Raw genomic sequence first — 72,089 nt, 5'->3', positions numbered from 1 at the left:
CATCACAGTACCAATCAGTTCAAAGGCAGGAGGAGTAAGGACTTACAACAGCAGCTTGAATCGGTGTGCTCATGCCCTTCATCTTGCTGGTGTGGCAATCCTTGAAGTTTTGCACTGCATTCGGTTCAGGTTCTTTTTAGTCTGCACGGGCTTTCCTCTGTATTTGGAACAAGTCAATATAGATACGATAATATGACACAGAAAAAAGAAGGAACTAGCAGCTATTTATAAGAGCCTCGCAGTGTGCAATATAGCTACGAGATCTTGTTGTCTGTTGGAAGTTCACTTTAGAGCGGTTGGTCTTGTTCTTCAAACAGTTGACCTATAAGAAGATACACTTGTAAGGCACATACATAAATACAAGTTCAATATGTGGCCTGATCAAATATATATACCCTACCTGATACTTTGGATCAGACCAGTGTTTAACAAGGGCTGTCCAATCTTCTTTTGTAATATATTCCAATGGAGATGTTTGGGCGATTTCATTGTTGTTAGCCTTGCCTTCAAAGTGAGATTTTCTAAGGTGGCACCGATACTATCGCAGAGCAGACTGAAAAACATGAGTGCATGCTTGTTTAGTTGCATCAACTTTCGGATCCGATTTGAACCTCATCTGTTGAAAAAAGAATGTGAGTCTTATTAGGAGGAAGTTAGAAAGTATGGGATAGAGCAAGACAATATTACAAATTGCGATGAATAACATTACTTACGGATAAATGGTCAAGGAAGGTGTTAAACTGGGTATTGTCTTTCTCATTCCTGTATTGGATCCATGTTGGGAGGATACATGCATGACACCTAACGGCAACGGGTGCCTCTGATACTAACTTGGCTGGCTCTGTAGCATCACGTGGCCTTTTTAAACCTGCCTCAAAATGGATCTCCATTCTTTCTCCTTTAGATTTTGTTAATCTGTCAAGCATTGTCCCTGATGTCTGTTTCCGCTTGTGTCGTGGTGCTAGTTCAACAACGAATATGGAAAGTGTTAGTGCACATCAAACTGTGAGAGTACATATAAAGGAGCATGCAACTGCAACTTGACCCAGCCAGGTACCGTCTTGGTGTTGATGCTCATGAGGTTCATCTGATCTTGCCAAATCCTGTTGTGTCAGCAGTGCTTCGGAAGTAGTGTTAGGTGTGAAGGCAGCTTGGGAACTGGCCAGTTCCGGAGCAAACGAACGAGTAACTCGTTGAGATGCTGGTATAGTTGAAGCGGATGCTACAGCTGCTGGAGCAGATGATACTGTGTTTGTAGATTTAGCCGGTGGACTTGGACCTTCTACTGCATTATAAGTACCAGCAGAATCTCGAGGGCAGATCCTTTTCCATTTCACCCGACGAGTAACACCATTCCCTACTATATTCTTTTCCTTACTCTTTTTTGACTTTGCCATGTCAAGCCATACCCACAACACAAAAGAATAAAATCGCTTTTCAGAACTCATTGATGCATGATATAGACAAGCAATACTTTGGTGTAAGGCAACAATATGAGGATGGAATATGTAAGAAAAACAGGATGGCGTGGCATATTCACATCTATGATATGTAGACTAAGTAGAAGGATTTTCAAGAAAATAGAAGTAATGCAAGCTAGACACCATATGAAAGATGCGACCAATATCACCCTACCAAGTTAGTGTCTTGTCATAAGTGGCATTTCGAAAAATTAGAAGCAGTACAACATAGAAATCAATGCAAGATGCAACCACTATCAAATTGCCATGTTAAAAGCGTCCAATCATGAGTGACTGATGCGGGATACACAACAGCAGTACTTTGATGTAAGAACATGGTATGATAAATAGATACAGTGTATTCTAGACACAGAAAGGCATGTCATATGCACATGTATAACGTATAAACTCAGCAGGTGCAATTTAATCAAAATAGAAAAAATACAAGATAGACAACATATGCAACATGAAACCAATTATTACACTGTCAACTTAGAGCAAGCACTTGCGATGGTGGAGTACGGGAGATGAACTCATCATGTAGACTTGGGATTTCAACTTCATTAGCAGTAGCAGTGGCAAATCTAGAGAATCTCTGTTTGCGTCGGCCCGGAGGACCACCAACATCCCCTAACTTACTCTTTTCCTTCCTATTTTCTGATATTGCCTTATGAAGTCAAAACCACAAGAAGATGAATAAAATTAGCTCTGCATAAATGGTTGATGCATGATACAGACGAACACTACTTTGATGTAAGGCAAGCGCAGGATAGGAGGATGGAATATATACAAAAAAAGACAGCATTGCATATTCACACGTATGATAGGAGGATGGAATATGTATGAATAACAGTAAGCAGAAGACATTTCAACAAAATTAGAAGAAATGAAAGCTAGGCACCATATGATCATGCACCCAATATCACTCTATCAGGTAAAAAATGTCTCGTCGTAAGTGCCATTTCAAGAAATTGGAAGCAGTACAATCTAGAAGACAATGCAAGATGCAACCAATGTCACACTCCCAAGTTAAATGTGTCTTATGGGTAAGTGATCATTGCAGTTATAAGTTGTAAACTAAGCAGATGCAATTCAACAAAATCAAAAACAATACAAACTAGACATCATACAGAACACGCAACCACATATAACAGTTCCAAGTTATAGCAAGCACCTGTGATGGTGGAGTAGGGGAGATGTGCTCATCATCTACACGTATGTTCTAGAAACAGGATCACGTGTCATATTCACAAACATTATGTGTAAAGTAAGCAGATGCAATTCAACAAAGTTAGAAGAAATACAAGCTAGACATCATACGCAACATGCAACCACATATAAAAGTGCCAAGTTAGAGCAAGCACCTGTGATGGTGGAGTAGGGGAGATGTGCTCAACATCTACATAGCTATGTTGACTGTCCAGCCTTGTGTTGTCTTACAAATCTTGTCAGGAGGGTGGCGGAGTAGAATCTGTATAGACCCTCTGTTTGAGTTGCTTTGAAGGACCACCGTATCATCCACTGTCGGGCTAATTTCCTTCAACTGTATTGATTTTGCATTGTGAAGTCAAACAGATAAGAAAAAGAAATAAAATTCGCTCTTCAGAGCATGATACGGACGAACACTACTCGAATGAAAGGCAAACACATGATACGAGGATGTAATATGTATGAAAAACAGGACAACGTGACATATTCACACCTATGATGTGGTAACTAAGCAGAAGGCATTTCAACAAATTTGAAGCACTGCAAGCTAGACACCATATGAATGATGCAACCAATATCACTCTATCAAGTTCAAACTATCCGGCGTTTCAACAAATTAGAAGCAGCACATGCTAGAAATCATATGCAAGACACAACCAATTGTTGGGGAACATAGTAATTTCAAAAAATTCCTACGCACACGCAAGATCGTGGTGATGCATAGCAACGAGAGGGGAGAGTGTGTCCACGTACCCTCGTAGACCGAAAGCGGAAGCGTTAGCACAACGCGGTTGATGTAGTCGTACGTCTTCACGATCCGACCGATCAAGTACCAAACGTACGGCACCTCTGAGTTCAGCACACGTTCAGCCCGATGACGTCCCTCGAACTCCGATCCAGCCAAGGGTTGAGGGAGAGTTTTGTCAGCACGACGGCATGGTGACGATGATGATATTCTACCGACGCAGGGCTTCGCCTAAGCACCGCTACAGTATTATCGAGGTGGACTATGGTGGAGGGGGGCACCGCACACGGCTAAAAGATCAAACGATCAATTGTTGTGTCTAGAGGTGCCTCCCTACCACCGTATATAAAGGAGCAAGGGGGGAGAGGCGGCCGGCCAAGGAGGGCGCGCCAAGAGGGGAGTCCTACTCCCACCGGGAGTAGGACTCCTCCTTTCCTTGTTGGAATAGGAGAAAGGAAGAAAAAATAAGGAAGGAAGGGGGCGCCCCCCTCCCTAGTCCAATTCGGACCAGTCCATGGGGAGGGGTGCGGCCACCCTTTGAGGCCTTTTTCTCCTTTCTCGTATGGCCCATTAAGGCCCAATACGAATTCCCGCAACTCTCCGGTACCCCGAAAAATACCCGAATCACTCGGAACCTTTCCGATGTCCAAATATACTCGTCCAATATATCAATCTTTACGTCTCGACCATTTCGAGACTCCTCGTCATGTCCCCGATCTCATCCGGGACTCCGAACTACCTTCGGTACATCAAAACACATAAACTCATAATATAACCGTCATCGAACTTTAAGCGTGCGGACCCTACGGGTTCGAGAACAATGTAGACATGATGGAGACACGTCTCCGGTCAATAACCAATAGCGGAACCTGGATGCTCATATTGGCTCCCACATATTCTACGAAGATCTTTATCGGTCAAACCGCATAACAACATACGTTGTTCCCTTTGTCATCGGTATGTTACTTGCCCGAGATTCAATCGTCGGTATCTCAATACCTAGTTCAATCTCGTTACCGGCAAGTCTCTTTACTAGTTCCATAATACATCATCCCGCAACTAACTCATTTGTTACAATGCTTGAAAGGCTTATAGTGATATCCATTACTGAGTGGGCCCAGAGATACCTCTTCGACAATCGGAGTGACAAATCCTAATCTCGAAATACGCCAACCCAACAAGTACCTTTGGAAGCACCTGTAGAGCACCTTTATAATCACCCAGTTACGTTGTGACGTTTGGTAGCACACAAAGTGTTCCTCCGGTAAACGGGAGTTGCATAATCTCATAGTCATAGGAACATGTATAAGTCATGAAGAAAGCAGTAGCAACATACTAAACGATTGAGTGCTAAGCTAACAGAATGGGTCAAGTCAATCACATCATTCTCCTAATGATGTGACCCCGTTAATCAAATGACAACTCTTTGTCCATGGCTAGGAAACATAACCATCTTTGATCAACGAGCTAGTCAAGTAGAGGCATACTAGTGACACTATGTTTGTCTATGTATTCACACATGTATTATGTTTTTGGTTAATACAATTCTAGCATGAATAATAAACATTTATCATGAAATAAGGAAATAAATAATAACTTTATTATTGCCTTTAGGGCATATTTCCTTCAGTCTCCCACTTGCACTAGAGTCAATAATCTAGTTCACATCGTCATGTGATTTAACACCAATAGTTCACATCGCTATGTGACTAACACCCAAAGGGTTTACTAGAGTCAATAATCTAGTTTACATCACTATGTGATTAACACCCAAAAAGTACTAAGGTGTGATCATGTTTTGCTTATGAGAGAAGTTTAGTCAATGGGTCTGCCACATTCAGATCCGTATGTATTTTGCAAATTTCTATGTCTACAATGCTCTGCATGGAGCTACTTTAGCTAATTGCTCCCACTTTCAATATGTATCCAGATTAAGACTTAGAGTCATCTGGATCAGTTTCAAAACTTGCATCGACATAACCCTTTACGACGAACTTTTTGTCACCTCCATAATTGAGAAACATATCCTTATTCCACTAAAGATAATTTTGACCACTGTCCAGTGATCTACTCCTAGATCACAACTGCACTTCCTTGCTAATCTCAGTGTAGGGTATACAATAGATCTGGCACACAGCATGGCATACTTTATAGAACCTATGGCTGAGGCATAGGAAATGACTTTCATTCTCTTTCTATCTTCTACCATGGTCGGGCTTTGAGTCTTACTCAATTTCAAACCTTGTAACACATGCAAGAACTCTTTCTTTGACTGTTCGACTTTGAACTACTTCAAAATCTTGTCAAGGTATGTACTCATTGAAAAAACTTATCAAGTGTCTTGATCTATCTCTATAGATCTTTATGCTCAATATGTAAGCAGCTTCATTTAGGTCTTTCTTTGAAAAACTCCTTTCAAACACTCATTTATGCTTTGCAGAATAATTCTACATTATTTCCGATCAACAATATGTCATTCACATATACTTATCAGAAATGTTGTAGTTCTCCCACTCACTTTCTTATAAATACGGGCTTCACCGTAAGTCTGTATAAAACTATATGCTTTGATCAACTCATCAAAGCGTATATTCCAACTTCGAGATGCTTGCACCAGTCCATAGATGGATCGCTGGAGCTTACATATTTTGTTAGCACCTTTAGGATTGGCAAAACCTTCTGGTTGCATCATATACAACTCTTCTTTAATAAATCCATTAAGGAATGCAGTTTTGTTTATTCATTTGCCAGATTTCATAAAATGCGGCAATTGCTAACATGATTCGGACAGACTTAAGTATAGATACGAGTGAGAAACTCTCATCGTAGTCAATACCTTGAACTTGTCGAAAACCTTTTGCGACAATTCTAGCTTTGTAGATAGTAACACTACTATCAGCGTTCGTCTTCCTCTTGAAGATCCATTTAATCTCAATGGCTCGCCGATCATCGGGAAAGTCAATCAAAGTCCATACTTTGTTCTCATACATGGATCCCATCTCAGATATCATGGCCTCAAGCCATTTCGCGGAATCTGGGCTCATCATCGCTTCCTCATAGTTCGTAGGTTCGTCATGGTCAAGTAACATGACCTCCAGAACAGAATTACCGTACTACTCCGGTGCGGACCTTACTCTGGTTGACCTACTAGGTTCGGTAGTAACTTGATCTGAAGTTACATGATCATCATCATTAGCTTCCTTACTAATTGGTGCAGTAGTCACAGGAACAAATTTCTGTGATGAACTACTTTCCAATAAGGGTGAAGGTACAGTTACCTCATCAAGTTCTACTTTCCTCCCACTCATTTCTTTCGAGAAAAACTCCTTCTCTAGAAAGGATCCATTCTTAGCAACGAATGTCTTGCCTTTGGATCTGCGATAGAAGGTGTACCCAACTGTCTCCTTTGGGTATCCTATGAAGATACATTTCTCCGATTTGGGTTTGAGCTTATCAGGATGAAACTTTTTCACATAAGTATCACAACCCCAAACTTTTAAGACACGACAACTTTGGTTTCTTGCCAAACCACAGTTCATACGGTGTCATCTTAACGGATTTAGATGGTGCCCTTTTTAACGTGAATGCAGCTGTCTCTAATGCATAACCCCAAAACGATAGTGGTAGATCGGTAAGAGACATCATAGATCGCACCATATCTAATAAAGTATGGTTATGACGTTCGGACAAACCATTACACTGTGGTGTTCAAGGTGGCGTGAGTAGTGAAACTATTTCACATTGTTTTAACTGAAGGCCAAACTCGTAACTCAAATATTTTACCTCTGCGATCATATCGTAGAAACTTTTATTTTCTTATTACGATGATTCTCCACTTCACTCTGACATTCTTTGAACTTTTCAAATATTTCAGACTTGTGTTTCATCAAGTAGATATACCCATATCTGCTCAAATCATCTGTGAAGGTCAGAAAATAATGATACCTGCCGCGAGCCTCAACACTCATCGGACTGCATACATCAGTATGTATTATTTCCAATAAGTTAGTTGCTCGCTCCATTGTTCCGGAGAACGGAGTTTTAGTCATCTTACCCATGAGGCATGGTTCGCAAGCATCAAGTGATTCATAATCAAGTGATTCCAAAAGTCCATCAGCATGGAGTTTCTTCATGCGCTTTACACTAATATGACCTAAATGGCAGTGCCACAAATAAGTTGTACTATCATTATTAACTTTGCATCTTTTGGCTTTCAATATCATGAATATGTGTATCACTATGATCGAGATCCAACAAACCATTTTCATTGGGTGTATGACCATAGAGGGTTTTATTCATGTAAACAGAACAACAATTATTCTATAACTTAAATGAATAACCGTATTGCAATAAACATGATCAAATCATATTCATGCTCAACGCAAACACCAAATAACATTTATTTTGGTTTCAACACTAATCCTGAAAGTATGGGGAGTGTGCGATGATGATCATATCAATCTTGGAACCACTTCCAACACACATCGTCACCTCGCCCTTAACTAGTTTCTCTTCATTTTGCAACTCCCGTTTCGAGTTACTACTCTTAGCAACTGAACCAGTATTAAATACCGAGGGGTTGCTATAAACACTAATAAAGTACACATCAATAACATGTATATCAAATATAACTTTGTTCACTTTTCCATCCTTCTTATCCACCAAATACTTGGGGCAGTTCCGCTTTCAGTGACCAATCCCTTTGCAGTAGAAGCACTCAGTTTCAAGCATAGGTCCAGACCTGGGCTTTTTCACTTGAGCAGCAACTTGCTTGCCGTTCTTCTTGAAGTTTCCCTTTCTTCCCTTTGCCCCTTTACTTGAAACTAGTGGTCTTGTTAACCATCAACACTTGATGCTCTTTCTTGATTTCTACCTTCATCGATTTCAGCATCGCGAAGAGCTCAAGAATTACTTTCGTCATCCCTTGCATATTATAGTTCATCACGAAGTTCTAGTAACTTGGTGATAGTGACTAGAGAATTCTGTCAATTACTATCTTATCTGGAAGATTAACTCCCACTTGATTCAAGCAATTGTAGTACCCAGACAATCTGAGCACATGCTCACTGGTTGAGCTATTCTCCTCCATCTTGTAGGCAAAGTACTGTCAGAGGTCTCATACCTCTCGACACGGGCATGAGTATGAAATACCAATTTCAACTCTTGGAACATCTTATATGCTCCGTGGCGTTCAAAACATTTTTGAAGTCCCGGTTCTAAGCCGTAAAGCATGGTGCACTTAAATATCAAGTAGTCATCATACCGAGCTTTTGTCAAAACGTTCATAACGTCTGCATCTGCTCCTGCAATAGGTGTCACCTAGCGGTGCATCAAGGACATAATTCTTCTGTGCGGCAATGAGGATAAACCTCAGATCACGGATCCAATCCGCATCATTGCTACTAACATCTTTCAACTTAGTTTTCTCTAGGAACATATCAAAATATAAACGGGGAGCAACATTGCGAGCAATTGATCTACAACATAGATATGCTAATACTACCAGGACTAAGTTCATGATAAATTAAAGTTCAATTAATCATATTACTTAAGAACTCCCACTTAGATAGACATCTCTCTAATCATCTAAGTGATCACGTGATCCAAATCAACTAAACCATAACCGATCATCACGTGAAATGGAGTAGTTTTCAATGGTGAACATCACTATGTTGATCATATCTACTATATGATTCACGCTCGACCTTTCGGTCTCAGTGTTCCGAGGCCATATCTGCATATGCTAGACTCGTCAAGTTTAACCCGAGTATTCTGCGTGTGCAAAACTGACTTGCACCCGTTGTAGATGGACGTAGAGCTTATCACACCCGATCATCATGTGGTGTCTGGGCACGACGAACTTTGGCAACGGTGCATACTCAGGGAGAACACTTTTATCTTGAAATTTAGTGAGAGATTATCTTATAATGCTACCGTCAATCAAAGCAAGATAAGATGCATAAAAGATAAACATCACATGCAATCAATATAAGTGATATGATATGGCCATCATCATCTTGTGCTTGTGATCTCCATCTCCGAAGCACCTTCATGATCACCAACGTCACTGGCGCGACACCTTCATCTCCATCGTAGCATCGTTGTCGTCTCGCCAATCTTATGCTTCTACGACTATCGCTACCGCTTAGTGATAAAGTAAAGCATTACATGGCGATTGCATTGCATACAATAAAGCGACAACCATATGGCTCCTGCCAGTTGCCGATAACTCGGTTACAAAACATGATCATCTCATACAATAAAATTTAGCATCATGTCTTGACCATATCACATCACAACATGCCCTGCAAAAACAAGTTAGACGTCCTCTACTTTGTAGTTGCAAGTTTTACGTGGCTGCTACTGGGCTTAGCAAGAACCGTTCTTACCTACGCATCAAAACCACAACGATAGTTTATCAAGTTGGTGATGTTTTAACCTTCGCAAAGACCGGGCGTAGCCACACTCAGTTCAACTAAAGTTGGAGAAACCGACACCCGCCAGCCACCTGTGTGCAAAGCACGTCGGTAGAACCAGTCTCGCGTAAGCGTACGCGTAATGTCGGTCCGGGCCGCTTCATCCAACAATACCGCCGAACCAAAGTATGGCATGCTGGTAAGCAGTATGACTTGTATCGCCCACAACTCACTTGTGTTCTACTCGCCCTCAACATGGCCTGCTCGGGACTCCCCATCGGCAGCGGCCTTGTCTTCTGTAATACTTCACTGATGCGTCCGCCAAGTAGAGGCTAGAGGCCAGAGGACGTGACATATGAGGCAGTAGAGCACGAAGGTGCTGCCCTCCCCGCTGTCGTTTGCGCGAGCACGGCAATGGCGTGCTTAATGAGAGAGGTGAGCATCCAGAATGACGGAGGAGATGTAGACCTCGTCGGTTTTGCTGCAGACATAAAGCAGGAGCAGCATGCTCCACGAACGACTCCCCCCAGCCAATGCGCTGGAAGAAGCCAAACTCGTCAACGTGTGTTACGTATCACCCGCCCAGCATCTGGTGCACGGCAACCATTGCAAGCAATCGTCGTTGCTGGAGCTTGTCTTTCTCACCCCGATCTCTGTCGAGCCCTTGACATCGCTGGTTGTGTCCTCTAACGGACGACAATTACATGTACGAGGATCGTCTCTTCCTATACTCTGCGCTCAGCCTCGTCGTCGTCTAGCCTGGGCCGAGGTCGCCAGGCTCCACGGCAACCACATGGCGTCATGGAGTACTCCTCCTCCCCGCAGCAACCACGGCATGGCAACGTAGGCTCTACATCATGTGGTACTATGTCCCGCTTGCCTCGGCCATGGATTCCTTTCGGTAGATTCGGCGACGCTATTTCCTAATGTTCAATTCGGCGAAGCTATTTCCTCCTGTTCGAGTCGGCAATGCTATTCCCTTATGTTCTCGCATTGCGATGTGAGGAGGAAATCGATGAGATTAACTGTACCTTTATAGCCAGCGCAAAGAAAACTTACCTTTATAGCGTCTTGTCCTTCTTACGACAGGGGATTAGTTTTCTATTTGTATACGATATGACTTCTGTTTGACAGTTGGAGCTACGTGCGATTGAAACAAACAATTAACAGAAGGCAAACCAGACCTTTCAGTCGCTAGCGCTTGCTATTTTCCTTTATAGTTTTTTTAGGGACTCGATAGATTTTTCTGCATAGATAGATAGAATAAACGTATAGAAAAGAGAAGAATAAACGTAAAGGAAAGAGGAGAGAAGAGAAAAGATATGCTTTTAAATCTCAACCGTCAAATTTTATGGTTAACATAAAATCAACAGATATAAAAAGGCTGACGTATGGAGAACTATGAAAGGTTCCATCCTTTAATATTAGGTATAGATATAGATAGGACCCTTCATTCATGCATGACATTTGTCGAGTGGACAGAGCTTTCCTTTGATTGATTCAAAGCCAAGCTGGTTCCGACCTGCTCCGCTCCTCCTCCACCCTCCTGCGTCACTCCTGCGAGCGACCGCGGGGGGGGGGGGGGGGGGGGGGCATTATCAGGTGAAAACCCCATATTCGGTGGAAGCATGGAAACTTTAGCACATGCTATTGGATCTTGTATGTATGGACTAGATTCATCCATAACCACTACATGCAGTTTTGCAGAAAAACGCCCACTCCAAGCAATGCTATTCTACACACAACCCCCTAATATTTACAAGTATTACAACTATCTTCCTCGTCACATGTCCCCATGTATTTGTGTTGGCTGCGGCTGTGCTTATCAAGTATGGGCCCCATGTCACAGCTAGCTCCATTCGACAGACCACAACAAAAACTGAACTAAGACAGAAATTTGTAAATCATGTGCTAGTATAATTAGAACCATGTCCAACAAATTCTGCCCAAAAATATTGAAGTATGCCCAGTTCCTTGCAAATTTAAGTGGAACACAAACGTACAGTACAACAGCTACAACCATTGCCCAAATCAATGACCAAAATCATTGCCCAGTTCAAGAACACCTGCACTTCACATAGCACATTCCAGTAATTGAAACCTTTGCCTAGAATAGATTTAAAGTAAAGCATCAATCTGATTCAGTCACTTAAAATAATTCCTCACTCCAATACAGTTACAAAATAGACACATCATTAACAGTGATGGAAAACCTACACCTTTATACATCAGTTGTTGAGCACATAGCTCCAATACACTACCTAATAACTTGCAGAAGTCCGGCGCCAATAGCCAAGAACATACCAATGCAATACTATTAGTTCTAATAACTTGCAGAAGTCCGTAGGGCCACCAAGCAACCTAAAACAAAAAAATTTAATTGGTCAAGCAGTAGGAAAAATCGCAAGGGGTTTAACATGCTGGAATATAAGAAATTGTAAGCATGTACATGTTAATTAGTTAATAGTTATACAAAGCACCTGCACAGAAAGGTGCACTACACATTTTTTTTGTGGTGTGGTAAATACAATTTCTGGACTTGGTCTAGTGTGGATGGCTGATTCTGCATCGGCCTGGGCATCGCAAATAGCCAAAGGTGGAGCCTTGCTCACTTTACTGTGGCATTCCATAGTTACTGCACAAGGAGAAGATATACAATTTGTAAGTGGATAGCACATTCTCATAGGAGCCAGTCAATATGCGTCTTCTGGAATATGATAGAATAGAATAAACTGTTAGAAAGAACATTCAAGTTTATCAGTACCTAATATCAGCTCACTTCACCAATCAATTGCAATATAAATTAAAACTGGCGGCTAAAATCATTTCTATAATTTTGCTATGCTCAAACAATTTCAACTCATTTCTTGTTCCCATCGTACTACACACAAGTCTACAAGAAGTAATGGTTTCCTTAATTTAACAACTATACACTAATAAATATGCCTAGAACCACCATTATGGTGTACAGTATTCAATATTGTCAAATTAGAATGATAGGATCTCCCTGTTGCTGCATTAATATAAAACTTATTTACCAAATGAATTAGACTTTACCAACTTCTTGAGGACCAAAATCTGGACCCTAGACTTAGGGGCAATCAGCAGTTGAAGCCATTGAATTTGTGGTCCGCATACCAACTACATTTGCAAACCTGGTAGGCCCTAACCAAGATCCCCTCTAGCCGCCTCAGTATTTAGGCCCCATTTGGAAAATGTGAAAACTGGCACGACTCTGTCCCGGCAGCGAACCATCATCCTGTGATTGCAGTATTTTAAGACCGATTCGCACACAGGTTCCGTAAGCAAAAGAGTGATGTTTGACCAGGCAATAGCGAACAATGTAATAGAAATCTTCATACCTTCAGACCTAAATCCAATACCAATCCGGTGGAGAATGCTCAGAGGAGTATTGGCGCGTAGGGCCAGTCGTCGGAGAGGAGAGAAGGCCGGAGAAGAATTATCGGCGCCGGTCGCCGGTCGCCCGCCCTGCGCGGAACGAGGGCGTCATGCTGGGTTGGCACGGTGGGCCGGCCACCGGAGAGGAGAGAAGGAATTAGCTGCGGCCGCCGGTCGTCGGTCCTCCGCAGAACGAGTGCTTCATGCTGCGCGAAGCCACCATCTCCTAACCCGAGTTATTGATGAAGAAAACTGAATCAGGATAGTTCCATGGGAAAGGCACGGGATGGCTCATCTAGTCATCTTCCATAGGGATGTTGTCCCGAGGTACAGGAAGGTTATGGGGTTCTATTTGCAATTCGTCCATCTTCTCATCTCACATCGCACAGTCCTTATCCAACGGCACAGGATTAGGTTTCCATGCTTCCACTAAATATATGGTTTCCATCAGATATGTACTTCCGCCGGGGGGGGGGGGGGGAACCCTAGTCGCCTCCCCTCGGTCCCGCTCCTTCCCTCCTCGCCGTCGGCAAGCAAAGCTGGCGGCGGCGGGGGCCCTCCATCCTTTCGCCCTGCGGTGGCTGCCGCGGGCCGACGGCGAGCGTGTGGCGGCGGCGTCCTGGGCTGGGGCGGCCGCTGGGTCTGGCTCGGCCAGATATGCGGCTCAGCGGCCTTGGACAGCGCGGGCCATTGATATGTCTCCAACGTATCTATAATTTATGAAGTATTCATGCTGTTATTTTATCATTCTTAGATGTTTTACAACCATTTTATAGCAACTTTATGTCATTTTTGGGACTAACCTATTGACCCAGTGCCCAGTGCCCGTTGCTGTTTTTTTGCTTGTTTTTTTACATCGCAGAAAATCAATATCAAACGGAGTCCAAACACCGCGAAACTTTACAGAGATTTTTTTTGGACCAGAAGGAACCCAATGGGCCAGAGGTGCACCTGGCGGGTGCCCCGAGGGGGGCACAACTCACCAGGGCGCGCCAAGGCCCCCTGGCGCGCCCAGGTGGGTTGTGCCCACCTCGGTGGTCTCCCGCACCGCATCTCTGCACTATAAATTTCCAAATATTCCGAAACCCTTCAGGGTTAACCTAGATCAGAAGTTCCGCCGCCGCAGGGCTTCGTAGCCACCGAAAACCAATCTAGACCCGTTCCGGCACCCTGCCGGAGAAGGGAATCATCTCCGGTGGCCATCTTCATCATCCCGGCGGCCACCACGATGAGGAGGGAGTATTCCACCCTCGGGGCTGAGGATTTGTACCAGTCGCTATGTGTTTAATCTATCTCTCTCTCATGATCTATATCATGGGCTTTGTTAATATAGTCGGATCATATGATGTTTCTCCCCTCTATACTCTTGTTGTGATGAATTGAATCTTCACCCTTTGAAGTTTTGTCATGTCGGATTGAATGTTCAGATTTGAGAACACATGATATATGTCTTGCAATATGAATACTTGAGGTGACAATTGGGGTATCTTATCGATTCACTTGATATATGTTATGTCATTCAACTCACAGATTCCCACGGTGATATTGGGGTAATCTATGCATAGGGGTTGATGCACATTTTTATTATCTTTTCTCCGACAAAAACTTTGGGGTCTCTTTATGGTTCTTTGTGTGGATTGAGTATTATGAATATGAATATGCTTTGGTGTTATTCTAGTACGGACTCTACGATAGATCGAATGGAAAAATAGCTTTGCGTCATTTTAGTACGAACTCTTGAATAGATCGAACAGAAAGAATAGCTTTGGGCTAGTTTCGTACCCTACAAACAATTCCTATATTTTGTTCTCCGCTAATAGGAACTCGGGAGTGATTCTTCGTTACACTTTGAGGGATAATCATATGATCCAACTATGTTAGTATTGTTGGGAGATTGCACTAGCGAAAGTACGGACCCTATTCCTTGTTTTTAAGCATTGAAATACCGTTTTTGTGCTCGTTTACTATTTGCTACCTTCCTGTTTTTATTTATCCAGATTATAAAAATATATTTCTACCATCTGTATTACACTTTTATCACCATCTCTTCGCCGAACTAGTGCACCTATACAATTTGCCATTGTATTGGGTGTGTTGGGGACACAAGAGATTTCTTGTATTTGGTTGCATGGTCGTTTGAGAGAGACCATCTTCATCCTACACCTCCCACGGATTGATAAACCTTAGGTCGTCCACTTGAGGGAAAATTGCTACTGTCCTAAAAAAACTCTGCGCTTGGAGGCCCAACACGTATCTACAAGAATAAAGTTGTGTAGTAGACATCAAGCTCTTTTCTGGCGCCGTTGCCGGGAGGGTGAGTGCTTGAAGGTATATCTTTAGATCTTGCAATTGAATATTTTAGTTTCCTGTTTTATCACTAGTTTGGTTTATAAAAGAAAACTACATAAAAAATGGAATTGAGGTTGCATCTTATTATTGATCATCTTTATAATATCTTTCTTGAAAATGATGGTTCGGAAAATTGTGCTCAATTGTTAGAGGAAGAAGTCAATAAAATGTTTGGCACAAAATATTTTAATGATGAGCATGATTGCAATGTTGTTAGTATGGATTCTTTGAATATCCATGATGCTAATGATATGCAAAGCCATAAACTTGGGGATGCTATATTTGATGAATATGATATTTTTAGTCCCCCGTGTTTTGATGAGAAAATTTATTATGATGATTGCATGCCTCCTATTTATGATGATTATATTGATGAAAGTGGATTTGGAGAGGTCGCGACTTTTTTTGATGATGAATCCACTATTTTGGAGGAGGTTGCAATTGGTTGTGACAACAAAGTTCCTATATATGATGATTATGGTGATGAATTTTATGCTATAAAGAATAATGATAACAATGAATCTTGTCATCATGATTTTAATTTTCAGTCTCATGATAGTTATTTTGTTGAGTTTGCTCCCACTACTATTGATGAGAAGAAATCTGCTTATGTGGAGAGTAACAAAATTTCTATGCTTGTGCATCATGAAAAGAATGATTTATGTGATGGCTATATTGTTGAATTCATTCATGATGCTACTGAAAATTATTATGAGGGAGGAACTTATGCTTGTAGGAATTGCAATAATATCATGTTTCCTTTCTATGTGTTGAAAATATTGAAGTTTTGCTTGTTTTGCCTTCCTATGCTAGTTGATTGTTGTTCCCATAAATTGTTTGCTCACAAAATCTCTATGCATAGGAAGTGGGTTAGACTTAAATGTGCTAGTCATATGCTTCATGATGCTTTCTTTATGTTTCAATTCTTATCTTTTATGCGAGCATCATTGAAATCATCATGCCTAGCTTAAAAGGCATTAAAGGTAAGTGCTTGTTGGGAGACAACCCAACACTTTTGCCTACTGTTTTTGTGTGTTCACATGATTATGCTACTGTATTTATCATGTTTTATTGCTTTTGTTTCAATAAAGTGCCAAGTAAAGCCTTTGGAATGGTCTATGGTGATAGTTGATTTGATCTTGCTGAAAAATAGAAACTTTTGCGCTCAGGAAAATAATTCTCATTTTTAACAGGAGTATGATAAAATGCTGATTCTTTTTGCACAATATTAATAGACAAATTTCCCAGGATTTCCTATGTTTTCAGAATTTTTGGAGTAGCAGAAGTATGGTTGGTGTACAGATTACTACAGACTATTCTGTTTTTGACAGATTCTATTTTCAATGCATAGTTTGCTTGTTTTCTAGTTTCCATGACTTATATTGCTCAATATAAATTGTCGAAATGATATGCTACAGTAGGCATTGTGTGAGAACAATTATGAATCTTGTATTTGACAGTACCAAAAGTGAAATGGTTTGCTCTTTATCATACTAACCTATCTCACAAAGTTCTTTTAAGTTTTGTGTGATTGAAGTTTTCAAGTTTTGGTGAGATGTCGATATGAGGAGAATAAATATTGACAAGACCCTAAGCATGGGGATGCCCAGGGCACCCCAAGGTAATATTAAAGGAAGACCTAAGCAACTAAGCTTGGGGATGCCCCGGAAGGCATCCCCACTTTCGTCTCCAACAATATTGGTAACCTTACTTGGAGCTATGTTTTCATTCGTCACATGATATGTGTTTTGCTTGGAGCGTCAGTTTATTTTGTTAGGATTTTCTTGCTGTTATTGTTGGGGAACGCAGTAATTTCAAAAAATTTCCTACGCACACGCAAGATCATGGTGATGCAGAGCAACAAGAGGGGAGAGTGTGATCTACGTACCCTTGTAGATCGCAACGGAAGCGTTGACACAACGTAGAGGAAGTAGTCGTACGTCTTCTTCCCGATCCGACCGATCCAAGCACCGTTACTTCGGCACCTCCGAGTTCTTAGCACACGTACAGCTCGATGACGCTCCCCGGGCTCCGATCCAGCAAAGCTTCGGGGATGAGTTCCGTCAGCACAACGGCGTGATGATGATGATGATGTTCCACCGACGCAGGGCTTCGCCTAAGCACTACAACGATATGACCGAGGTGAAATATGGTGGCAGGGGGCACCGCACACGGCTAAGGAACGATCACGAGGATCAACTTGTGTGTTCTAGGGTGCCCCCTGCCTCCGTATATAAAGGATCCAAGGGGGGGGTGGTGCGCCGGCCTAGAGGAGGGCGCAGGAGGAGTCCTACTCCTACTAGGAGTAGGACTCCCCTCCCCGTTCCTTGTCCAACTAGGAGAGGTGGAGGGAGAATAGGAAAGGGGGGGCGCCGCCCCTCCCTCCTTGTCCAATTCGAACTAGGGGGAGAGGGGGCGCGCGGCCTGCCCTGGCAGCCCCTTCCTCTTCTCCACATTAGGCCCATAAGGCCCATTAACCCCCCGGGGGGTTCCGGTAACCCCTTCGGCACTCCGGTTTTATCCGAAACTTCTCCGGAACCCTTCCGGTGTCCGAATATAGTCATCCAATATATCAATCTTTATGTCTCGACCATTCTGAGACTCCTCGTCATGTCCGTGATCACATCCGGGACTCCGAACTAACTTCGGTACATCAAAATGCATAAACTCATAATAACTGTCATCGTAACTTTAAGCGTGCGGACCCTACGGTTCGGGAACAATGTAGACATGACCGAGACACGTCTCCGGTCAATAACCAATAGCGGGACCTGGATGGCCATATTGGCTCCTACATATTCTACGAAGATCTTTATCGGTCAGACCGCATAACAACATACGTTGTTCCTTTTGTCATCGATATGTTACTTGCTCGAGATTCGACCGTCGGTATCCAATACCTAGTTCAATCTCGTTACCGGCAAGTCTCTTTACTCGTTCCATAATACATCATCTCACAACTAACATATTAGTTGTAGTGCTTGCAAGGATTATGTGATGTGCATTACCGAGAGGGCCCAGAGATACCTCTCCGACAATCGGAGTGACAAATCCTAATCTCGAAATACGCCAACCCAACATGTACCTTTGGAGACACCTGTAATGCTCCTTTATAATCACCCAGTTACGTTGTGACGTTTGGTAGCACCCAAAGTGTTCCTCCGGCAAACGGGAGTTGCATAATCTCATAGTCATAGGAACATGTATAAGTCATGAAGAAAGAAATAGCAACATACTAAACGATCGGATGCTAAGCTAATGGAATGGGTCATGTCAATCAGATCATTCAACTTATGATGTGACCTCGTTAATCAAATAACAACTCTTTGTTCATGGTTAGGAAACATAACCATCTTTGATTAACGAGCTAGTCAAGTAGAGGCATACTAGTGACACTCTGTTTGTCTATGTATTCACACATGTATTATGTTTCCGGTTAATACAATTCTAGCATGAATAATAAACATTTATCATGATATAAGGAAATAAATAATAACTTTATTATTGCCTCTAGGGCATATTTCCTTCAGTCTCCCACTTGCACTAGAGTCAATAATCTAGATTACACAGTAATGATTCTAACACCCATGGAGTCTTGGTGCTGATCATGTTTTGCTCGTGGAAGAGGCTTAGTCAACGGGTCTGCCACATTCAGATCCGTATGTATCTTGCAAATCTCTATGTCTCCCACCCGGACTAGATCCCGGATGGAATTGAAGCGTCTCTTGATGTGCTTGGTTCTCTTGTGAAATCTGGATTCCTTTGCCAAGGCAATTGCACCAGTATTGTCACAAAAGATTTTCATTGGACCCGATGCACTAGGTATGACACCTAGATCGGATATGAACTCCTTCATCCAGAATCCTTCATTTGCTGCTTCCGAAGCAGCTATGTACTCTGCTTCACATGTAGATCCCGCTACGACGCTTTGTTTAGAACTGCACCAACTGACAGCTCCACCGTTTAATGTAAACACGTATCCGGTTTGCGATTTAGAATCGTCCGGATCAGTGTCAAAGCTTGCATCAACGTAACCTTTTACGATGAGCTCTTTGTCACCTCCATATATGAGAAACATATCCTTAGTCCTTTTCAGGTATTTCAGGATGTTCTTGACCGCTGTCCAGTGATCCACTCCTGGATTACTTTGGTACCTCCCTGCTAAACTTATGGCAAGGCACACATCAGGTCTGGTACACAGCATTGCATACATGATAGAGCCTATGGCTGAAGCATAGGGAACATCTTTCATTTTCTCTCTATCTTCTGCAGTGGTCGGGCATTGAGTCTAACTCAACTTCACACCTTGTAATACAGGCAAGAACCCTTTCTTTGCTTGATCCATTTTGAACTTTTTCAAAATCTTGTCAAGGTATGTGCTTTGTGAAAGTCCAATTAAGCGTCTTGATCTATCTCTATAGATCTTTATGCCTAATATGTAAGCAGCTTCACCGAGGTCTTTCATTGAAAAACTTTTATTCAAGTATCCCTTTATGCTATCCAGAAATTCTATATCATTTCCAATCAGTAATATGTCATCCACATATAATATCAGAAATGCTACAGAGCTCCCACTCACTTTCTTGTAAATACAGGCTTCTCCAAAAGTCTGTATAAAACCAAATGCTTTGATCACACTATCAAAGCGTTTATTCCAACTCCGAGAGGCTTGCACCAGTCCATAAATGGATCGCTGAAGCTTGCACACTTTGTTAGCTCCCTTTGGATCGACAAAACCTTCTGGTTGCATCATATACAATCCATTCAGGAATGCAGTTTTGACATCCATCTGCCAAATTTCATAATCATAAAATGCGGCAATTGCTAACATGATTCGGACAGACTTAAGCATCGCTACGGGTGAGAAGGTCTCATCGTAGTCAATCCCTTGAACTTGCCGAAAACCTTTTGCGACAAGTCGAGCTTTGTAGACAGTAATATTACCGTCAGCGTCAGTCTTCTTCTTGAAGATCCATTTATTCTCAATTGCTTGCCGATCATCGGGCAAGTCAACCAAAGTCCATACTTTGTTCTCATACATGGATCCCATCTCAGATTTCATGGCTTCAAGCCATTTTGCGGAATCTGGGCTCACCATCGCTTCTTCATAGTTCGTAGGTTCATCATGATCTAGTAGCATGACTTCTAGAACAGGATTACCATACCACTCTGGTGCGGATCTCATTCTGGTTGATCTACGAGGTTCAGTAGTATCTTGATCTAAAGTTTCATGATCATCATCATTAGCTTCCTCTCTAATTGGTGTAGGTGTCACTGAAACAGTTTTCTGTGATGCACTACTTTCCAATAAGGGAGTAGGTACAGTTACCTCGTCAAGTTCTACTTTCCTCCCACTCACTTCTTTCGAGAGAAACTCCTTCTCCAGAAAGTTTCCGAATTTAGCAACAAAAGTCCTGCCTTCGGATCTGTGATAGAAGGTGTATCCAATAGTTTCCTTTGGATATCCTATGAAGACACATTTCTCCGATTTGGGTTCGAGCTTATCAGGTTGAAGCTTTTTCACATTAGCATCACAGCCCCAAACTTTCAGAAACGACAACTTTAGTTTCTTGCCAAACCACAGTTCATAAGGCGTCGTCTCAACGAATTTTGATGGTGCCCTATTTAACGTGAATGTGGCCGTCTCTAGAGCGTATCCCCAAAACGATAGCGGTAAATTAGTAAGAGACATCATAGATCGCACCATATCTAGTAAAGTACGATTACGACGTTCGGACACACCATTACGCTGTGGTGTTCCGGGTGGCGTGAGCTGCGAAACTATTCCGCATTGTTTCAAATGTACACCAAAATCGTAACTCAAATATTCTCCTCCACGATCAGATCGTAGAAACTTTATTTTCGTGTTACGATGATTTTCCACTTCACTCTGAAATTCTTTGAACTTTTCAAATGTTTCAGACTTATGTTTCATTAAGTAGATATACCCGTATCTGCTTAAATCATCTGTGAAGGTGAGAAAATAACGATATCCGCCACGAGCTTCAATATTCATCGGACCACATACATCTGTATGTATGATTTCCAACAAATCTGTTGCTCTCTCCATAGTACCGGAGAACGGTGTTTTAGTCATCTTGCCCATGAGGCACGGTTCGCAAGTACCAAGCGATTCATAATCAAGTGGTTCCAAAAGCCCATCAGTATGGAGTTTCTTCATGCGCTTTACACCGATATGACCTAAACGGCAGTGCCACAAATAAGTTGCACTATCATTATCAACTCTGCATCTTTTGGCTTCAACATTATGAACATGTGTATCACTACTCTCGAGATTCAATAAGAATAGACCACTCTTCAAGGGTGCATGACCATAAAAGATATTACTCATATAAATAGAACAACCATTATTCTCTGATTTAAATGAATAACCGTTTCGCATTAAACAAGATCCAGATATTATGTTCATGCTCAACGCTGGCACCAAATAACAATTATTTAGGTCTAATACTAACCCCGAAGGTAGATGTAGAGGTAGCGTGCCGACCGCGATCACATCGACTTTGGAACCGTTTCCCACGCGCATCGTCACCTCGTCCTTAGCCAATCTTCGCTTAATCCATAGTCCCTGTTTCGAGTTGCAAATATTAGCAACAGAACCAGTATCAAATACCCAGGTGCTACTGCGAGCATTGGTAAGGTACACATCAATAACATGTATATCACATATACCTTTGTTCACCTTGCCATCCTTCTTATCCGCCAAATACTTGGGGCAGTTCCGCTTCCAGTGACCAGTCTGCTTGCAGTAGAAGCACTCAGTTTCAGGCTTAGGTCCAGACTTGGGTTTCTTCTCTTGAGCAGCAACTTGCTTGTCGTTCTTCTTGAAGTTCCCCTTCTTCTTCCCTTTGCCCTTTTTCTTGAAACTAGTGGTCTTATTGACCATCAACACTTGATGCTCCTTCTTGATTTCTACCTCCGCAGCTTACAGCATTGCGAAGAGCTCGGGAATAGTCTTGTTCATCCCTTGCATATTATAGTTCATCACGAAGCTCTTATAGCTTGGTGGCAGTGATTGGAGAATTCTGTCAATGACGCAATCATCTGGAAGATTAACTCCCAATTGAATCAAGTGATTATTATACCCAGACATTTTGAGTATATGCTCACTGACAGAACTGTTCTCCTCCATCTTGCAGCTATAGAACTTATTGGAGACTTCATATCTCTCAATCCGGGCATTTGCTTGAAATATTAACTTCAACTCCTGGAACATCTCATATGCTCCATGACGTTCAAAATGTCGTTGAAGTCCCGATTCTAAGCCGTAAAGCATGGCACACTGAACTATCGAGTAGTCATCAGCTTTGCTCTGCCAGACGTTCATAACATCTGGTGTTGCTCCAGCAGCAGGCCTGGCACCCAGCGGTGCTTCCAGGACGTAATTCTTCTGTGCAGCAATGAGGATAATCCTCAAGTTACGGACCCAGTCCGTGTAATTGCTACCATCATCTTTCAACTTTGCTTTCTCAAGGAACGCATGAAAATTCAACGGAACAACAACACGAGCCATCTATCTACAATCAACATAAACAAGCAAGATATTATCAGGGACTAAGTTCATGATAAATTTAAGTTCAATTAATCATATTATTTAAGAACTCCCACTTAGATAGACATCCCTCTAATCCTCTAAGTGATCACGTGATCCAAATCAACTAAACCATGTCCGATCATCACGTGAGATGGAGTAGTTTTATTGGTGAACATCACTATGTTGATCATATCTACTATATGATTCACGCTCGACCTTTCGGTCTCCGTGTTCCGAGGCCATATCTGTATATGCTTGGCTCGTCAAGTATAACCTGAGTATTCCGCGTGTGCAACTATTTTGCACCCGTTGTATTTGAACGTAGAGCCTATCACACCCGATCATCACGTGGTGTCTCAGCACGAAGAACTTTCGCAACGGTGCATACTCAGGGAGAACACTTCTTGATAATTTAGTGAGAGATCATCTTATAATGCTACCGCCAATCAAAGCAAGATAAGATGCATAAAAGATAAACATCACATGCAATCAATATAAGTGATATGATATGGCCATCATCATCTTGTGCCTGTGATCTCCATCTCCGAAGCACCGTCATGATCACCATCGTCACCGGCGCGACACCTTGATCTCCATCGTAGCATCGTTGTCGTCTCGCCGATCTTATGCTTCCACGACTATCACTATCGCTTAGTAATAAAGTAAAGCATTACATCATGATTGCATTGCATACAATAAAGCGACAACCATATGGCTCCTGCCAGTTGCCGATAACTCGGTTACAAAACATGATCATCTCATACAATAAAATTTAGCATCATGTCTTGGCCATATCACATCACAACATGCCCTGCAAAAACAAGTTAGACATCCTCTACTTTGTTGTTGCAAGTTTTACGTGGCTGCTACGGGCTTAAGTAAGAACCAATCTCACCTACGCATCAAAACCACAACGATAGTTTGTCAATTTGACTCCGTTTTAACCTTCGCAAGGACCGGGCGTAGCCACACTTGGTTCAACTAAAGTTGGAGAGACTGTCGCCCGCAAGCCACCTATGTGCAAAGCACATCGGGAGAACCGGTCTCGCGTAAGCATACGCGTAATGTCGGTCCGGGTCGTCTCGTCCAACAATACCGCCGAACCAAAGTATGACATGCTGGTAGGCAGTATGACTTATATCGCCCACAACTCACTTGTGTTCTACTCGTGCATATAACATCAAACCATAAAACCTAGGCTCGGATGCCACTGTTGGGGAACACAGTAATTTCAAAAAATTTCCTACGCACACGCAAGATCATGGTGATGCAGAGCAACGAGAGGGGATAGTGTGATCTACGTACCCTTGTAGATCGCAACGGAAGCGTTGACACAATGTAGAGGAAGTAGTCGTACGTCTTCTTCCCGATCCGACCGATCCAAGCACCGTTACTCCGGCACCTCCGAGTTCTTAGCACACGTACAGCTCAATGACGCTCCCCGGGCTCCGATCCAGCAAAGCTTCGGGGATGAGTTCCGTCAGCACAACGGCGTGGTGACGATGATGATGTTCCACCGACGCAGGGCTTCGCCTAAGCACTACAACGATATGACCGAGGTGGAATATGGTGGCAGGGGGCACCTCACACGGCTAAGGAACGATCACGAGGATCAACTTGTGTGTTCTAGGGTGCCCCCTGCCTCCGTATATAAAGGATCCAAGGGGGGTGGTGCGCCGGCCTAGAGGAGGGCGCAGGAGGAGTCCTACTCCTACTGGGAGTAGGACTCCCCTCCCCGTTCCTTGTCCAACTAGGAGAGGTGGAGGGAGAATAGGAAAGGGGGGCGCCGCCCCTCCCTCCTTGTCCAATTCGGACTAGGGGGAGAGGGGGCGCGCGGCCTGCCCTGGCAGCCCCTTCCTCTTCTCCACATTAGGCCCATAAGGCCCATTAACCCCCCGGGGGGTTCCGGTAACCCCTCCGGCACTCCGGTTTTATCCGAAACTTCTCCGGAACCCTTCCGGTGTCCGAATATAGTCATCCAGTATATCAATCTTTATGTCTCGACCATTCCGAGACTCCTCGTCATGTCCGTGATCACATCCTGGACTCCGAACTAACTTCAGTACATCAAAATGCATAAACTCATAATAACTGTCATCGTAACTTTAAGCGTGCGGACCCTACGGTTCTAGAACAATGTAGACATGACCGAGACACGTCTCCGGTCAATAACCAATAGCGGGACCTGGATGCCCATATTGGCTCCTACATATTCTACGAAGATCTTTATCGGTCAGACCGCATAACAACATACGTTGTTCCTTTTGTCATCGGTATGTTACTTGCCCGAGATTCGACCGTCGGTATCCAATACCTAGTTCAATCTCGTTACCGGCAAGTCTCTTTACTCGTTCCGTAATACATCATCTCACAACTAACATATTAGTTGTAATGCTTGCAAGGCTTATGTGATGTGCATTACCGAGAGGGCCCAGAGATACCTCTCCGACAATCGGAGTGACAAATCCTAATCTCGAAATACGCCAACCCAACATGTACCTTTGGAGACACCTGTAATGCTCCTTTATAATCACCCAGTTACGTTGTGACGTTTGGTAGCACCCAAAGTGTTCCTCCGGCAAACGGGAGTTGCATAATCTCATAGTCATAGGAACATGTATAAGTCATGAAGAAAGAAATAGCAACATACTAAACGATCGGATGCTAAGCTAATGGAATGGGTCATGTCAATCAGATCATTCAACTAATGATGTGACCTCGTTAATCAAATAACAACTCTTTGTTCATGGTTAGGAAACATAACCATCTTTGATTAACGAGCTAGTCAAGTAGAGGCATACTAGTGACACTCTGTTTGTCTATGTATTCACACATGTATTATGTTTCCGGTTAATACAATTCTAGCATGAATAATAAACATTTATCATGATATAAGGAAATAAATAATAACTTGATTATTACCTCTAGGGCATATTTCCTTCAGTTATTTATAATAATGTTTTGCACCTTATATTTCAATAAAAGTGGCATTGATAGCCTTTACCATACTTATTTTGCAAGTATACATGTTGCTGTTTGAAAACAGAAAGTTTACCACTGTTGCAAAAATTCCCTAGAAGAGTCAGACTGTGATAAAATGTTGAATTTTTTTGCAAAATGAGCTCTGATAAATTACCTACAGTGTGGTAAATTTTCATAATTTTTGGAGTTAAAGAAGTATTGATACTCTTGCATTCTTTACAGACTGTACTGTTTTGGCAGATTGCTGTTATGTTTGCATTGGTTGCATGTGTTTGCTTGTTTAATGATTCTATTTTAGGATAGGAGTATTAAATATGCAGAGGAATTTAGTATGCAATGTTGAATAATAATTTTATTGATTTGCTACAGTATAGAATGATAAGGTTTTTGCATTGGTTTATACTAACTTATCTCATGAGTTCTTGTTGAGTTTTGAGTGGATGAAGCTTTTGAGATTTAGGAAAACTGTGATATAAAAGGAATTAAGGAGACACAAAAGCTCAAGCTTGGGGATGCCCAAGGCATCCCAAGCTAATATTTCAAGAAGTTTCTGTGGGAGATATGCCCTAGAGGCAGTAATATCAGTTATTTTGTATCTCCTGGTTTGTAATGAAGGTTTATGTTCCATGCTATAACTACAATGATTCTCGAGTATGCAAAAAAAACGAGGCTTGGAGGGAAACTCATGTGCACGTGTGAGATAATAAATGGTAAAATGTATTCCTAGTCAAGCCTCCATGACTGGCTCAAGTATTGCATGATGATCATGTTTTCCTGATCATGGGCATGACTATGCCAGAAATTTTGAGGGCACAATTGTTAGTAGAACACTTGTGTTGAATCGACCCAATTTGATGTTATGCTATGAGATACATTCGTCACAAGTTAATGGTTAATAACACAGAGAAGTTAATGTTTGCATAATTCCTTAGACCATGAGAGTATCGAGTTCCTTCATACTTGCTTTGTGAACTTTGGGGTTTGTTAAACGTCATCCGTAACTGGGTGGCTATTACGGTGGCTTACGGTTTCACAGAAAAGTATGGCAAGTAACGAGATAGCTCGAGATTGGGATTTGCTCCTCCGACGATGGAGAGATATACCCGGCCCCTCTCGGTGTAACGGTATCCATCATCGTCTGGCCAGACACATTGTGATTTGATCACTGGGATACCAGAACACGGAAACGAGAAAAGAGAACAAAACAGGTAACGAGGTAACTTGCATGGTGGACAAATTCTTGATCCACGGGAATGCAATAAATCTCACCTCAGGTGTTTGTGACATATTGCGAAGCAACAGGAATAGCTCACGGCAACTCGAGGTTCACTCGAATATTCATTCGTGTGGGTATAGGGTCAATATGGGTATCCACGGCTCCGATGTTGATCATTGATCGGAAGAGGTTCCAGGTCATGCCTATACTTCACCGAACCTATAGGGTCACACGCTTAAGGGTCATCTATCTGCTGAATACTAGACACGGAGTCTCAGAGGAAATCATCGAAAAAGTTTCGGACAACGGAAAAGTTTCGGACAGTGATACGTCTCCAACGCATCTATAATTTTTGATTGCTCCATGCTATATTATCTACTGTTTTAGACATTATTGGGCTTTATTTTCTACTTTTATATTATTTTTGGGACTAACCTATTAACCGGAGGCCCATCCCAGAATTGATGTTTTTGCCTGTTTTAGGGTTTCGAAGAAAAGGAATATCAAACGGAGTCCAAACGGAATGAAACCTTCGGAAACGTGATTTTCTCATCAGATAAGATCCAGGAGACTTGGACCCTCCGACAACAAAGCCACGAGGTGCTCACGAGGGTAGGGGGCGCCCCCCCTAGGGCGCGCCCCTGCCTCGTGGGCCCCTCGAAGCTCCACCGACGTACTTCTTCCTCCTATATATATCCACGTACCCCCAAACGATCGGGGACGGAGCCAAAAACCTAATTCCACTGCCGCAACTTTCTGTATCCATGAGATCCCATCTTGGGGCCTGTTCCGGAGCTCCGCCAGAGGGGGCATCGATCACGGAGGGCTTCTACAAAACTCGGTCTACTTGTCTCGGACGTGATGCCTATATACATGATCATACCTAGATATTCTCATAACTATGCTCAATTCTGTCAATTGCTCAACAGTAATTTGTTCACCCACCATAGAATACTTATGCTCTTGAGAGAATCCACTAGTGAAACCTATGGCCCCCGGGTCTCTTTCTCATCATATCAATCTCCATCACTTTACTATTGCTTTGCTTTTACTTTGATTTTACTTTATTTACTTTTCATCTCTATACCAAAAATACCAAAATATTATTTATTATCTCTATCAGATCTCACTTTCGTAAGTGACCGTGAAGGGATTGACAACCCCTAAGCGCGTTGGTTGCGTTGAGCTATTGTTTTTGTGTAGGTACGAGGGACTCGAGCGTAGCCTCCTACTGGATTGATACCTTGGTTCTCAAAAACTGAGGGAAATACTTATGCTACTTTGCTACATCATCCCTTCCTCTTCGAGAAAATCCAACGCAGTGCTCAAGAAGTAGCAAGAAGAATTTCTGGCGCCGTTGCCGGGTAGTCTGCGCAAAAGTCAACATACCAAGTACCCATCACAATCCATATCTCCTGCATTACATTATTTGCCATTTGCCTCTCGTTTTCCTCTCCCCCCAATTCACCCTTGCCATTTTATTCGCTCTCTCTCTATCCTCCCTGTCTATTTGCCTCTTTTGCCTGTTTGCTTTTTGTTTGCTCGTGTTTTAGTTTGCTTGTTTGTCACGATGGCTCAAGATAATACTAAATTGTGTGACTTCACCAATATCAATAATAATGATTTCCTTAGCACTCCAATTGCTCCTCTTACCGATGCTGAATCTTGTGAAATTAATACTGCTTTGTTGAATCTTGTCATGAAAGATCCGTTCTCCGGCCTTCCTAGTGAAGATGCCGCTACCCATCTTAATAGCTTCGTTGATTTGTGTGACATGCAAAAGAAGAAAGATGTCGATAATGATATTGTTAAATTGAATCTATTTCCTTTTTCTCTTAGAGATCGTGCTAAAGCTTGGTTTTCGTCTTTGCCTACAAATAGTATTGATTCATGGAACAAGTGCAAAGATGCTTTTATCTCTAAGTATTTTCCTCCCGCTAAGATCATCTCTCTTAGAAACGATATTATGAATTTTAAACAACATGATCATGAACATGTTGCACAAGCTTGGGAGAGAATGAAATTAATGATATGTATGTAATTGCCCTACTCATGGTTTGAATTTGTGGATGATTATACAAAATTTCTGTGCCAGATTGAATTTTGCTTCTAGAAATCTTTTAGATTCGGCCGCGGGAGGCACTTTTATGGAAATCACTTTAGGAGAATCCACTAAACTCCTAGATAATATTATGGTTAATTATTCTCAATGGCATACTGAAAGATCTACTAAAAAGGTGCATGCGATAGAAGAAATTAATGTTTTGAGTGGAAAGATGGATGAACTTATGAAATTATTTGCTAATAAGAGTGTTTCTTTTGATCCTAATGATGTGCCCTTGTCTACTTTGATTGAGAATAATAATGAATCTATGGATGTGAATTTTGTTGGTAGGAACAATTTTGGTAACAACGCGTATAGAGGAAATTTCAATCCTAGGCCTTATCCTAGTAATCCCTCTAATAATTATGGTAATTCCTACAACAATTCTTATGGAAATTATAATAAGATGCCCTCTGATTTTGAATCTAATATTAAAGAATTTATTTCTTCACAAAAGAATTTTAATGCTATGATTGAAGAAAAATTGCTTAAGATTGATGATTTGGCTAGGAACGTTGATAGAGTTGCTCTTGATGTTGATTCTTTGAAACTTAGATCTATTCCACCTAAGCATGATATCAATGAGTCTCTCAAAGCCATGAGAATTTCCATTTACGAATGCAAAGAAAGAACCGCTAGGATGCGTGCTAAGAAAGATGCCTTTATAAAAGCGTGTTCTTCTAGTTCCTATGAAAATAATGATGAAGATCTAAAAGTTATTGATGTGTCCCCTATTAAATCTTTGTTTTTCAATATGAATATTGATAATGATGGGACTGAATATGATCCACCTTTACCTAGAAGGCGTTCTAAGAATTCGGAATTTGTTGATCTTGATGCTAAATTTGATAAAAGTGGGATTGAAGAAATTGAAATCCTAGATGTTGCTAAACCCACTATTATGGATTTCAAGGAATTTAACTATGAAAATTGCTATTTGATTGATTGTATTTCCTTGTTGCAATCCGTGCTAAAATCTCCTCACGCTTATAGTCAAAATAAAGCGTTTACTAAACATATCGTTGATGCCTTGATGCAATCTTATGAAGAAAAACTTGAATTGGAAGTTTCTATCCCTAGAAAACTTTATGAAACATATACAATGCCAATGGAAAAAGGTAGAAAGCAAAAAAAAAATTCTTTATTATGCATGCTTTTAAAAAAATATGCTGATGATACCATCTTGTTCATCCAGGAGTCTGTGGAGTATGCAAAAAATTTGAAATGGATCCTGACCTGTTTTGAAAAGCCTTCTGGCTTAAAGATCAACTTCCATAATAGTGATTTGCATACCATTCATGTTTCTGAGCAAATGTCTAGAGAATTTGCCCAAATTTTTTGCTGCCAATTTGGTGACTTTCCCTTCAAGTATCTTGGTGTGCCTCTGCACTTTAAAAAGCTGAGAAGGGAGGATCTGCAACCTATCATTGATAGGATTATTAAAAACATTGCTAGTTGTCTAGGCAGGCTTTTATCTTATAGAGGCAAACTGATCCTACTGACTACTTGTATTGCTAGCATTCCCTCATATCTCATGGCTATGATGAAATTCCCCAAGTGGGCTATTGACATGATTACTTTCCAAATGTCTAATTTCTTTTGGGGCAATGTGGGTGAGGTGCACAAATATCATCTAGCTAAATGGGGCCTTGTGGCTAGAAGGAAGGAATTTGGTGGCCTAGGTGTCCCTAATCTTTGGGAGTTCAATATGGCTCTCCTGGCCTCATGGGGCAAAAGATTCTATGATGGGAGAGAGGGAGATTGGAAAAAACTTCTCTGCTTTAAATATGCTACTGATAAGCCTAATATTTTTTATGCTAAACCTGCCTTGGGATCTCCTTTTTGGAAAAGCATCTCCTGGGCTTTTGCTGCTGCCAGAAATTTTTGGAGATGGAATCCTGGGAATGGGAATAACATTGCGTTTTGGCATGATAATTGGGTGGGGGATGCTCCTTGAAAACTGCCTTTTGGGATTTATTTGATATATGTCATCAACAGGATGCTACTTTATCCCAGGTGTGGGATGGGGTGCAGCTGTGTCTCACCTTCAGGAGATGTGTAGATGAGGATATGGTACACAAATGGGACTTGTTAGTTGACTTGGTTAAACAAACTACCCTTTCTAATCAACCAGACAGCCCTGTCTGGGCCCTAGAATCAAATGGTCAATATTCTGTTAAGTCGTTTTATAAGCTGATTAACTTTGGTGGGATACCTTCTGAGATCAAAGATTTTATTTGGAAAATAAAAGTCCCTCCAAATGTCCATGTCTTCTTATGGCTGATGTACAACAACAAAAGCATGACTAGAGATAATTTGGCCAAAAGAAGACATGTAGAGGATAAAACTTGTGTTTTCTGTACCGAACCTGAATCTATTCAACACCTCTTGTTTGATTGCATTATTGCATCTAATATCTGGGTTGTGGTTGCCGAAGCGCTTGACATTACCCCTCTTGTTTCTTTTACATCCTTGACTTCTTTCTGGAAGAAGAAAAAAACAATGTGAAGCTATCAATATTGTTACATCTGCTACCTTGTGGTGCTTATGGTGTTTGCGCAATGGTTTTGTTTTCCAGGGGAAAAGATGGCGAGATATACGTTGTGTGCTGGGTCAGGTGGCGGCAACAATCAGGCAATGAAAAATCCTATCTACAGAGGCTCAGGGTGCTCTACTTCTCCGGTGCTTAAGGCTTTTGGAGCGTCGAAGAGGGGAACTACTTAGAATTTCTTGGGCTTAGCTAATGTAGTGAGTGACTATCCACCTTCAGTGGCTTTAAAAATGACGCTCTATGAAGAGATGTAATAGGGACGTAGCCTAGAAACCCTGATGTTTGTTCTGTGGCAGCTACTTTTGGTTGTCGCCGAGAGCTGTTTAACAGTCTAGTTCTGTCGTGATTGCCTTGGCTTAATAAAAGTTGGGGCGGGGGGTGACCCCTTTCTTTCAAAAAAAATCTTTAACATTTTATCATTCATTGTGATAGCAAGGAAGACAACGATGATAATGAAAAAGACAACGAAGAAGAAGAAGTGGTGTGATGGTGGAGGTCATGGCTTAGCTGTTGGTCGGTGGTGAGGGCTCCATGGCAACTGGCAATTTGAGCATGTGGCGGGAGTGTGGTGCGTTGGTTGATACGGCGATCGACTGCCCCAAGACCTGGAGCCGGGGAGTTCTTGCCTAGGGCCGACGGTGGCAAAGGAGTCCTTGGCGTTGTTCCCTTCATGAAGGCCGCTACAACCTTTCTTCATCCTAGGTGAAACCCCCCTAATCTAGTTCGGATCAAGGAGCCACGGTGCTTCGGCGTCCTGCTCGGCATGAAGGCAACAACTTGGAGTCCAAAATCTCTCGATTGTTCTCAATAGTTTGTTGGTGGTGATGATGAGGTCATGTGGAGTTCGGGTTTGCTTCAAATAGAGTTCTCACCTTGACCCAAGGGAGTATCGTCAACATGTCCGCTTGAGCTTTTGGCGGGCTCCTGCCTGCCGTGGATGGTCACTACTAGGGAAAAGGCTAGCAGCAGCGCGGGTTTTAGACCTATCAGTAGCGCGGGCTGGTGCGTTATTGATAAGGCGCTATAGCTAACGAATAGCAGTAGCGTTCCTCCACCCACGCTACGGCTAAATCGACTTAGTAGCAGCGAGTTCCAGGAGGAGCGCTGCTGGTAATTAGTAGTAGCGCTTCTCTCTGCCCGCGCTGCTACTATTATTTCATATTTTATTTCTTTTTTATTTCATGTTGTATTCGTACACCTTTACACAAATTTTCATACAACAGGAATTTACAAATTGTTTTTACATCATAATGAGTTATTACATCACGGGGTGAAAGAACCGTGTGGACTAGTTTCAAGTGGACGGACATCCACTTGAAACTAATCCGCGGTTCTTTCACCCAATGATATACTAAATACATCATCATCATCATATCATTAACAACTTATCATCATCATATCATTGGTCACTAGTCATAATCACAAGTACTCCTCACATCTTCAACTCTAACACATTGTATCACATAATAAACATATTGTACCTCATAGGACCTACTACATTCTCTTAGCACCTACTATATTCTCTAAGGTAAAATAGCAAAAAACAAGATAGCCCCTCGCTCTCCATTATGGAGAATGCAGATTATCCTGTCTCCAATTCTTGCCTTTCGCTTAATGTTGCTTCCAAGAACCTCCTTACGAATGTCCAAACATTTTTTCCACTCTTTGATTAGCATGTGTTCACCGGTTTCAGAAATTCGATATGCACAGGTGAGATCCGTAGGATGACCTGGCTGTAGGTTCAGAACTTCAAGGCGACCATTGTAATACATCAGATGAGGCACACAATCCATCGGGATTTTCTGTTGAAAAACATAGTAATAACTTCGTAGTTAGCAATGATGTGCTAGTTTTAGAAGTATGCAAAAGATGCACGGATGTCGTAATAGTAAAATATCTTATCAGGGTATCTCCATAGAAGTTATCGTGGTTCAACACGTGCACTAGTGGCACGTATTCACCATAATTTGGAGGAGTTCGATAATAGGTATTGTAATTCTCAAAAAAGTACAATAAGCAATCAGATGATTTTTCTCCTTATAAGTTAATTCGGAGCCATCAGTGTAGTGGGTTTTGTCTACCATCTTCAGCACATTCTTTGAAGATTCAAAATAAGCTGTCAATGGAAATAAGCTGTCAACTATTTTGAAATAAACAATATAAATTAGTTAATAACTATGTTTGAGAAACTCACATTGCGGTAGAATCGGAAGCGTATCAACAAGGACCCAAATGTCCATATTGTCTTGCTCGATGTCAGGATCACCAAGATCCATGCTGACAATCATACCCTCATAAAAACCATACATTTTGCAAAGTGCTTCCCAATTTTGGCAACCAAAATGGGTTACGCTCTGAGAATTGTACAGATTTACTTCAAAATCGATATCATGATGGGTCCTTAGGTGTATTTTCTTTGTTTGAAAATTTTCATGGTCTTCAAAACCCATCCTCTCCAAGACATAGCGTCTTGCATGGCATGGGATAAGCTAGTCGAACTGTAAAAGATGAAAATTAGACGTTGAAATAGTTGAAGTCATGCTTAATTACGAAAAAACACTTGTCATTGTTGCGTACCGTTTCAACATCGAAGGTCTCCTCGAGCTTAATGCTGAAGCGCCGATCTTCATCCAGCTGAACGAACCTGTCGCACATACCTCGATCATCGTGGCACCAACTTCACTCCCCCGGGAGACCGCCGTCATCCGAGTACGACATTTCCTACGTTCATAATTCAAAGATTAAACTTGTACATATTCTAGCACAAGTCATGCCAGAATTCACGGAAAAATCCGGCATGACCTTTGCTAAAAAAGGACATATCGAGCGCCTGAAATTTGCCGGAACGGAAATTAATCAACACTCCGGCAAAACATAGGCCACTCGGAGGTGTAACCAAAACATGAAATAATTGCTTAAACTAAAAAATAACACCAAATATGGCATGTTCAACTAGTTCTATTAATTCAACTAGTTCTATTAATTCAACTAGTTCTTACTAAATATAAACTTAGTATAAAAAGAAAAAAACTAGTTCTTTCTAAAAATGAAGTAGTTCAACTAGTTATTAATTTACTTACTATACTAGTTCAACTAAAACTTAACTAGTTCAACTAAAACTAAACTAGTTCTATTAATTCAACTAGTTCTTACTAAATATAAACTTACTATAAATAGAAAGAAACTAGCACATCTACTACTACTAATTAACATCTAACTACTACATCTACTACTAATTAACATGTGCTACTGCTAATTATACAACTAGTTTACCATCACTACTAGTAATTAATATCCACTACTTCTAAAAATCATTATCTATGAACCCTAAATTAACATCTACTACTACTAAAATCATCTACTAACTAAGCAAAGAGAGAGGGGGTTGGGGAGGGGTGGGGGGCTTACAGAGGGAGAGACGGTGGCGGGGAGGTGCTCGGCGACGGAGGGGCGGCGAGGGCGGCGGTCCTGGGCGGCGGGCTCGGCGGGCTCGGTCGAGGGCGGTGGCGGTGAGGTCGAGGGCGGCGACAGTGTGGTCGAGAGCGGCGGCGGTGAGGTTGAGGGCGGGCGGTGGCGGCAGCGGTGAGGGCGCAGGCGCGCTCGGGCTCGGGCGGCGGCGACAGGGAGTAGGGGAACAGGCCGGTGGGGGGAAAGGAGGACTTAGCGAAATTTTGATGCGGGGGGTGGTTAACTCGAACTAGCAGTAGCGCACGTACAGAAAACGCGCTATAGCTAACTTATCTACAGCGCGTTTTAGGGAAAAGCGCTACTGCTAATGGAAGCAGTTATTTCTTTTGTTTAGTAAAAACATCAAAAATATACATTGGTCATCATTGATCTTTTTGTGTATAATCTAAATAGTCAACATGAATCCTCACTGTACTTTCCCTTCAAGTATCTTGGTGTGCCTCTGCACTTTAAAAAGCTGAGAAGGGAGGATCTGCAACCTATCATTGATAGGATTATTAAAAACATTGCTAGTTGTCTAGGCAGGCTTTTACCTTATAGAGGCAAACTGATCCTACTGACTACTTGTATTGCTAGCATTCCCTCATATCTCATGGCTATGATGAAATTCCCCAAGTGGGCTATTGACATGATTACTTTCCAAATGTCTAATTTCTTTTGGGGCAATGTGGGTGAGGTGCACAAATATCATCTAGCTAAATGGGGCCTTGTGGCTAGAAGGAAGGAATTTGGTGGCCTAGGTGTCCCTAATCTTAGGGAGTTCAATATGGCTCTCCTGGCCTCATGGGGCAAAAGAAACTAGCACATCTACTACTACTAATTAACATCTAACTACTACATCTACTACTAATTAACATGTGCTACTGCTAATTATACAACTAGTTTACCATCACTACTAGTAATTAATATCCACTACTTCTAAAAATCATTATCTATGAACCCTAAATTAACATCTACTACTACCACTAGTACAAAACAGGGCTATGGTCCAGGCCGGCTCAGCCCATTAGTCCCGGTTCAGTCTAGAACCGGGACTAATGTGAGCATTGGTCCCGGTTCGTGCGGCTAAGGCATTAGTCCCGGTTCACTCGGGCCCTTTAGTCCCGGTTTAAGACATGAACCGGGACTAAAGGGTGAGATGACCTTTAGTCCCGGTTCGTGCCTCAAATCGGGACTAAAGATTAGACCTTTAGTCCCGGTTTGAGGCACGAACCGGGACTAATGGGGTTGAGACCTTTAGTCCCGGTTCGTGCCACGAACCGGTACTAAAGGTCCCATTTTCAAACTCTACCCCCCCCCCCCCGGTGGATCGCCTTTTCAGTTTTAAAAAAAATAAAATAAAATAATGGAAATGTCAAAAAATAAAAGAAAATAAGTTTCTCATGTGATATGTGGTCTAGTTGTTGGGAAAATTTGCAAATGTGAATTTTGACTTTATTTGCAAAATCTCTGAAATTTGTAAAAATGGGCATAACTTTTGCATACTAACTCGGATGAAAAAGTTTTTTATATGAAAAATCATCTACTCAAAAAGTTACATCCAAATTTAACGGGGGGGAACCCCGTTAAACATTTTCAAAATCCTCAAAAACCTAATAGAAAAAAAATTACGGGGCTCTTAAGATCTAGAGTGGAAAAAATTGAAAAATATTCAAACAGTGGGCAAACTGTGGTCAAACAATGGTCAAACTAATTATTCTAGAATATTAGTGTTACTAAATAATTATTTTAGTTATTTCAATTTTGGTCAAATCTGGTCAAACTGTGGTCAAACAATGGTCAAACTAATTATTCAAGAAATATTAGTGTTACTAAATAATTATTGTTTCTTAAAACAATAGTTTCAAACTCAAACAGTGAAATGTGTCACTTCATGCTCAAGCAAAATTCCTGTAGGTTAATAGGATTGACATCTTACTATTGTCAGGAAAACAACAAGTGCAGACTTGGAGCGAGGGAGAATAGAACCCGGAAGTTAAGCGTGCTCAGGCTGGGGGAGTGGGAGGATGGGTGACCGTTCGGGAAGTTAGATGATTTGGAATGATGAGGGGTGATTAGAGGATAAATTGAGAAGTGATGAGGGGTGGTGATTACAGACTAGAGGTTAAAATAATTCAGAAGTTTGAAAATAAAAAAAAATTCAAAAACAAATTTCAAAAAAAAAATCATAAAATTTCCTTTAGTCCCGGTTGGTGTTACCAACCGGGACTAAAGGTGGAGCTCCACATGGCCGCGCCCTTTAGTCCCGGTTCCTGAACCGGGACTAAAGTGTCGGTACTAAACTATAGGCCCTTTTTCTACCAGTGTACTAAAATCATCTACTAACTAAGCAAAGAGAGAGGGGGTTGGGGAGGGGTGGGGGGCTTACAGAGGGAGAGACGGTGGCGGGGAGGTGCTCGGCGACGGAGGGGTGGCAAGGGTGGGCTCGGGATCGGGAGGGCGGCGGTCCTGGGCGGCGGGCTCGGTCGAGGGCGGCGGCGGTGAGGTCGAGGGCGGCGACAGTGTGGTCGAGAGCGGCGGTGGTGAGGTTGAGGGCGGGCGGCGGCGGCAGCAGTGAGGGGGCAGACGCGCTCGGGCTCGGGCGGTGGCGACAGGGAGTAGGGGAACAGGCCGGTGGGGGGAAAGGAGGACTTAGCGAAATTTTGATGCGGGGGGTGGTTAACTCGAACTAGCAGTAGCGCACGCACAGAAAACGCGCTATAGCTAACTTATCTACAGCGCGTTTTAGGGAAAACCGCTACTGCTAATGGAAGCAGTTATTTTTTTTGTTTAGTAAAAACATCAAAAATATACATTGGTCATCATTGATCTTTTTGTGTATAATCTAAATAGTCAACATGAATCCTCACTGTACCTGTATAGGTACAGGCGAGGATTCATATTGCAACCACAAATCATACACATATAGTTCAATGAAGACCAAGTGCTCGAGATAGGTTGAGAAGCAACATATTTAAGGTGGTAAACACCTTGTTCGCTTAGCAGTATGGGACTAAACTTAATTAGTTGCGGTCATACTTAGCAGTAGCGAGTTTTGAGCAAAACCGCTGCTACTAATTTCTTTAGCAGTAGTGCGTCCATGGGAAGGGCGCTACTACTATATCTAGCCTGGAGGCAACACCGTGGCAATTATAGTAGTAGCGCTCTTTTCACCTAGAGCGCTACTGCTACTCAGTCATTAGCAGCGCTCTTTTCTAAAGCTCATTGCTGCTAATTAGCAGTAGCGTCTGTTTTTAGACCGCGCTGCTGCTAAGATTTTGTGTATAAGGTTTTCCCTAGTAGTGGGTGCTCCAAATCATCCCGGAAGGTTCCCTGATGGAGTAGTTTGATGGCGGGGTGACATTCCCTCGCAAATTCAGGATGAGCTTACTTCTCTTGCCAACGGCTTGGGTTTGTGTTTTGGTTCTACTTAGAGCAAGTACAACAAGGTAACGTAAGCAGACTGTAAAGATTTAAATATATTATTTTTACTATGTTGGATGAGAGACAAAAGAAGCGGATTTTGTGTGACGGGATCTTGTGTATGCATGCACTCATGTGTTAGTTTGTCTTGGAAGCTAGTTCAGCACTTTGCATCTTTTGCCATAGAAGGCGCCAAGGCTTAGGCCTTTCTCCCCTTTAAAGGCCAAGAAGGTCTATGTATTCTCTCCGTCAAACGGTTGTTGAAGTGTGCAGAGTAGAGCACATGTGCTTATGTTGATGGTGATTAACGGTCGGCATCACAAAAGTTCAAAACACCAAAACACAGACAACTTTTGTTTTAAACTTACAGATATTAGAACTGCATGCCCATCATGCATCCATGATTAACTCCATGGCTAGAGTCTAGACGCAGACACTACTAATAAACAATAAATTACTTGCTCAGACAGTAAAAACAAGACAAGGGCATACTTCCAAACCTAATTACCTCCAAAGAGACATACCGAAAATAGTTATATTTTTTGAACTTTGACATATACTTGTAGTTACAACAGCGACAAGACAACATCAAACCAAATCCAAACCATATGATTAGCAAATATGTACAATCATATATAGGGGGTCTATTAGTGCTACAATATACTACCAGTACTAGTGTTGTTGGCTGACAGTCAACAAGTTTTCTATTAGAGGACAACTGAAATATTTAACTATCCAATTCTTTTCGAGCAATGCATTTGGCAATCTGTATTTTACAACTACAACCCATTCATTTTGAAAACTGCAACACTGATTATGCTGGAACATATATCTATATCTATAAAAATAAACCTAAATTTGGAGTATGGATATCTTTTTAAGTTGAGACGAATTTGTGTTTCAATTAATTACAAAAAAATGCAATTACACAGGTAACTGCACATAATTTCAGAAAGTCACACGCTTGTGGTTCTCGATGCTCTTAGAAAAATCATCAGCGTGTAATAAGTTATATACACCCTTCGTAAACTAATATAAGAGCATTTAGAATACTAAAATAGTGATCTAAACGCTCTTATATTAGTTTACAGAGGGAGTACTGTCTGTTAAACTTGTGTTTCAAATTTGTTACTTTTTATTCATGTTTTCATACATTCCTACTTGTGATTTTCTGAATTTGAATGAAAATGTGTCTTCTAAAAGTCTACATTTGCATAATCAAACTTTTTAGTTATTTTTTGATTGACTTATGCAAAGCATTTTCTAATGTATGTTTTATTGCAGGCTAAACGTCCTTCTACTATCGATTCCTTTCATGAAATCACAACCAACTGACAAAGCAAGACGATAGCCCTCTTCTTGGACTACGACGGAACACTATCGTCAATAGTAGATAATCCTGATGAGGCATACATGTCCAACAAGGTAATTATAATGAAAAGGAAAAAATCTTGCATGTTACTTGATATTTGTAGATCTTTCTTATCCCTGATCCATATAATTAGATGCGTGAAGTTGTTCAAGAAATTGCCTCCTTGCGCCCCACTTCAGTCGTCAGTGGAAGGGCCCGCGATAAGGTATTACCGACTAATGGGTATCTAGTAGCCTTTTAATTTGGATGTTCTATACATTTGTAATTCGCGACTCACTTGTTTTGCTATTCATCTGCAGGCAGAAAATTTCATAATGATCGAAAACCTGCACTATGCAGGGAGCCACGGAGCAGAAATCAAACTCGTAAGCCATTATTAAATTTAGCAATGCCTATATGTAGGTTATCCTTTCTCTTTGACGCGCTCAGAATTTACGTAAATATTTAACCTGCAGAGTGAAGAAACAGAAGCCCACGAGCCTGCCAGCGAGTACGTACCTGTTATAAATCAGGTATAAAATATAACGAACTACAATAATACGCATATCTATTATTCAATTTTTAAAACTGCAACACCGATTATGTGTGTGTGTGGGGGGGGGGCAATGGCCCCCTCAGGTATATACGATTATCTATTGGAACACTGTCGATTCTTCAAGGTTCCAAATGATGAGTTAAGCATGAGACGCGTAATTGATTAAAATGGCACCAGATCTTACTCTGATCAAAGGGGTGGTTCCTTCTGGCGGCTAGATGTTATCAAGCTTTACAACAACTATTTTTCTGCTTCCTACTGTTCTGTCCACAAGTAAAACTCAGTTCTGCCTAGCCCTTGCCTTAGTCAGCTCTTCCCCATGCTCCATTCTTTTGCCAGCGATGATACTATCTCTAATGTTTGCTTTATTGCAGGCTAAACGTCCTTCTGCTATCGATTCCTTTCACGAAATCACAACCAACTAGCAGGGCAAGACGATAGCCCTCTTCTTGGACTACGACGGAACACTATCGTCAATAGTAGATAATCTTGACGAGGCATACATATCCAGCGAGGTAAGTATAATGAAAAGAAAAATTCTTGCATGTTACTTGATATTTGTAGATCTTTCTTATCCCTGATCCATATAATCAGATGCGTGAAGTTGTTCAAGAAATTGCCTCCTTGTGCCGCACTTCAGTCATTAGTGGAAGGGCCTGCAATAAGGTATTACCGACTAATGGTTATCTAGTAGCCTTTTAATTTGGATGTTCTATACATTTGTAATTAGCGATTCACTTGTTTTGCTATTCATCTGTTGGCGGAAAAATTCATAATGATCGAAAACCTGCACTATGCAGGGAGCCACGGAGCAGAAATCAAACTCGTAAGCCATTATTAAATTTAGCAATGCCTACATATAGTTTATTCTTTCTCTTTGACGCGCTCAGAATTTACGTAAATATTTAACCTGCAGAGTGACGAAACATAAACCCACGAGCCTACTAGCGAGTACGTACCTGTTATAAATCAGGTATAAAATATAACGAACTATAATAATCCGCATATCTATTATTCTTTTTTTAAAACTGCAACACTGATTATGCGCGCGGGGGGGGGGGGGGGGGCAATGCCCCCCTCAGCTATATACTGTTATCAGTTGCAACAATATCGATTCTTCAAGGCTTCAAACGGTGAGTTAAGCATGAGACGCGTAATTGATTAAAATGACACCATATCTCACTCTGATCAAAGGAGTGGTTCCTTCTGACGGCTAGATGTTATCAAGCTTTACGACAACTATTTTTCTGCTTCCTACTGTTTTGTCCATAAGTATAACTCAGTTCTGCCTAGCCCTTGCCTTAGTCAACTCTTCCCCATGCTCCATTCTTTTGCGAAAAACTACCTGCAAACCACATGTTGCGGTTTGCAAAGAAACCCTTTTTAAATGTTTGTCCTCAAATAATTACAAAAAAATTAGGCAAGGTTTTGTGCGGTTTGCAAAGAAGCCCTTGAGGTGACATGAACTTGTGTTTCAAATAATTACACAAAAATGTAGTTACACAGGTTCTCGAAGACATCTGCTAGAAGGAAATGTTGCATGAGAAGAGACGTATTCCAAGAGCCATCGACATTCAGGAGATCTGCCACCCATTTTAGTCTGCATCGACGTTTTTGTGTGATCGGCCTAAAGGAGGGTTCCCTTGGGATCCAAGGATCCCACCATATGTGTATGTTTTCTTCAGTACCAACACGCCAGATGCACCCCTGCTTAGCTAGCTCGAACCCATATCCAATGGCTGCCCATGTCGACGAACCATTCCCTGTGAAGACTGTGTCAATAATGGATCCAGACGGATAGTACTTAGCTCATAGGACCTGTGCACATAGGCTCTCCGGAAACTACGTGCAAGCAAGGCCCTGATTGAACAACCTCAATTTTTTGCACAAGCTCTTACAAATTTTGCATCCAGCTCATGTATCTACTCGCTCAAGTCCTTTTCACTCAGCGTATAAGATTTGTCTTAAGTCAAACTCCGTAAAGTTTGACCATGTTTGTATGAAAAAATATCGACATCAATAATACTAAAATACTAAAGTTATACATTATGAAAATTAAATTCATGACACATCTAATTATATTGGTTTCGTATTAGAATGTTGTTATCTTTTCAATAAAGTTGGTCAAACTTTACTAAATTTGACTTCAGACGAAACTTATATGCGGAGTAAAATGGACCAGAGGGAGTATATATACTCCAATAAATGTGAATATACCATCGGATCAATAAAACTATACAGTAGTGGATTTTAGAGCTTACCCAGGTCCCAATGAACATGACAAGAATTTGGGGATTTGGGGGCTTTGATCTGAACTCTGACCAATGTGTAAAATTGGGGAAATGATCTGATGATTCATACTATGAAATAAACAAGATGTTGGCAGTTACCACACGTGGGGCACGAATGCAAGAGCCCCCTGGCGAGGGGATTCGGCATCGACATATTCTCCTCCTCTGTATATCCTAGCCATTCACCGCACAAAACATACAAGCTTTAATTACAACAACACTATGTTTGGATGCCTCCATTGGAGCCCAGGAAATGGATTTCGTAATCATCTAGCGTCAATACATACGTTTGGCTGGACGCTGAATTCATCTACTACCACTATATAGTAGAATGCCTGTGCGTTGCTATGGGCTAGAATACATATAATATTGCATTTAAATGCCTTCATTGAAGCCCAAGAAATTGAATTGGTAATCATCTGATCTCAGTATGGATGTTTGGCTGTATACTGAATTCGTATTGGAAACACATGGCCAATTCCATGCCGTTTTGGCTCCAATGCAAAGCTCCTTCCCACCATTCGGACGGATAGCACTCTGTTTTCTTCCTAAGTGTCCATCTCCCGCAACCCCTTTGTACCTCAGCGCCCAGGAAAAGAAAGAAAGATATAGCAATCATCGAAGAAGTACAAACTGAACGATACATGATGGTGAGGTAGCCCTCTTCCAAAGCCGATCTGGAGATATCCGGCATACTCAGAACATGCGCGATTATGCTACCAACAAGAAGTATTAGAGGAAGTAAACACCCTCACACTACAACCTAGCACACCTAAACTCCTCCACAATTCCCCCAAGAGGGATAGCCACTATAAAAAACACTTCCGTGATGATACGTGTTTGTCACAGTAGGTCACGTTTTCTGTCATGCATGTACATCCATGACGATTTTATGACATAATCAAGATAGTCATACATGTGCTGTCGTAGAAGTGTTTCATGATATTACCAAAATTATAATCACAGAAGTGTCCACTTCCATGACGATAAATGCCGCGTCATGGAAGTGGTTTCGTCAAGGATGACCGACACGTGGCATCCACCGTAACGGGTCGTCGTTAAGCTATCGGGTCCGGTTTGTGATCTGATAACCCGCTAACAGCCACGACCAATGTTGATTTTCCACGTGTAAAATTCTCATTGGCTAACGGAACTACGTGTCAGCTCCACGTTGGCACAAGTATCACTCATCCAATGGGCGAGATGCGCCTATGATATGTTGACACATGGATCGGCCCAAAAGTGGCCCATAAAGATTAAATGGGCCGGCCCAATTAAAGGCCCACAAAATTTTGCGGACCATAATTGGCCAGCCCAGCTAAAGGCCCACAAGATTTTGCAAACCATAATGGACCGACCCAGTTAAAGGCCCAACATTCTCAGTTAAGGCCCGTACGGCTAGTGTCAAATCGGCCCGTCAACGGCCCGTCCTAAACTTGTCATCATGGCGGCCCATGGTCACTTCTGGCCCGTTAACAGTCCACTAAGTATTTGGGCCGAATTACGGCCCGGTGTGTTTTCGGCCTGTTAAAGATCCTGCTTCATTTGGGCCCATTTATAGGCCATTGAAACTTTCGGCCCATAAATGATCGTGAAGGATTTGGGTCATATTCGTCCATATCTGACATCCAGCCTATTAGAGGCCACTATAGATTTGGGCCACTTTCAGCCTGTTGTGATTTTTGGCCTGTTAACGTTGGACGAAATCCAAGGGCCATATGTGACCCAACGTCACATCGGGCCTATTATCGGCCCATATAAAACTGACACTAATGAAGCCCGACCGAACTTCCAACCTGTTAAAGGCCCGTGTAGTAGGTCAGCGCATTTACGGCCCGTCTGAATTTCGGCATGTGAATGATCTGCATTGTAAATGGGCCACCATTTCGGCCTGCTAATGACCAGTGGGTTATTTGGCACAATTAGGGCCCAATGTCACTTTCGGCCTATTAAAGGACCATGTTATGGGCTCGAGATATTTAGACCTATAAATGGCCTATTGTTACCGAGGGCCCAAATTATGTTTAGGTCTGTTAAAGGCTCACTATGGGCACATGCCTAACAAAAAATTTTGAAAGCTTACGCTGATTTAGGCCTAGATATTTTTAGTGGGCTACATGCAAATTACGACCCATAATCATTTTTAGCCCAGTTGAAATGGGCCCGACGAATGTTGGCATGTTGGGCTCCTACGAAGCTTTCGGCTGAATACATTACTAAGATAAACCTACACTATACAAAAATAGCGTCGTAATTACTGCAGCCTTTGGCAGCATCATAAATGTTGTATCACAACAACAAAAAATTCCAACCATACAACAAAAGGCCTGTTGGCATAAAGTTTACAGTCCTTGCAGATAAAAACACCATCAGATGTATAGAAGTACAGATCATTTGACCTGAGTGCTAATATTTTAGGCTATAGAATTTGATGGAGTAGCATGATCTTCCCCTTTTTTTCTGCCATTGCTCTTGAACAACGAAGCAAATGTCTGATAGTCTAGTTTTGAAACCATTCATATCTTGACGACATTTGTCAACCACTATTCTTGTTTCCAAAACGACGTCCATTAGGGATTGGACTTGTGTGTGGAGCACAGATATATCACTCTGTCTAGCCGGAAGATTTTGTTCAGTAGGCGATTTGAACAAGGTTACCTTGACAACCAATCTAGAATTACGCAGGAAGGTGTTTTTTGCACTGTTAGTGGAGAGATACTAACGCACTGCAGCAAGAGGTGACATTGCGCCTGTGGTAGCCTCGTCACCTTCAGATGGTTGTGGCTATTGAATTATTTGTTCCATAGTTTGCTGAAAGTTTGAACTTGTAGATTAGTGTACTAGATATGTTACTAATGAGATAAAAACAAACAAAATAGGTTTCACGTTTATACATAACTTATTTTGGTGAACTACTGTAATACATTAACATGTATTGTAGTTCCAACTACATAATAAAATCACTTTCAGAACATATGTCCATGTAGCATGCCTACTGTATTGTCTATTTCCTCACATTCGTTGACATCTAAGGATACAGAGACATGGTTTAAAGTAGGATGAACATAGTATGACATCATTCATATCATGGGCAAACAGATGTAAAACAAACAGGCTATTGTATCATTGTGTGCGCACGTGAACATCACAACTAGATTATAGATCAAGACCAAAAGAATATCCTTCATCTTTTTTAAACCATGTAAGGTGAAATGATACGTTAAGACAACTGTGTATAAAAGTGAACAAAGTAACTGACAATGGCTGCAAACCAAGCAGTTAAATGAACACTTCACAGTACCAATCAGTTCAAAGGCAGGAGGAGTAAGGACTTACAACAACAGCTTGAATTGGTGTGCTCATGCCCTTCATCTTGCTGGTGTGGCAATCCTTGAAGATTTTCACTACATTCGGTTCAGGTTCTTTTTGGTCTGCACGGGCTTTCCTCTATATTTGGAACAAGTCAATATAGATACGATAATATGGCACCGAAAAAAAGGAACTAACAGCTATTTATAAGAGCCTCGCAGTGTGCAATATAGCTACGAGATCCTATTGTTTGTTGGAATTTCACTTTAAAATGGTTGGTCTTGTTCTTCAAATAGTTGGCCTAGAAGAAGATACACTTGTAAGGAACATACATAAATATAAGTTTAATATGTGGTTTGATCAAATACATATACCCTACCTGATACTTTGGATCAGATCAGTGTTTAACAAGGGCTGTCCAGTCTTCATCTGTAATATAGTCCATTGGAGATGTTTGGGCGATTTCATTGTTGTTAGCCTTGCCTTCAAAGTGAGATTTTCTAAGGTGGTATCGATACTGTCGCAGAGCAGACTGAAAAACATGAGTGCATGCTTGTTTAGTTGCATCAACTTTTGGATCCAATTTGAACCTCATCTGTTAAAAAAAGAATGTGAGTCTTATTAGGAGGAAGCTAGAAAGTATGGGACAGAGCAAGACAATATTACAAATTGTGATGAATAACATTACTTGCGGATAAATGGTCAAGGTGTTAAACTGGGTATTGTCTTTCTCATTCCTGTACTGGATCCACGTTGGGAGGATACATGCATGACACCTAACGGCAATGGCTGCCTCTGATACTAACTTTGCTGACTCTGTAGCATCACGTGACCTTTTTAACTTGCCTCAAAATGGATCTCCATTCTTCCTCCTTTAGATTTTGTTAATCTGTCAAGCATTATCTCTGATGTCTGTTTCCGCTTGCGTCGTGGTGCTAGTTCAACAAAGAATATGAAAAGTGTTAGTGCACATCAAACTGTGAGAGTATATATAAAGGAGCATGCAACTGCAACTTGAGCCGGCCAGGTACCATCTTCGTGTTGATGCTCATGAGGTTCATCTGATCTTGTCAAGTCCTGTTTGTGTTAGCGGTGCTTCAGAAGTAGTGTTAGGTGTGAAGGTAGCTTTGGAACTGGCCAGTTCCGGAGCAAATGAATGAGTAACTCATTGGGATGCTGGTACAGTTGAAGCGGATGCTACAGTTGGTGGAGCAGATGATACTGTATTTGTATATTTAGCCGGTGGACTTGGACCTTCTACTGTACTATAAGTACCAGCAGAATCTCGAGGGCAGATCATTTTTCGTTTCACCCGACGAGTAACACCATTCCCTACTATATGCGTTGGAGATGCCCTAAGTTAAGCTCCGGTATCCATCCATGGGGTCTTCATACTAACGAAAGGTGCCTATATAGCAGGGCTTCTTCGATTCAAGGGATTTTCATAGAATTTTGGAGTAATCAAATTCATTAGTTTTTTTCCTACGTCGGTCATTCGATCCAGTCATTTGTATTAGATTCCATAGAAATTTAATATCTACTCAAACCTCTTGAAAAAGGTTCTCTTTTTTGATGCAATCAAACAAACTCAAAACCTGTAGGATTTCAGTGAACATGACATTTCAATCACTCAACTTTTTTTATTCCTGCATTTTTACAATTATGCAAGTAAAGATGACCCAAATGTGTTACTCCCTCCGCTTCAAAATACTTGTTATGATTTCTTTATTAGTTCTAAAACAACGACAAGTATATTCCAACGAAGGGAGTATAAACCAACCAGCCAGCCGAACTAGGATTCTCAAAAAAAAAAAGCCGAACTAAAACAATTCAAACAAACCCATCCCTAACTGACTAAGCCTAGAATCTTGACACGATAAATTACTATATATACAAGAGGGTCGAGACAAGAAAGGCCTAACCTCCAAAACAAATTAGCCCAGCTAGTGCATAGCAGTAGCATAGTATAGAACAATAACGAACAAACATCAAAATTGGGTGGTACCAGTACTACTCATCCAGCTGACCTATGCTCCCAGCTAGCGCTCGGATGCTCAAGTAGTGCTCACCAACTCTAACCTAACCCACTCTAGCAGGTCAACGGCCCCAAAGAAGAAGCTAACGTACGCATGGTTTGGTTATGCATCTCTGCTTTCAGAAAATGATGGGCATAATCTATTTCTAATCTAACCCATCTACCTAACCGGCATGGAGTTGGCGACGGGACGAGCGGCCGTGTTGTTTATTTATTCGGGTCCATGACGTGGCTTAATTAGTTATGGACATGTACATGTTCAACGGCTACAGGGGTAGTGACCGAATCCAGCAAAGACATCAGTCAGCACGCTTAATTAGTCACCATGCTGATTCTCAAAGAAAAAGTCACCATGCGTTAATGCGTACTTGTCCATACAATGGGCATGTAAGCCTGGATCCATTTTTGTATAGTCTATATTTAATATTTTAACGTTCATTGTGATAACGATGATGACAACGATGATAACGAAAAACACAACGAAGAAGAAGAAGAAACGGTCTAATGGTGGGAGTCATGGCTTAATTAGCTGCTGGTCGGTGGCGAGGGCTACATGGCAACTGGCGACTTGAGTGTGTGGTGGGAGAGTAGTGCGGCGGTTGCTATGGCAACTGAGGAGCAATGCTAGACCCACGTAAAGTTACGTGAGACTTTTACGTAAAGACTGATTTGGAGATAGTTAATTGGATTAGGATTAGTGGCTGGGGCCCACCCTGTTTGAAATAAGGGGGAGAAGAGTATTTAGGGAAGGGTACGTAAGTGTACGTAAGATATTTACGTAGGTCTAGTATTATTGGGCAACTGACTGCCCCAAGTCTCGATGGCCGGGAGTTCTTGCCTGAGGCCGACGGTGACGTCGTTCCCTTCACAAAGGGGTCGCTGCAATCTTTCTTCCTCCTTGGTACACAGGGTGAAAACTCCCGGATCTAGTTCGGATCGAGCAATCACGGTGATTCGGTGTCATGCTCAGCATGAAGACAACGTCTTGGAGTCCACAATCTCTATATTGTTCTCGATAGTTCTGGTGGTGGTGTTGATGAGGTCCTGTGGAATTGAGGTTTGCTTCAAATAGAGTTCTCACCTTGACCCAAGGGAGTGTCGTCAACATATTCGCTTGAGCTTTTGGTGGGATCCAGCATGCCAGGGACGGTGCTCCCAATCATCCTGGAAGGTTCCCCGACGAAGGAGTTTGATGTCGGGGTGACATTCCCCCACAAATTAAGGATGAGCTTACTTCTCTTGCCATCGGCTTGGGTTTGCATTTTGGTTCTACTTAGAGGAGATTGTAAAGATTTAAATATAATATTTGTACTGTGTTGGAGGAGAGAGAAAAGAAACGAACTATAAATTAGTACCCACCTGCAATACGACTCCAAAAAACTTTGTGAAAGAAGAAGGTGGGTCAAGCTGTGATAAAAATGGTACTATTAATCCGAGGCTTAGGCCTTTTCTTCCCTTTAAAGGCTTTGATTTAAACTTACAGATATTAAAATCGCATGCGCCCCCCCCCCCCCCCCCCCCCGGAGGACGCAAGCTCATCATGCATCACTGATTGCCTCCATGGCTAGAGTCTAGACGCACATGACACTACTAATAAACAATAAATTACTTGCTGAGACAGTAAAAACATGACAAGAGCATACTTCCAAACTTAATTACTTTAAAAAAGATATACCAAAAGTACTTATCCTTTTTGAACTTTGACATACTGGTACTTACAACAACGACAAGACAACATTAAACCAAAGCTAAACCATATGATTGGCAAATATATGCACTCATATATAGGGGGTTGATTAGTGCTGCAATATACTATCAGTACCATCAATGGATTTGTCATTCTCAAAGATGTTAATTGCATTTATGGAAAGATATTACTACCACTAACCTACTAGTACAAACTAGACTCCCTTTCCAGTACTCTTCTATTCCCCTCCATCCCCGTCACAGGCGTTCAATCTTTGATTATTTGTACCGGTCGTGTCGTCTTCAATGTTGCAATCTTCTTTTTTCTTGATGAATTACATGCATCTCCGTGAGTTGACCTCATCGTGCCACTAGCAGCCGCACTCGAGACCAGCTATAGTGCTCACTCACTCAAGTTGCCGCGTCCTCACCAACTCCATATGGGTTGCTATATATACATATCCCACGACGTCATGTATGGATTTCTTGTTCGTTCATTTCTCTTTGGCACGTAATCGCCCAATATATAGTTAGCAAATGTATCTCCGTCACAAATCCAGAGACAATACAAGCCTCTACACATGCATGGAACACACTATATACTACTCCCTCCGTTCCTATCTTTCTAGACATTTCAAATGACTACTACATATGGATGTATGTAGACATATTTTAGAGTGTAGATTCATTCATTTTGCTCCGTATGTAGTCACTTATTGAAATGCCTAAAAAGACAAGTATTTAGGAACGGAGGGAGTAGCAAGTTGCGAGAGGGAGAGAAGTCTAACATATTAGATAGGTGTAGGTGTAAACGTAAAAAAAGATAGGTGTAGGTGTAGCAGACTAGCAGGTCAACGACCCAAAAGCAGAAGCTAAAGTATGGTATGATTATCTATCTATCCATATCTTTAGGAGAAGCCTTTAATCTAGAGAAGACAATGAAAAAATATGTGCAATGTGTTATTTATTAGCCTTATCTTTGGTAACTATATATTTCTAAATGCGTGGTGAGAGATATTGTTGCTAAAAGACCATCTCTTAATTAAGAGAAAGTAAGCCATTTTATGCTTTGTCTATCTTCCAACTTACCATTTATATTACGGTGACACTTCTAAAATAGAATCATTGTACACACCCTGATTTTATCCATCCATACATCCAAACTTAGCATGAATTTATTTATTTGTCACGAAATGATTGAATTAAGGGGCATGCACGGATGCGGTGATTAATGACCAGCCTCAGAAGATCCAAACCCCAACGACGTAGACAACTTTTCATTTGAAATTTCAAATGTCAAGACAAACCGGGACTGATTCCAAGTATAGTATAGGAGAGCGACAAGAGCAAACCCCTAGACTAATCGCCCAAAAGGAAGTAATACTCCTATAACGATAACAAAACAACACGAAGCCAAAACTTAACCATATGATTGGCAAGTGACGAATGCTATATAGAGTGATGATTAGTTAGTACTCCAATATTGTAATGCTCCACTATGGCCTTACTAATGTTGGTTTTTGGAATTATCATTGTGAAGGTGCTAATTGCTTTTATGAAAAAAATGCGACTACCATATTTGCTATCAATAACCGGATTCCCTTTCCATCAAATCCCTCAATCCTTCCCTCCATCCCCTATCACATCATGGGTGGGCCTGGGTCGCTCTCCCTCCCACCAACGAAACCAAGGGAACAAAGAACAACTCTGTGTGCTTCCTCTCTCACCTACCCTCTCTTTCGTTGCCCGTCCCCCGAATGTGATGAAAAAGGAGAAGAGACAAAGAAGAAGTAGTATGGCGGCGTCATGGGTAGGTACAGTCAGTGAAGAGGGCTACATGGAAACTCACAAGTGGAATGTGTGGCGATGGTGTGGTACGGCGGTTGCTACAATGATCGGTTGTGCTGAGACATGAAGGCGAGGAGTTATTGCTGGGGCCGTCAATGGTGGTGTCCTTGACACCATTTCCATCTCGAGGGCGTTAGTACGGCCTTTCATCCTCTTTGGCACACTAGGTCAAAACCCTCATATCTAGTTCAGATCGAGCGATGACAATTGCTTTGGCATCATCCTCGTCATGAATGTGTCATCTTGAGGCCCACAGTCTCTCTACTACTCTTGGTGGTGGTGACACTGGTGAGGTCTTTCGCGATAGGGTGCTTACCTTGACCTGATGGAGTGCCCTCAACCTAACGACGTGAGCTTCCGGTTGCCCTCGCCTTTCGTGGACGGTGCTCCCAATCATTGTGGAAGGCGGCGGCGGGGGGGGGGGGGGTCCCAGTGAAGGAGTTTGATGGTGGTTTAAACATTCTCCACAAAATCTTGGTTGTGCTTACTCCTCTCGCCAACGGCTTGGGTTCTTTAGATGTTAGCTTTTGCTGTTTCCGTGTGGCTTATCTACTTGGTTTGCGTTTTGATTCTACTCACACTAGCGCTTAGTTGGTCTGATCTTGTGTGTGCGCTCGTGTGTATGTAAGCTTGCCTTATAAGCTAGTTCGACACTTTGTATCTTTTTTTGACGCTTTGTATCTCTTGATGTTCAAGGTATCATTAATTAAACCCTTAAAGGTGAAGAAGATGAATGTATATTTATTCTCTCCATGAACCGTTAACGGAATATGCAGATTATTACGACCATGTGTATGCGTTGATTCAGCACTTTGTATCTTTTGACGTTTAAGATATCATTAATTAAACCCTTAAATGTGAAGAAGACGAAAGTACATTTATTCTCTCCATGAACCGTTAACGAGATGTGCAGATTTATTATGGCGCCGGCGCCAAATAACGGTCGGCATCACAAAAATTCCAAGCCCCCAACACACAGGCAACTTTCCGTTTCAACTTTCAAATATTAAAACTGCGTGATCGCGCCAATCCAAACCCATCCCTGATTGACTCCAAGTATATGAATCTAGACATACATGGCACTAATAAACAACTTGTTACAAGAGAGCGAAAGCAAGACAAAGAGCATACTTCCAAACCTAATCGCGTGCCTCCAAAGGCATATTAGTAGGTTTTTTTAGCATCAACGTACTAGTAATTATTACAACAAGAGTGACAAGGCAACATCAAACCAAAACCAAACCACATGATTAGCAAATACTATGTAAATAGGGTGATGATTAGTGCTCCAACATATATGCTACCAATCCAATGGATTTGTCATTGTCATTGTCAAGATGCTATAATTTTTTTTGAGAAATGTCAAGATGCTATAATTTCTTTTGTGGAAAGAGGATGATGCTAATAAACTACTCCTACTAACTGGGCTCCCTTTCCATCTGCTCCCCCTAATCCCCCTCCCACCAGATGTGGGCCTGGCCCGGGCCCACCACCAACGGAACCAAACAACAAGACCCTGCCGCGCCACACCGCCGAGACTCCACATTGTTGATGCGTGACATGAAATGACACTCCACCGCAAACCGTCCACTGGTCCCTCTAGCCAATGCACACCTCCAAGAATGACGCCTCCAAGGAGGGAACAACAGAAGAGATCCGCCATCATCCGATCAACTGATCAAGGGTTTCCCCTGGAGGTAGCAGGAGGAGTTGGGAGCTTCGCCTCGATGATGCCTTCATGAAGGACACGACGCAAAGGCGTCACCATCATCGGCTCTGGCCACCGGCCGAAGATCAGGTTTTCACCCAGATATGTCCCAAGAACATCCACCTGACAACCTGTGCACCGTCCAGACTACTTTCAAAGCCCCAGATCTAGCCGCCCAGATCCGGTGACCAACCACGACAGCACTACCATCGTGGGAGCCCTGGCACACCGGCCACTGCCTGTTTGTGCCACCATTGGAGCCTGGAGGAGGGCCGCTACCCCACCTTGCCAAACCGCGAGAGCGGCCGAGAGGTATCCCGCATGCTCTCCACCTTCTCTGATCCGAACCAATCCAGAGATAATACAAGCCTCTACACATGCATGGAACATACTATATATGAGCAAGTTGCGAGAGGCGTAGGTGTAGCAGGTCAACGACCCAAAAGCAAAAGCTAAAGTATGGTACATTTGTCTATCTATCCATATCTTTAGGAGAAGCCCTTAATCTAGAGAAGGCAATGAAAAAAATATGTGCAATGTATTATTTATTATTCTTATCTCTGGTAACTAGATATTTCTAAATACGTGGTGAGAGGTATTATTGCTAAAAGACCATATCTTAATTAAGAGAAAGTAAGTCTTTCTTATGCTTTCTCTCTCTCACCTCATCATTCATCTGACGTGCACTTTCAAAATGAAATAATTGTACATGCCCTGGTCTTATCCACCCATCCATACAAACTTAGTGTGAATTTATTTAGTTTCCACGAGATGATTGAACTAAGGGGCATGCATGCCAGCGGTGATTAACGGCTAGCCTCTCAAGATCCAAGCCTCAACGAGTAGAAAAATTTTCGTTCGAAGTTTCAAATGTCAAGACAAAACCTGATTGATTCCAAGTATAGGTAGAATATACACACACAAAAGGTATAATAATGTAGTACAGTATTGGAGAGCGACAAGAGCAAACCCCCAGACTAATCCTCCCAAAGGATGTAGTACTCCTATAATGATAACGAAACAAAACGAAGCCAAAACTTAACCTTATGATTGACAAATGATGAATGCTATATAGAGTGATGATTAGTTGGCACTCCAATATTATAATACTCCACTATGGCCTTACTAATGCTAGTTTTTGGTATTATAATTGTGAAGATGCTAATTGCTTTTATGGAAAGACACAACTAGCATATTTGTTATTAATAACCAGACCCCCTTTCTATCAAATTCCCCTAATCCCCCCTCCATCCCTATCACATCATGGGTGGGCCTAGGTCGGACTCCCTCCCACCAACGAAACCAAAGGAACAAATAACAACTATGTGAGCTCCCTTTGCTCCTCCCCCGAATGTGATGATAAAGAAGAAGACAAAGAAGAAGCATTATGGCGGCGAGATTCGTGGGTAGGTGCAGTCGGTGAAGAGGGCTACATGGCAACTCAAGTGGAATGTGTGGTGGTGGTGTGGTGCAACGATTGCTATAATGATCGGTTGTGTTGAGACATGGAGGTGAGGAGTTATTGCTGGGGCCGTCAACGGTGGTGTCCTTAACATCATTTCCATCTTGAAGGCGCCATTACAACCTTGCATCCTCTTTGGCACACCAGGTCAAAACCCTCAGATCTAGTTCAAATCGAGCGGTGCACAGTGCTTCGGCATCATGCTCGTCATGAATGCACCATCTTGAGGTGCGCTGTCTCTCTACTACTCTTGGCGGTGGCAGTGCTGGTGAGGTCTTTGGCGATAGGGTGCTCACCTTGATCTAATGGAGTTTCATCAACCTGGTGACTTGAACTTCCGGTGGCTCTCGCCCTTCGTGGATAGTGCTCCCAATCATTGTGGAATGGGGTCCCTCGATGAAAGAGTTTGATGGTGGTTTAAACATTCTCCGCAAATTCTTGGTTGTGCTTACGCCTCTTGCCAATGGCTTGGGTTCTTTAGATGTTAGCTTTGCTATTCCGTGTGGCTTATTGACTTAGTTTTGCATTTTGATTCTACTTACACTAGCGCTTAGTTGGTCTGATCTTGCGTGTGTGTGTGTGTGTGTGCTCGTGTGTATGTGAGCTTGCCTTGTAAGCTAGTTCGACGCTTTGTATTTTTTTTGACACTTTGTATCTCTTGACGTTCAAGGTATCATTAATTAAACCCTTAAAGGTGAAGAAGATGAATGCATATTTATTTACTCCATGGACCGTTAATGGAATATGCAGATTATTACGATCAACCATGTGTACGCGCTGATTCGGCACTTTGTATCTTTTGACGTTCAAGATATCATTAATTAAACCCTTAAATGTGAAGAAGACGAAAGTACATTTATTCTCTCCGTGAACCGTTAACGGGATGTGCAGATTATTACGGCGCATGTGCGTGCGCTGGCGCCAAATAACGGTCGGCATCACAAAAATTCCAAGCCCCCAACACATAGGCAACTTTCCGTTTCAACTTTCAAATATTAAAACCGCACGATCGCGCCAATCCAAACCTATCCCTGATTGACTCCAAGTCTATGTATCTAGACACACATGGCACTAATAAACAACTTGCCACAAGAGAGCGAAAGCAAGACAAAGAGCATACTCCCAAACCCAATTGCCTCCAAAGCCATATCATTAGTTTTTTCCTCGGCATTGGCATACCAGTAATTACAACAACAACAACAATGACAAGGCAACATCAAACCAAAACCAAACCACATGATTAGCAAACATGTAAATAGGGCGATGATGATTAGTGCTCCAACATATATACCACCAATGGGTTTGTCATTGTCATTGTCATTGTGAAGATGCTATAATTGCTTTAGTGGAAAGAGGATGATGACACCAATAAACTACTCCTGCTAACCGGGCTCCCTTTCCATCTGCTCCCCCTAATCCCCCCCTCCCCATCACAGGTGGGCCCCGGCCCGGCCCGGGCCCACCACCAACGGAACCAAACAACAACTCCGTGAGCTCCCTCCCCGTCTCCACCCCTCCACCCCCTCCCCGAAGGGTGCCGCGAGCTGCTGGTGGGAGCTGCTGACCTCGCCGCGCCGCCGGCGACGCTTCCGTCCCCTCCGCCGCCGCCGCAGCTCCTCCGCGCGGGTGAGCGCCCCTCCTCCCCTCCGCCCTCCCTTGTCCCTCTTCCCACGCCGCCGCGGTTCCGGGGAACTCCCCCGGGCGAGCGAGCCATCTCCAGCGCGCACGCCGGGCTCCGATCCGCGCGGCCCAGACCGCGGGCCGGGCGGCCGAGCGAGCCCTTGCTCGGGAGGGAGCTGGCAAGCGGGGCGCGTGGGGTTCACGCGGGGTTCGCGCTGGGAATTTTGAATTTCGTGGCGGTTTCCCAGCACCGCCGCCGCCGCCCCCCGGAATCTGCGGTGGATTTCTGCTAGGTTTTCCGAGGCGGTTTCCGTGGTTCTCGGCTGCTAAAGCTTGCCTTTTTCTCCCTGCTCTTCTTCCTCCTCGTCGCAGATTCAGTTGCCCAGCGACCGGCCCACGGCCGTGGAGGAGCGGTGCTGATTGAGGTCGCGAGATTCGGGGTTCTGCCAGGGGCGGGGGAAGTCTCCGGGGCGATTCGGGGGAGGCCTCGTCGGATTCCGGCGGGGATTCAGCGGCGGAGGCGGCCTCGTTGGACTCCGGCGCTTGGGAACCCCTCCTAGGAATGGCCGCTGGCGGCGACGGCGGCGCCAAGTACAACTCGTACAAGGCGCCGGGGCTGCGGGGCGCGATACTGGAGGCGGCGCACGCCTCGTGCCTCGGGGACCGGTACGCGCTCGGGGAGCAGCTCGGGTGGGGCCAGTTCGGGGTCATCCGGTCCTGCTCCGACATGGTCACCGGCGAGGCGCTGGCCTGCAAGTCCATCGCCAAGGACCGGCTCACCTCCCCCGACGACGTGCGGGGGGTCCGGCTCGAGATCGAGGTCATGGCGCGCCTCTCGGGCCACCCCAACGTCGTCGACCTCAAGGCGGTGTACGAGGACCAGGACTCGGTGCACCTCGTCATGGAGCTCTGCGCCGGCGGGGAGCTCTTCCACCGCCTCCAGGAGCGCGGCTGCTTCCCGGAGCACGAGGCCGCCACGCTCTTCAGGTACCTCATGGAGGTCGTCGCGCACTGCCACAGCAAGGGGATCGTGCACCGGGACCTCAAGCCCGAGAACATCCTCCTCGTCAGCAAGTCGCCGTCCTCGCCCATCAAGCTCGCCGACTTTGGCCTCGCCACCTACACCCAGCCTGGTATGGTTGATTCACAAGTCTGGTCACCTCTGGATTAGTCATGTCTGGTGGTCTTTGGAGGCTAAATTGGGGGTTTGGATTTTGTCAGGTCAAAGATTGAGCGGCACGGTGGGGAGCCCGTTTTACATTGCGCCGGAGGTGCTTGCCGGCGGGTACAACGAGGCTGCCGATGTGTGGAGCGCCGGGGTTATACTCTACATCCTTTTGAGTGGCATCCCACCGTTCTGGGGGAAGACCAAGTCGAAGATCTTCGAGTGTATCAGGTCGACAGAGCTGCGGTTCCCTTCCGACCCCTGGGACAGGGTTTCGGATTCGGCCAAGGAGCTCATCACCGGCATGCTGCGGCGCGATCCCGCACAGAGGCTCACAGCTGAGCAAGTTCTAGGTGAGACATCAGACATACATCATCTGTTTTGAAACCATAGGATGCTCGGCATTCCGTTCCTTTCTATATCATTAGCATCATACACAAGCATAGAAGTGACCTTTGGTTCTTGATGATTCATGTCCATGCCTTCATGCAACTGAGCTGTAGACCAGAATGTAGAGATCAATCGGAATTTGGTTGATCAGTATACAATTGTTTATTTAAAGCTGTTTTGAATAAGATATCAAGTCTTCACTGCTAAGTCATGAGCTAGCGCCAGCTAAAGGTTCAGTGTTAGGGTCATGTTCTGGATTTCTGGTAGAACCACTAGGGTACACAAATAAACAAGTCTGAATCTTTGCTGCCCCTTGAATGTTTCCTTTTGATAAATAAAATTCACATGGTTGCTTCTTTATTAGTGTTGATGATTCATCTCTGTCACCCTTGATAGAATCTTTGTTTGGCTGTCATTGCTTCATTTCCAGACCTTACTGTGTAGTACAGATCAGCTGTTAATGGTTTCCTTTCTCCTGATGATAGTTTACAGTTGTTTACCATCTGGGGTTTATTGCCTAAACAACCGCCCTTTGTGCAGAGCATTCCTGGATACGAGAACACGCCAACGATTCGCGCGATTCCTGCGGTGGTTGCCTTGAGATCGGCCTTGGGAGGGAGGAGCCTGGCTCATGCTCGTTCTCCACGCCGATGGCGACACGCAGCCGCGACGTGAGCTTCAGCACCGGCGGCCCGATTGCCTGCCAGGGCCTGTCGGAAGAACCCTGCTCTCCAACATTCTCCTGTAGATCCTCCTTCTCTGCGTTCAGCGCAGCCAGGGCTCCAGCTCCATCTTGCGGAGCCTTGTTATTCTCATTCGGTGACAGCCCCGAACCCATGAAGGATGCTGCGCCTGTGGTGTCGATGCCGAGCTTCTCATTCTTCTGTGGGCTAGGGTCCGACGAGCCTGAGCCATTGGTGGCATCAGGCGACATCACCACGGAGAAGGGAGCTCATTGTGTCGAAGACGCCGCGGTGGTGTGCCTCAACACCTCCTCCTCGGCTCTGAGGAGGATGGCGGAGGCGGCCCTGAGAGGGGCGGCTGTGACGAGGGCGAACCCGTCGTCACGCAGCAGGCGGAACCACACCATCGGCGCCGGCGACGAGCGGGGGCACCAGCATGACCTGGACATGGCGGTCGCCGAGTCGGTGATCCGGTGGGCGTCGTGCACGCACCTGTCCACCACCCTCTCCCTCCGCGCCTCGCTCGTGTGCTAGCATCAGCTCTCCACCGGCGTCGGAGTTTGTTCCTGTAGCCTGTCTCTCTGCTTGCACTGCGACGCAAGCCGGGGAAGTGAGATGAGAAGAGAAGAGATTAGAGATGAGTGTGTCACTGCCACTGGTTGTAGTAGAATGTAATCTGGACATGATGATATATCTATATATTGTTATAGACTTATAGTAGATCGCCGAGTGTTTGTTGCTGGTGCCAAGTGATGATGCGAAATCTGTGTTTGGAACTTATGAATTTTGCGGAACGGGTCGATTTACGGAGAAATTGACCGTGTTTTCAGCCTCTGCGGCTGGAGAGTTTGTTCGTAAAATTTGAGAGGATTTGACCAGAAATTTGAATGGTTTCTTATAATGCTGAGAATCGTTTCCTTCTTTCAAAGAAGTTTAGGCAACAACTTCCGAAGCTGAAACTTTGCTCTGCCTCGCTCGCGCATTTCGTCGAACACCATGTCGTCCACCGCCGCCGCCGCCCCGTCCGACGGCGACGCCAAGCTCCAGTGCTTCCTGCAATGGCTCCAGGTCGCGCCCTCTCCTCCCTCCCCTAGCCCCCCCGGTCCCCGTGCTCTCCTAAACCCTGGCCGCTTTCCACCGCAGGCCAACGGCGCCGACCTCCGCGGCTGCACGATCCGCGCCTGCGGCCGCAAGGGCTTCGGCGTCTACGCCACCGCCGCCGATGCAGGCGCCGCCGACGGTAACCATCGCTCTTCTCCCCCCTGCCGGAGGCTCTGCAAGGCCCTGATCGATCGGCCGCGTGGTTGGTGGTGCAGGGGTGGTGATGGCGGTGCCGCTGGACCTCGCCGTCACCCCGATGCGGGTGCTGCAGGACCCGCTCGTCGGCGCGCGGTGCCGCGCGCTCTTCGAGGAAGGTGGCGTCGACGACCGCCTCCTCGTCATGCTCTTCCTCATGGCCGAGCGCCTCCGCCCTAGCTCCCTCTGGAAGCCGTAAGCTCACACCTTCTCCCCCTGCTCTCAACTCTGAACTCTGAACCACCGTTAACTTTTGTGGATTCTGCTCGTTGCGTCTGCAGGTACTTGGATGTGCTCCCGAGCACCTTTGGGAGCTCCGTCTGGTTCAGCGACGAGGAGCTCGCGGAGGTGGAAGGCACAACGCTGCACCGCGCCACGGTCATGCAGGTTCGTCAGTTGCAGACTGCTGCTTTTGCTTCTTTGTTGGATTGGGCATTGAGAGAGCAGTACATTGGTGGAAATGAACATAATGGGGGCTTTTGTTTCAGAGAGAATCGTTACAAAAGTTATTCGATGATAAGGTGAAAGGTCTGGTCGAGGAGCTTCTACATGTCGATGAATCGGGAAGGTTTGTTGAGATTTTGCTCCGCATTGGCTCTTTACCAAACACACGCACACACAGTTCCTTTATTATCTCAAAGGAATGCTTTTGTGCTGTGGTTTTGCTGTACAGGGGATTGCACCTTTTCATATATGAACCTCATACCCGTCAAATGTTTTATTTTGCAGCTCAATTGAAGTGCGGTTTGAGGACTTCCTTTGGTATGCGTATCACCAGTTGCATTTATAGTATTAACGGAAGTATATAAATTTTATTTGATATCATTTTGCCAGCATGGTTTCCCATGCTAATATGTGGAAAGTCCCAATTAGGTGAAAACTTTATTATCAAGGAATATGTACTTAATTAAAGCAACGGTTTCAACAGCCAATCCTTCCTTTAAATCCGATTGTTTAACAGCTTAGACTTCCGAAATGAGGCCTTTAATTATCTGCAGGTTTATTTCTTCTCTTTTTCTCCCCATGCCAATCACCAATATGAGTTTATGCCAGGGCAAACTCGATTTTCTGGACTCGAGCGCTGAACATCCCACTGCCTCATTCTTACGTTTTTCCGGGCTCGCTTGATGAACAACAGAACAGAACTGGGGAAGCTTTGGGTGCTTCTAGTCTCACCAATCAACAGGTTAGTTTGAATCTTCCCGAACAAGAGCCGTCTAGCAACTCAAGTTTAATCTTAAGTATTTTTCATTCTCGCATTGTATGTAAATTTCCTTTTCTATTTTATACCGGTGGTTCTGGATTTGTTTCTTATGCACAACCTTTGTGGAATATGGCTAAATGTCAGTGGAACTAGTTAACGGGTATTTAACCACAAAGAGAAGAACCTTAGCTACCATTATTATCACTGCCAAGGATCAAATATTTAATTGGGTGACAGGTGAGTAGTCATAGCTGCAACTTACGCGACCCACATATCCTAGAATTACAATGTCACAATTACTGGCATTTGTTTTTGCTGCATAAATAATTATCATCAGTTTTTAACCTCTTTTGAGGGGCACAGCAAACAATGGGAAAACTGCAGTTTAGAACACAGTGATTTTATCTGTAAGATATAGAGAAGTGATGCTGATGAAATAATGGTTTCCTGTAACTGCTGGAATAGTGGGCATCCATATACTCGTTATTACAGAAATCATGCCTAACAGTTCAGCTTGTAAAACACAGTCTAACTATCAAGGACTAAAATGGACTTAAATAGTCACACAAGGGCTAAATAATACTCGCTCCGTTCACAAATATAAGATTTTCTAACTTTTTCCTAAATCAGATGTATATAGACACGTTTTAGCGTGTTTGTTCACTCATTTCAGTCTGTATGTAGTCCATATTGAAATATCCAAAACTTCTTATATTTGTGAACGGAGGGAGCAGTACATTAATAGACCTATAATATAGCAATACTTGGAAGAACTTCTTGATGCTTGATGAGCTAGCGCCAGTCATTTTTTCTAATAATTATGGCTTCTGGTATCTTATTTTTATTTATTCCAATAAGCTAATAGATATCATCATCTACAACATAACACTTGGTGTTTATTTGCAGGAAACTGACATTACAACGAAGAATTGTAGTGGTGAAGAGATTCCTGAATCTTGTAATACAGAGTCAATTTGGGTTGAGGGGCTCGTGCCAGGAATCGATTTCTGTAACCATAGTAAGAGTCCTAAGTAAAGTACACGAATGATCTAGATTTAAGTCAGTTGGCATGACATATTGGAGGATACCCATAAGAAACACTTCAGTGTGTATTTGCCAAGAGTTACATGAATTTTACTAGTGAAGACAGTCAAGCTTTCTCTGTTAAATAAGTATTGATCTTTCCCCATTCTAAGATAAGCTTGATTGTCCACTCTAGATGTAAAGGCTCTGGCGACATGGGAAGTTGATTCGGTGGGAAATTTAACAGGAATTCCTGCTTCAATGTACCTCATGCTTGGTAATTATGCTGATCCAAATTTTGTATCTCATAGTTCTTCGTTTAAGATTTTTTTCCGAACTTGTTTGTTAGTAGATTTTAGTTCCCACTATGGTCGTGTCTATTCTTTGTGGAGGCAAATTGCTCGGTAACATCACAGAGATCATGCCAGTTTAAAAACATCATCAGTGTCTTGTGTGTCACTGGCTCACTTACAAGTGGCCCCAGGGACCATTTGCCAGCCTCACATTAAATGGTGTTTTTCCATCTTATACAGTTTTACAATGTCACTGATCTAACCTCCTTATATTCGTTTCTTTCTGAAGTGCAAGCTGGTAAAAGCTCTGTTGAGACTGGGACAGAGATCTACATAAATTATGGCAACAAAGGAAATGAGGTACTTATACAATTATTAACAAATCTAGCCTTTGTTTTACAGCTTTTGAGACTTTAGAGTTGACTTTATTAAGGCATGGAGTAAGATGCGATGCGATGAAAACAGCGATAACATGTGATATCAAAGCATGAACTAACACTAGATCTAAGGGTATAAACCACCAGGACAGCTAAATATTATCCTATATAATATTTGTTACCTTTCGTTCTCTTTATATAACAATCCTTCCCTTTTGATCATATTTGATGGAGTTAGTATTTATCACCTGTCTTCAGACTTGTTCATCATCGTTTAGCTAGTACACGTCATGGTACATTTTTTCTAGAATGGTAAAAGTTCTCAGATGTAGTTTCTTTAGAGTTGCACACACAGTTACACGCCCGATGAATAATCTAGAGAAGAATTATCATGTAACTGAGGCCTGACAGCTTGCATAATGAAAGGATAAATGTTTGGACGGGGCGAGGAAGGTACACACACTCCAGTCCACTGGCTCCATGTCCATTTTGTTTTGTCCATTGGATCTGTGATTTTCTACATGGATCCACATATCCTTACAGATTTACTTTTGATACATATATGCTAGTTTAAGAGTGCATATTGGCTCTAGATTTTCAGCGTACTTAAAACAGGGAAGGTACTTTTCTATCTCATTGGTGAATGACAAGTTGCACTAACATCATGTTTGTTATCAAGAAACTATAGTGTGTTTCATGATTTACTATTTATGCGTGGGTTTAAAACAACATGTAGTCATTAAAGATACCAGCAAAGTCGCCATGATTTATGTATGGTTATCAGAATAGAATTACTGATGAAATGTATTTTGTGTTTACCAACAGGAATTGCTGTACCTATATGGATTTGTGGTTGACAATAATCCAGATGATTATCTCATGGTAACCCTCACATTGATGTATGCACCAAAAGTTTGTAATAAGATTTGTAGGATATATTTTGCAAATTTCATTTTCTGGTTAACGTATAGATTGCATGCTAAATGTGAACCCATTAAAGTGACCGATTGCAACGAAACAAAAAGAACCAGCTCACACTAAAAGGAGAAACAGGAAAGTCATTATTCACTGCAATTTTAGAATTAGGAGTTAAAGTTTGATAAATAGTACATCAATGCCTTCAGCGTATTCTAAGTTTGATAATAGATCAATACCTTTTTTAAGAACCTCTTATAGCATACTTATGTAAGAAGTAGCTGTTTATCCTTTGATGTCCTTGCTTTAACTGCAGGTTCATTATCCAGTAGAAGCTCTTAGACAGCTTCAGTCTGCTGACGTTAAGATGAAACTAATTGAGATGCAGGTACAAATATGTGTTTATTTTTTTTAAAAAAATTACACCAAGTGTTTATGTTTATCTTGTATGGCTTCAACTATGTTCTGTTTAGATGAACTTACCCAACACAAAGTTTTCTGGAATTGAGTCAGAAATTTGATTGCACTTATTATCTATACCCCGCCGTCTTTGGTTTGTTTTGTATGGGGTATTTGATATTTACTGAGTGGCTCGAGTTATTTTTTTTATTTGGAAAAACATGGTTCGAGATTGTGATGACTTTTCTAATGAATTCAACCCATCTGAGAAGCTGTTGCCACTTGCCAGCATGGCTCTCACTTTGTATGTATTTAATGTTTGCAGAAGGCTGAATTGAGATGTCTTCTACCTACAAGTTTGCTTGATAGGGGATTTTTCGGAACCAGCACCAGTTCTAGTGAAGATGATAACAAGAAAAATGCTAGTCATTTTTCTAGTTACAGTTGGAGTGGTCAACGCAAAGTTCCATCATATCTCCACAAAAATGTTTTCCCTCAAGAATTTTTAAGTACTCTTCGCACAATTGCCATGCAAGAACATGAGCTTGAACAGGTTGCTTCCCTGCTTGGAGAGGTTGGTGTTTTTCTTTCACATACTGAACAGCGTGGGTTGATTCCTACTCCCTCCGTTTGGAATTACTTGTCTCGGATATGGATGTATCTAGAACTAAAATACGTCTAGATACATCCATTTCTGCGACAAGTAATTCCGAACGGAGGGAGTAGATGACAAACTGGGTACTCTGAAAACAAAAGATGTAAAGTGAGTATTAGCTTCATATTTTAGCCATCATGCTACATTACCAACTGCTGGATGAGATGATGAGCTCCTTATATTTCTGTTTGGAGTAGCTTTACTATATATCATTATTGGTGTTAAAAAATACCATATAAAACATCGTTGTAGACCATCTGATTAACCTGTTAACAAGAGTGCCTGCTGTAAAGACACTGAGTTAAACCTGTGTATTTCCCTTTTTTGAAAGAGTTGTTCATGGAGGAACGGCGCTCTAGTTTCATAGCAATTTGTTTCGTTTGCTGATCTAACTCATTTTGAATTAAATTTTTGTTCTTAGCATTATGACATATGGCTTTTTTCTTTAAAGAAAAAGAGCGAGTCAAGAACCATTTTAGGATGCGTTGCATCTGGGCTTGAAGGACAGTAAGTGTTGTCTTTTTGTGATCATCTGGTTTTGAGACCCTTCTTTGAACTTGCTCTTACTAGGTTGGATCTAGTGAGGATGGAGAACCATCTGATGCAGAGATCAAAAGCGCTATATGGGAGGTGTGCGGTGATCATGGAGCGCTGGGATTGCTTGTGGATCTTCTTAGGGTGAAGTAATACAAACAATATGACTCCTTTTTCCTCCTCCTTCGTGCACCATGCACTTGTTATATTTGATAGAGCCCTGTCAAGTGTGAACAGTTAGTTGATCAATCCTCTCATTTTGCAAGAATGGCTGAACTTGAAGAAGGAACTGGAACAGAAGCATCTGACAGTCAACTGCTGGAGAAATTTGATTCCAACGATCCAGATGACTCCTTGAGGTAAATTTTCTTTATGTTGCTGGGAAGATGCCTGTTTTTATTTCCAACGCTTACTCTTCTTGTATAGATCTTAACATAATATAGTTATCCAAATTTACTTCTGGGCACTAGCAACAGTGACTATTTTAAGAGCCACAGTAAGCAATGTGTTCTTTTGGAGAAAGCACTCGATTGCCACAGCGTCAACGTGAGCAATGTAGCTGATATTGCTGGAATACCGCCTGAAATTTTCATCGCCCAGGGAAAACTAGAAATATGTTTCATTTGTTACGTCAATCAGTTCAATTGCCTGACCACTTTGGTTCCTGCAGTTATCTGTACATAAACAAGTCTGTGTAACTGTATTGTGCCATAAACAAGTGATTGACTCAAAACCGCACAATACCCTAGTTTCTGATCTTAGCTAGGGTGCATGTTTTGTCCGCATTGTCCTTAATAAATCTGACTGCCACGGCATCGGTGATTTCTTACTGTTTCCTTGTCCTCCTTTTCACAGTGCAACCGTCGAAGGCATCGAAGCGACGAAATCGAGAGTGAACAGAAGGTCGTGTATAGTGTACCGTAGAGGGCAGAAGCAGCTGACGAGGATGTTCCTCAGGGAGGCGGAACGTCTTCTGGAGCTGTCCGCGGAGGAGCAGACATAGAGACTTTGCTTACCTGGTACAACATGTGTTGGGAGCGACACATCTCTAACTAGACTTGTGTTGTTCCGCTTTGGAGAAATATATTTGCTACACCCAAACTTTGGACAAATATTGTTATCCTTGTATTGGGTTTTTTCAGACTTAAAAATAGGATCACACTCACACAAGGAAAGTGTACACTAAATACAATCCGTATGCCAATATGTACCTAGAACGCGACGGCTGCCCATCAAGCTCACTTTATTTAGTCTGATAATATGGCCAATGTCTTTATGCATTTTCATTTCCCGTGGGATGATTATCATCATAGATTTGATGTCTTTTGTCATCTCCTCCTAACCTTAGGGTGAGAGGGAGGGTCATATGATCCATTTCATTATGAAGTTCATGTTGCGGATAAGTGGACCCTCCTATGGAAGCCACGTGCTTGCACCTCTTGAGAAAGTGGCCGTTAACACGCAATGCATCAATCATCTATGATGTTCAGAAACAAGAATCATGACCTTGTCTAGAAATCACCAAGGTGATGCTAAAAAATAAGAACCAAGATCTTGTCTAGTTACCGCCAAGATGATGCTAAGAAACAAGAACCAACATGGGCGGAATATAAGAGCCGGTCAGTTTACTCTAATATCACAATTGGCACTATGATAACCAAAAAACTTGTAGATATGGTGCGATGAAGGTGATGTTTGGTAGAGAAGAGTTGCATTCTGATGCTCAGCTAAGTAAAAGCTGCATTATGATTCTTAGCTAAGTAGTCTGAGGGCTAAACGGAGCATCTTGTGAAACATGCAATGGTGTATATAAAGCCCAGCACTGAAGAAACTTAGCGAGAAAATAAAAGCATGCTGGAAGTGTGACATCAAAGTTACAAACCTCATGAAGTTACAAAAACGGGTTGCACAACTCATGAGCAGTACGTGCTATTAGTAATCACGTGTGAGATATACATGAACCGCGTGTTCAAAGTTAACCATATGCAGCACTAGATAAATTAAGTTAACAACGCTTTCTTCCGTGGCGGTAACTGAGCTGAACGTCCCTACTTCTCAACATAGCGCACAAAAACTAACTTCACTCTCTTCGTTTAGTCGCTAAAGTCGCTAAAGTCGTCATATGTACTGTACATGGGAGAAGACACATGCTGTAATCTGCAACGTTTATTTGTACTGCAGTGTGGTTATTCAGGAAAGAAATGGAAGCAGCAGTGGGTGGCCTCGGCCTGCGAAACCATGGCCCTGTTGCTATCATACCAGGAAGCGATCTACTCCCTCCGTTCCAAAATAAGTGTCTTAAGCTTAGTACAAATTTGTACCAAAGTTAGTACAAAGTTGAGACACTTATTTTGAGATGGAGGGAGTATTATTTATTTTGGAGTGGCCTTACTACCTACCATTCTTGCTGTTAAAAAAATACCATGAGAATGTTGTTGTAGACCATCTGGTTAAGCTGTTAGTCTGCTGTAATGTGAACAGAAAAACCTAGTTAATCAATGTATTTTATTGTATGAAATAACTGTTCATGAAGCAACAATGCTCTAGCTTCATAGCAATTTGCTTCATTTCCTGATCTAAATCATTTTGAATTACATTTTTGTTCTTAGCATTATCTTGTATGGCTTCTTTACAATGACCAGTTTGTTAAAAAAGGGCGAGTCCAGAAACGTGTTAGGATGTATTGTATTGGGGCTTGAAGGACCATATTGATCTAAGCCCCTTCCTTGGCCTTGTTCTTACTAGGTTGGATCTAATGAGGATAGAGAACCATCTGATGGAGAGATCAAAAGTGCTATATGGGAGGTGTGCGGTGATCATGGAGCACTAGGATTGCTTGTGGATTTTCTTAGAGTGAAGTAATACTCCCACTTTTTATATTTGGTAGAGCCCTGTCAAGTGTCAACACTTTGTTGATCAATCATTTCATTTTTCAAGAATGGCTGAACTTGAAGAAGGCACTGGAACAGAAGCATCTGACAGTCAACTGCTGGAGAAATTTGATTCCATTGATGCAGAAGACTCCTCGAGGTAGGTTGTGTGCTGGGCCTTTTTTATGTTGCTTGGAAGATACTCCGGTGTCAAAAACGCTCTGATATTATGGGACGGAGGGAGTACCTGCTTTCATTTCCAACGCTTACTCTCCATGGACAAATTTTCATATGATTGTTCTCTAGCTGTTTACTGCTTCATGTTTTCATTTGTCAGTGCTTAATCTGCATGGACACATCTAAATATGATACTTCTCTACAATTTACTACTGGGCACTATCAATGGTGACTATTTTATGATGTATCGTAAGCAATGTGTTCTTGTGGAGAAAGCACACGATTGCCACAGTATCAACACGAGCATGGAGCCGATATCACTGAAAAGCCACCTGAGATCTTTATTGCTCAGGGAAAAGTAGAAATATGATTGATTCGTTAAATCAATGAGGTCAACTGCCTAACCCCTTTGGTACCCGCAGTGATCTGTATGTAGGTGCCATAAACAAGTCTGTGTAACTGTATTGTGCCATAAACAAGTAATCTTGGCCTCAAACAAAACAGCACCCCCGTTCTGGATCTTAAGAGTGCATTTTTTTGGGTCAGCATTTATTACACTCAACAAAACTGGACATCCCCTTTGATCTCTTACTGTTTCCTTGTCCTCTTTTCGCAGTGCAACCGTTGAGAGAAATGAAGCGACAAAGTCGACAGTGAACATGAGGTCGTGTATATATTCAACTCCTGATAGATTGGTGTAGCTGATTTTATTAGGCTAACTTTCCTAGTACCGAGAGCAGAACTGTGGTTTGGTTGGGCTCAGGACCACCAGGTGCGGTTGATCTTAGCAAAGCAGATTGTAACTACGGTAGATGTTAGTTGAGTAATACAAGTTTTTACCCGAAAACAAACGAGCACGAAAGGACTATAGCTTGGGACTGATGATGGGGGAAATACTTCCCGATGGCGTCAGTTTTTCCTCCTTGCGGTGTTTATTGCCACCATTTTCTGTTGTGTTTTTACTTTTGCGTTGTGATTACTTATTTTGAGGCATTAACTGTGCAGTCTAGCATCCCTCTCATGGGTCCACTCTCCTATGCCGTCCGATCTTGGCTCTCCGCCTGCCAGCAGGATTGTCGATCCACTTTGCAGAAATATATTAATTTGTCCCGTACTTGGGAGATATTACCCCAGATAACATGTGACGACTGTATCTATTTTACCAGAGTCCCTGCTCTACTTGATTGTTGAGTGTTGACACCCCCTCATTTATATCTTTCTATACTGACTTGTGGATCTGGGCGTTGGCCAGCGTAACTCCTGGCCGGCTCAAGTATAGCTCTGTTTCTTGATGAGTTCAATTGATTAAAACTGGTTAACACATGCTTCAAACTCTGTTATGTTTGTACTGTATTTTTCACACAGATAGGATCACACACGCTGGCATGAAGCTCTTTTTTCTTCTCGGCATTTGTGTGTTTAACACAGACCGACCATGCTGCACACACAAAGTGTACGCTAGAGTTCAAAGAAATAAGGTAAACTAAAAATAATTCTTCTGCCAATGACTACCTGGAACGTGATGGTCAAGCCCGCTTTATTAAGAGGGAGGAGGATCCACTGAGTAACACCGCCAATTTCATCTTGATGGACGGGCAGATCATCAGGTAAGCATGGTACTGAATCCATGTAGTTGTTCAACACAGATTTAGTTTTGATGTGGACCTGAGGGTGAGGTGAGGGGTCATATGATCCGTTTTATTATGGTACTCACGTCTTTGGAGAAATGGACCATGGTATGACAGTCATGTTATGCTCGCACCTCTTGGGAGAGGGACTAAGAAACGGCACCTACACAAATGCATGAGTGTTACCTTATCTAGGTACAACCAAGATGATGCTAAGAAACGAGAACCAGTCCAAACGGTATAGTAGTTTGTCAGTTAACTCTAATATTTCAAAAAATATAGATATGATTCATAGCTAATAATGGTACAGAAAAGTTGCATTCTAATTCTTAGTCAAGTAACCAGAGGACTAAATGGGTGTCCATACATTTGGTGAAATATTGGAGGATATGTAATGAGCCCAACACATATGGAACTTAGCTAGAAAGTGATATCATTTCACCAAGTTATAAAACTCATGATGTTCAAAAATGTGTTACACAACGTAGATGAAACTTAGCCAAAAAATATAACTCAATCATAAGTTAAAAGTTAACCATATGCATGCAACGGCTCTAGCGCACTAGATAATTTGAGTTAACAATAATTTATCCCTTGAGGAGTACCATTAGTTAGGTTTATTTAAAGTGAGTAAGATACCACTCAGTCCCCCCACGCTTCAAATTAAGGCAGATGTGTGAATCTCGAAGCCTGACTCGTTCGTCCATTGTTGCAAAGTTTGGCCCTTAGCACGAATAAGCTACGTAAGCAGAAATTTACTCCTATACTACTATGGAATGTCTATACCGCAATAGTAGTGCTAGACTAAGTTTTTTATGGCATAACAAAAAAATAGGTTACTTGCAGAAGTGAGTGGTTTTATCATGTTAATTAATGTGCCATAATGATGGTCCAAGCACATGACAAGAAGAAATCGCAGCATCCATGTCTAGTTCTTCAAGAGAGGAGAGTGGTCACAGGGACATTAGCATCATGGTCAGAGATTCAAAATAGGTTAGCCATCACTTATCAAAGTTGCCTACACTTTGCCTTCAACCTGTTGTTGCTTGTTTAGTCTACTAAAGCATGCACAAATCATAGGTGTGGAGTTTAACACCCTCACTTAATCGATAAAATCTCATCTAAAAACGATTCATACAATGGCAAACTTTTCGCCCCTCTTTCCACAAAGGTTGGATATTCTTTTCTTTTCTTTTTGTATGTTGCCAGGACTATGTAACATGTCCAATGTAAATCTTAATCTAAGTTCCTGTACAATTCTCTCATGAACTAAACTAATGCAAGTTGATAATCTAGAGGAACACAGACCTATCTAGCACTTTGCACCACGACATATTTGAGAACTGTTCTTAGACAAATTAAATGAAGTGAAACTCATTCCATTGTAAAGTTATGAAAACCTGCTGAAAGACTAAAATCATGAGCCCAAACGGAGTACATGAGGTGGTCAGTTTCCTCTGATATCTCATTAATGTCATGAAATAAGAAATGTTGTAGATATGAGAGTATGCTCACTGAACATGGTGCTTGCTAGCAAAGAAATTGCATTATGATATCTGGGTATAAAATCAAAGAGCTAAACAGATAGTGCAAACATCTATGGCCAAATAAGAGAGTGTATATATAGAGCCCAACACAAACAAAATTAACCAAGGGAACGAAAGCATGTGGCAAGTATGACACCAAGTTATAAAACTCATGAGAAGTAGAGTTAGTTAGGTTGATTTTGATGTACGTGATATACCAATCATTCTTCTT

General features: G+C 42.5%; 2 protein-coding genes across 2 annotated transcripts; both read left to right on the top strand.

Moving 5' to 3' along the window:
* The first annotated feature begins 56,558 nt into the window (after positions 1–56,558).
* Positions 56,559–59,680, top strand: PEPKR1 (phosphoenolpyruvate carboxylase-related kinase 1). The gene is made up of 4 exons (XM_048689984.2): positions 56,559–56,728; positions 57,095–57,855; positions 57,944–58,240; positions 58,818–59,680. Exons 2-4 carry the CDS (start codon positions 57,285–57,287, stop codon positions 59,492–59,494), a joined length of 1,545 nt encoding a protein of 514 aa, XP_048545941.1. The 5' UTR covers positions 56,559–56,728; positions 57,095–57,284; the 3' UTR covers positions 59,495–59,680.
* Positions 59,681–59,878: 198 nt separating this feature from the next.
* Positions 59,879–66,915, top strand: LOC125524956 (SET domain-containing protein). Its single transcript, XM_048689983.2, has 16 exons — positions 59,879–60,028; positions 60,104–60,200; positions 60,277–60,451; positions 60,538–60,643; positions 60,745–60,824; positions 60,986–61,018; positions 61,310–61,442; positions 62,367–62,478; positions 62,680–62,760; positions 63,066–63,136; positions 63,979–64,035; positions 64,385–64,456; positions 64,793–65,041; positions 65,693–65,805; positions 65,923–66,015; positions 66,512–66,915. Exons 1-16 carry the CDS (start codon positions 59,957–59,959, stop codon positions 66,657–66,659), a joined length of 1,692 nt encoding a protein of 563 aa, XP_048545940.2. The 5' UTR covers positions 59,879–59,956; the 3' UTR covers positions 66,660–66,915.
* Positions 66,916–72,089: the final 5,174 nt, after the last annotated feature.

This window comes from Triticum urartu, chromosome 7A, assembly GCF_056163025.1.
Source record: "Triticum urartu cultivar PI428250 chromosome 7A, HENAU_Tu73, whole genome shotgun sequence".
In the NCBI taxonomy this organism is placed as follows: domain Eukaryota; kingdom Viridiplantae; phylum Streptophyta; class Magnoliopsida; order Poales; family Poaceae; genus Triticum; species Triticum urartu.
Note: the sequence above shows the minus strand (reverse complement) of the source record. Positions and strands in the feature narration are given on the sequence as shown.

Coding starts and splice junctions, on each gene's coding strand:
- LOC125524956 (XM_048689983.2), top strand. CDS start 59,957: ATGTCGTCCACCGCCGCCGCCGCCCCGTCCGACGGCGACGCCAAGCTC. Junction 64,036..64,384: donor ATCCAGATGATTATCTCATG/GTAACCCTCACA, acceptor CTTTAACTGCAG/GTTCATTATCCAGTAGAAGC. Junction 66,016..66,511: donor GATCCAGATGACTCCTTGAG/GTAAATTTTCTT, acceptor TCCTTTTCACAG/TGCAACCGTCGAAGGCATCG.
- PEPKR1 (XM_048689984.2), top strand. CDS start 57,285: ATGGCCGCTGGCGGCGACGGCGGCGCCAAGTACAACTCGTACAAGGCG. Junction 57,856..57,943: donor CGCCACCTACACCCAGCCTG/GTATGGTTGATT, acceptor GGATTTTGTCAG/GTCAAAGATTGAGCGGCACG. Junction 58,241..58,817: donor CACAGCTGAGCAAGTTCTAG/GTGAGACATCAG, acceptor CCCTTTGTGCAG/AGCATTCCTGGATACGAGAA.